Source organism: Belonocnema kinseyi, chromosome 2, assembly GCF_010883055.1.
Source record: "Belonocnema kinseyi isolate 2016_QV_RU_SX_M_011 chromosome 2, B_treatae_v1, whole genome shotgun sequence".
NCBI lineage: Eukaryota > Metazoa > Arthropoda > Insecta > Hymenoptera > Cynipidae > Belonocnema > Belonocnema kinseyi.
The window spans coordinates 103,242,794-103,298,200 of NC_046658.1; the positions used below are offsets into that span (position 1 = coordinate 103,242,794).

General features: G+C 25.1%; 2 protein-coding genes across 2 annotated transcripts; one reads left to right on the forward strand and one right to left on the reverse strand.

Moving 5' to 3' along the window:
- Nucleotides 1-4,650: 4,650 nt before the first annotated feature.
- LOC117166875 (nucleolar protein 56) lies at nt 4,651-20,048 on the reverse strand. Its single transcript, XM_033351288.1, has 3 exons — nt 19,919-20,048; nt 14,706-15,277; nt 4,651-6,277 (listed from the first exon to the last, which is right to left on the reverse strand). The coding sequence occupies exons 1-3, from the start codon at nt 19,919-19,921 to the stop codon at nt 5,314-5,316; spliced, it is 1,539 nt and encodes a 512-aa protein (XP_033207179.1). The 5' UTR covers nt 19,922-20,048; the 3' UTR covers nt 4,651-5,313.
- Nucleotides 20,049-20,110: 62 nt separating this feature from the next.
- On the forward strand, nt 20,111-52,968 carry LOC117166874 (TATA box-binding protein-associated factor RNA polymerase I subunit B). Its single transcript, XM_033351287.1, has 10 exons — nt 20,111-20,649; nt 20,741-20,828; nt 24,890-25,094; nt 25,188-25,326; nt 29,228-29,355; nt 31,729-31,944; nt 34,951-35,177; nt 35,252-35,444; nt 42,478-42,918; nt 51,888-52,968. The coding sequence occupies exons 1-10, from the start codon at nt 20,554-20,556 to the stop codon at nt 52,879-52,881; spliced, it is 2,727 nt and encodes a 908-aa protein (XP_033207178.1). The 5' UTR covers nt 20,111-20,553; the 3' UTR covers nt 52,882-52,968.
- Nucleotides 52,969-55,407: the final 2,439 nt, after the last annotated feature.

Genomic DNA, 55,407 nt, shown 5'->3' on the forward strand with positions numbered 1-55,407 from the left:
GCCACTTTTGAACTTGTTAAATCACTCATTACACTGCGTTCGACCAAGAGCATGCTCTCCGTAAGCTTCGACAAGCATTCGATGAGATTCTATCGCCGATTTGCCCAAATGGGAACAGAAAATTAATGCTCCCCGCAAATCGTTGTTTGAAGGCACGTATTTCGACATTTTCAAAAGCGAAAAAAATCACGATGTCATATGAAACTTGAAATGTTTGGTATTGGATATTGTTGACAGATGACAATACGCCAATTAGCACAAATGGTAAGTTCCGACAGTGCCTACAAGTGTGCCTACTGGCCGCTAGATGGCAATACCGGTTTCATATGTATACACCTGGTATTAACATTTTCAATTATGAAATCATTCAGGTTATAATTCTGTATATTTTCAATTTAAATAATTTCAAAATGCCGTTTAGAAGACTTGAAAATTTACAGATTTTAATATAAAAAATTGTAACTGTTTTCAAAAATAAAAATATTTAAAAAACGGGTTATTTAATTTTAAATCCTATTAAAACATCGTTTGAGTCTAAAATCTTCCATTTTTAAACCATTCAATTTTAAATGTTTGTTATTAACCAAAAAATAACAATTTTGTAATATTTATAAATATTTCGTTGTTTATTTGAAAAGATCTATTATAAATCAAATATTAAAAACCAAGCCATTTAAAACTGAACTGTTTGAAATAACCCTGAATCGTTAAAATGTCATTGTTAAATTTAAAATTTGAGTATTGCAATTTTAATTGCTCTATTTAGAAACTTTTTAATTTGTAAGTGAAAATGTCTATGTTTATTTATAAATAACAATTGAACGATTAATAATTTCAAAAGACTTAAAATTGCAATAGTTCAACTTTTAAAGATTTATGTTTTTGGTTTCATCATTTTCCTTGAAATGGAACGGATTCAATTTTTTTTTTCCTGAACTGGAAGAGCATTTATTTTTCTTTAAAATTTTATTGAGTTTAAGGGAAGGATTTTTATTCTTTTCTGAATTAAAGAGGGTGAATTTTTTATTTTTAACATTTTTATCAAGTTGTAATGGAGGAAGTTTTGTTTTTCCATTTTTTTCTAAATTTCGGGAAAAGATTATTTTTATTTTGAAGATTTTTATAATTTGGACAGGGAGGAAATTTTGAATAATTTTTTTTCTTAAATGTAGGAAATCTTTGATCTGTTCATTTTACAAAAAGTAAAAATTCTGCAGTTTGATGAAATTGAAATATAAAATTTTAATTTGGAAAGTTTAACTTCCATTTTATACGCGACATTTACTGAGCGTTTAAATAAAAAATGTGTTGCTGCAATAAGTTTAAAATTCGAAAGAGTTTCCACTTGAAGTGATTTCATTTGTTGTTTAGTTTTTTAATTTAAATTTAATTTAATGATTTACAGGTAGGAAATGAAAGATTTAAAATGTTTACAATTAAACAATTTTAAACTAAATGCCATCGAATTGCAAAATAATAAATTTTTATAAATTGACCAGTTCAAAGAATTCCTGGCACAAAATATAAATCCAAGCAATCATTTTCAATACTTTCCTACTTTAATCTGAATGTGAAAATACTTCTCACAATTTAGAAAAAAAAAAATGAAAATCCAAAATTACGTTCTTTCTAGAAACTACACAAATTTTAAATATAAAAAAATGTCTAAATTCAGTATAAATTGAAATTTTAAATTTCCTCCATTCGAACTAGATGATGTTCAAAATAAAAAAAATTACCCTCTTCTAATTTGAAAAAATTTAAATAAGAAATCCTATAAATGTAGCTCAATAAAAATGTTAAAAAGAAATAAATTACCTCCAATTAAACAAACATTTCAAACATAACATTTCTCCCTTCCAACTCAATTAGAATTTAAAAAATATTTTAAATAAAAAGTTTCCGCCTTTCGCTCCACAAAAAAGCAGAAAATGGCTCTTCTAATTCGGAAAAAAAAACAAAAAAAATTTAACTAAATAAAAATGATAACCAGAAAGGGCATCTTCTAATTCAGCAAAAATTTCAAACCACTATTTCCTCCTTTCCATATTAATAAAAATCTGATCGAAATGATCCTTCTTGCAATTGATAAAATATTTAAAACTTCCTTCTTTTCAACTCAAAGCTCAATAAAAATCTAAAAAAAAAAAAAAATTTCGCTTCAAATTTGGAAAAAATTAAAAATACTTCCCTTAAACTCAATTAAAATTTGTTAAAGAAATAAATATCTTCTTGTAATTAAGAAAAAGTTATCAAAATTGCCCCCTTTTAGATTCAATAAAAATGACAAAATAAAAAAAGAACCTCTTCCAACTCAGTAAAATATTAAAACCAAAATTTGCTTCCTTCCAATTTAATAAAATTGTTAGAAATAAAAAATGGCTTCTTCCAATTCAAAAAGAAATAATAAAAATGTCATCCCTTCAAGCTTATTAAAAAGGAAGCCAAAAAAGGGACTCTTCCAATTCATAAAAATACCAAAAAAGGGTCTCAGACAATTCGAAAACAATTATAACCAAAATCCCTTAAAAATAAAAATGAATGAAAATGATAAAACCAAAAAAAAACTGCTTCCAGTTCAGAAAAAATAACCAAAATTTCATCCCTTCAACCAAAAATGACTTCTGTTAATTCAGAAATAAAACGTCATTTGTTAAAACTCAATTCAAATGATAAAACGAAAAAAGGGCCACCCCTTATTCAAAACAAAACAAAAATTGCCTCCCTTCCAATTTAATAAAAATCTTAATATTAAGAAATGGCTTCTTCCATTTGAGAAAAAATGCATTATTCCAAACTCAATAAAAATTATAAAACTAAAAGAGGGCCTCTTCCAATTCAGAAAAAAATTAAAAACCAAAATTTCCTTTAATTTAATTCAGAAAAAAATTACCAAAATTTGATTCCTTAAAACTAAATTCAAATTAGGAAACCAAAAAAGGGCCTCTCCTAATTCAGAAAAAAATCCATTACTTCTAACTCAATCAAAATGATAAAACTATAAGAGGACCTCTTCCAATTCAGAAAAAAGTTAAGAACAAAAATTTCCTCCATTCCAATTCAATAAGAATGTTAAAAAGAAAAAATAGCTTCTTCCAATTCAGAAAACTCCATTAAAATGATAAAATCAAAGAGAGTCTGTTCTAATTAAAAAAAAAAAAATAATAAAAAAACATACTTACCTCCCTTCCAATGCAATAAAAATGTTAAAATGACTTCTTCCATTTCAGAAAAAATGCATTACTTCAAACTCAATAAAAATGATAAAACTATAAGAGGAACTCTACCAATTCAGAAAAAAATAAAAAACAAAAATTTCCTCCATTCCAATTCAATAAAAATGTTAAAAAAAAAGTATCTTCTTACAATTCAGAAAAAAATGCATAAAACTCCATTAAAATGATAAAACCAAAAAAGAGTCCCTTCTAATTAAAAAAAATTTTAAAACACTTACCTCCCTTCCAATGCAATAAAAATGTTCAAATGGATTCTTCCATTTCAGAAAAAATTCATTACTTTAGACTCAATAAAAATGATAAAACTATGAGAGGACCTCTTCCAATTCAGAAAAAAATTAAAAACAACAATTTCCTCCATTCCAATTCAATAAAAATGTTAAAAAGAAAAAATAGCTTCTTCCAATTCAGAAAAAAATGTCATTCCTTTAAGCTCAATAAAAATGATAAAACTAAGAAAACAAATTCAGAAACAATTAAAAACCATAATTTCTTATCTTCTAACTCAAAAATACCAAATTTATAAAAAAATTCCTCGATTCAAGCTCAATAAAAATGTTAAAAATACAAAATTTTGAAATTCAAAAATTGTATAAGGTTTTGCTCCGGGCTTACGGTTCCATTAAAACTAATAGAAAAAATCGACCCTAGTTCTTAGAATATCGTTTTTATTCTATTTTTAGTCAATTCACCTTATTATTGTTTAGTTTTTAATATTTGACTTATAATTGCATAAAAGCGTTTAATTATGAATCTATTAATTTAAACATGTTTATAAAGTTTCAATTTTTTCTCTTTGCCTAAGAAGTTAAGCAAATTCATCAACTTAAGATACACCCCACGGTTATATTAATTTAATTAATAAAAATTAGTAGTCTACAATTGAAATACTGTTTAAATTTAAATCTAATTTTTAATTAATATATTAATTTCTTTTATTCTATTCCCCTACCCCCCCTTTATTAGAATATTTATATATACACATTTTTAAAAAATTTTTTAATTTAAATATATTTTAATTATTAAGCGAAATATATTTAAAATCTTAAAAATTAATTTTTTTTATTTTAAAATAATACTAGCTAACTGTCCTTACTTTTTAAAAAACTTAAAAATTTTATACTCATAATTAAGTTTATAAATATATAAATTGAAGTTTAAAATGATCATTGGTTTAACTATGGCTTTCGAATTGAAGTTGTTCGATTTTCGACGTTAAAATCTGTAAATTGTTTAATTTTGAACAGATTTAGAATAATCTTGTAAAATCAATTATTGTTCAACTTTTAATACAGAAATCTCAGTTCAGTGTTAAAAATTATTCATTATTATTTTCAGTTGATATGCAATTTGTGATATTTCAAGTGACTGGATCGATTTCCCCCCCTAAAAATACGATTGAAATACACCAACATTTTTGTGATACTTTTTTTATTCATTTTTTTTCTTTTTTTTCTTCAAATGATACATTCTATAGAAATACAGGTGAATGTACTTGAATGTACTGAGATATGATACAAAATATTCGAATAGTTTTTCATTGGAAAAAATAGTTTAAACAAAATGTCCTTTTATCATCTTATTCAGTTGTAGTTTTGCGCAAACTCAGTTGACTGCAACGTAATCGTCACAACTCTTGCAATTAAAGAGTCAATATTGTCGCAAAATTAAAATCTCCAAGTTGAGAAATTAAACTGGGTTTTCACAATTCTCATTCTTGATTAAACTGAATCGTTTCAAACACAATTCATTGTTTGTCATGTAGCATTCATAAAGAAAATCGGTGTCCAGTTGAGATTAATTTGACTATGCGCAGATTCAGAGACTATTTACAATATGTTAAATGTTACATAAAACCAACTCTTTTGTCAATCTAAATAACTGTGATTTCCACTTTAATAACAAATTTATTATAAAAACTATTCCTCTACAATAAATTTTCTTAAAATCAAAAATCCAGGCGTTAAAAAAATGTAACTCTACTTCTTATAAACTCTCAAATTCTCTTGCAGCCTGTTTTCAATTATAAGCATTTCCAAAAGTATACCTAACCCTACTTTCTTACCGATTCAAATAATTAAACTGTAGTATTGTGTAATGACAAACCATCGCCGTCATATTCTCCAATACTTTTCGATTTCTTCTTCTTTTTCTTTTTCTTCGGCGGCTCTTCTGCAATTTCTTCTTCCTCCACTACTACCTCTTTCGCAACACCATTCGACTTGCCATTCGATTTTCCATTCTGCAATTCCTCCTCCCTCTTTCGCTTCTTGTCCTTCTTCTTCTTCTTTTTCGGGACCTCTTCCTCAGCGACAACTGATTGCGCCGCTTCTTCAATTGCTTCTTGCATCACATCGATGTTCTTCTTCGGAACATCTCCAGTTTCATAGAACTTCAATCTGTCCTCGACTTGCTGGCGCAGTTTCTCGCCGAAAACGGAAGAGGGCGTGTCCGTGAAACAGTCAATTCTGGAGGCGATGGAACACTTGTTGGCGAGGTATCTCGAAATCCTGCCCTTGTTTTTCGTACCAGCGCGACCAATGAAAGTCGAGTGGAATAAGAGGCCATACTTGGGCGTATTTCCTTTCGTTTTCAGAGCCCTGAAGAGCGCCTTCTCCGCTCCCAGAATTTGAACCGTAGATGCGGGATATTTTGCGAGATTCGTGAGAGATCCGGCGTGAGCAATCAATCTCGCTCCTACCTGGTCGCCGATCAATGTCGCGAGATTGGGAGCCACACCGGCCATTTTGGCTCGCAGATATTCAGCGAGCTGTTTTCTGTAATCAGCGAGAGCGATAACTCGTCCGGCGAACATTTCTATGTTCAATAAATCGACGGGACTGATGTCCATTCCCATGGACGATTTCGAGGAGTCGATGATCGCCTGAGCTTTCACGCTATCCATCACGATTTCCTCCAAGGCCTCCAGTTTCTCTTCATTCAACTCCTTCCGGTTCTTAATGAGCTGGGCAACTTTAGCGTACATGTAATTCTCGGGGACGATTTTTACAAGCTCTGGGAAGTGATAACTGTACCATTCTCTGAAAAGAAAAATTTAAAACATTTTAAATACACTTGAATTCAAATGTAAAGAGGAGATAATTCAGTCATTCCAATTTCAGAGTGGCCGTTTTAATCGACGAAATAAATTCTCGGCTCGCAAACATTTTTCACGGTCAATCAAATTTTAAAAATGCAACTCTAAACTTAAAAAATTTTCCCTATGAGGTAATAAAAACTGAACTGCGAATGAAAGTACTCGTAAATTTTGAACTTTTAACATTGAAATTTAAGTCTTTAATTTAAAAAATTCGTATGCAAATGCTCAATAATTTACGCAAAGTTACTAAAATTTTCCAATATAAAATAATATAAATCCACGTTATCATTTTCAATGCTCTAATTAAAAAATCGATTAGTGAACAATAAAAAATAACTTTACTTTTCATAAAACTTTTTAAAACTCTTTAAAAAATAACTTCAAAAAAATCCTGCAAATTTTAGAAAATTTCTTTACAATTTGGATGTATAAATAACAATTGAAAATTTATTAATTTTAGGCGAAATTTGAGTAATTTTAAGAGATATATAGAAGTTTGGAAAAGATTTTAATTTGATGTAAAACTTGAAATGATAGCATAATATAAAACAAAATGTAGATTTTCGCAGATTTTAAACAAAAAAATTAGATTCTTTTCAAGAATTGTGAAAGGCTTCAAAAGTATAAACACATTTTCTTAAGATTCATAGGAAAATTAAATATAATTTTTCATTTTAAAAAATTATTTTAAGAAAATATTTAAAAAGTTTTTCAAAAATTTAAACAAAATTTTTAAAAAAGATTGTAGAAGATTTTAAGAAAACTTTCTGAAATTTGGATGATAATTTTTTATCTTTTTAAAACTCCTAAATATCTCTTAAAATTATTCAAATTTTTTCTACAAATGATCACTTGTAAATTATACATCAAAACTTTAAAACTTCAGTTACAAATTAAGCATTTTTCAAATACAACAATTAAAATTGTAACGTTCAAAGTTTAAAGGCTCTCCAAAATTTTAACGATTCCAGGCTTTCTGTTAAAGATTCTTTAGTTTTAAATATTTGGTTTTAGTTTACTTGTCTTCAATAAAAATTCAAATATTGCTAAATATTCAATTATTAATCTTTTTTTAATTAAAAATTTCAATTTGAATGGGTTAAAAATGGAATATTTTACACTGAAACAATATTTTTAATTTAATAAAATCCTTAAATTAAGAATATATTATTATGAAGTTATTTTTAAGTTGAAAATAGTTTATAAACTTTCAGTCACAAATTCACTTTTGTTTAATGACTAAGAATTTTAAATTGAAATCGTTTAACTGATTTTAAATCGTTTTTGTTTACTTTTGATTACTTAAAGTACAGATAAATTTTAAAAAATGTATTTATTAAATAACAATTTTTTTTATCCATATGTTCAACAACAAAGGCTTTTATTTTTTATTTGTTCAAGTATTTAGGAAAGCATTTAAAAATTCTTTTAATTAAAAATGTAAGCTTAAAAATAAAAATTTGTAATGTAAAAAATTTTTTAATTACGCATTGTAAGCTAAACAATAGCATGATTGAAAAACATAAAAATTCAAGTAATTATTTAAAGACTGTTGAAATCGAACGCGGACAGATTTTTCTTCTACAAATTTGTAAAATTCCCGGTAAAAAATGCACTGTCATTTTATGGTTTTTCCCGGTCTCAAAAAATTCCCGATTTCCCGGTGCAGCGGCCACCCTGCAATTTCCACCCAATTAAAAAACCGTGATAAAGGGTGTCTACTCAAATCCTGGAGAAAAATTTTCCTGACAAATCCATGTTTTTCCAGGTATTTTATCTTTTTTCTAGGCATAATTTTTAACACAGAATTACCGTTTTAATGAAAGAAAACAATTCCCGGTTCAAAAATATTTTTCACGGTCAATCATATTATAAAAATCGAACTCTAAAGTCAAAAAATTTCCCATTTGAAGTAATAAAAACGGAGTTGCAAATTAAAGCTCTTAAAGTGGAACCTCTTAACTTTTTAAATTTTCAAACTGAAGTTTAAATAATTTTTAGTTCAAAAATTTTGTATTCAAATGCTCAATAATTTACACGTGTAACATGGAAGCTTCCAATACTTTTCAACTGAACAATTTTAAATTAAATGCAGTTATGCTGCCAAATTAAAAACATAAACTTATTCACTTCCAAACATTTAAATCCACATTATCATTTTCAATGCTCTAAATTGAACAATCAATCAATGTATTACAAATTTTTAATTAGATTATTTAAAGCATTTTAAGCTAGAAACATTATAAATAGAACGTTCAATTTTTAAAAAAATAAATTGAACACTTCTTGAATTCAAAGTTATTCTTATTTTAAATAGTTTAAAAATCCTGAAAATGCTTCAAAATTTTATAGCAGTCTTGAAACATTTACATGTCGTTTGACATGTTTACAAATTTTAAATTATTTTAACATTTTTTTTAAACGTCTGAACATGTTTTAAAATGATTGGAATTTTTCCTACTAATTTTTTTAAAATCCTGCCAAATTAAAAAATGTCCCTACAATTCTCCAAATTCATTAAAAAAAATTTTTAATCTTTCTAAATCTTTTTCAATATTATCTTCAAATTAATTATTCAAAATAAAAAATCATTTTCAATTTTTCTAGGAAATGTTTTTTATTCTTTTGAAGCCTGTTAAAATTCTTTAAAAGCTTCTAAATTTTTTGTTCTACATCTGCCAAAATCTAAATTTGGTTTTAAATTAGGCCGTGGACCATTTGCACCGAAATTTTTGTACGAATAGCCGGATTTTGTCCGTAAACATAGAAACATCGTTTAATTTTTTTGAAATCATTACAAATTTCAAATTACTTTTTTTAAAACTTCTAAATATTTCTTCCACTAACTCGAAATTCTTCTGAGAATAGTAGGTCTTTAATTGTTGTTTATACATCAAAATTCAATAATTTGACTTAGAAATTAAATTTTTTTGTTCATAGAACAATTAAAATTGTAAGGTTCAACGTTTAGTACTTTTTTAGTTTTGAATATTTAATCTATAAATACTGATTTTAAATGCAGTCAGAACATGCTAAACATTAAGTAATTCTTCTTTTTCTTCATTGAAAAATGTCAAATTAAATGGTTTAAAAATGGAATTTTTCAGATTGAAATAATATATTAAATTTAATAGAACCCTTTAATTATAAATATATTATTTTGAAGTTATTTTAAAATTGAAAATAGTTTATAAAGTTTCAATCGGGCGTTTAGATTTTTTTAACTAATAATATTTTCCAATTGAAACATTTTAATTGTTAACGTTACAAACTGGAAATTCAAAAATTGTGAACTGATTCCGTATCGTATTTCAAAATCAATTATTAATCATTTTTTAAATCTTAAAGTACAGTTCAATTTTAAGAATCATTAAGTTATTCATTTTCAGATTTAAAATGTACGCTTGAAAATTAAAAATCTGAAATGGAACTTTGATGAATTGAAAGATTTTCGAATTACGCATTATAAACTGAATAATATCATAATTGAAAGAGATCAAAATTTAATTGAGTATTTAAAAAACGGTTGAAATGAAATGAAGTTGGACAGATTTTTCTCTCTAAAAAAATGTAAAATTCTCAGTTAAAAAATAAATTCACTGTCATCTCCCGGTTTTTCCTGGTCTCAAAAAATTCTTTTTTGAATTTGTCCCCAAAAAGATAAAATTTCTACAAAAATAAAACAACAGATTTTTCAACAAAACATCTGAATTAGCAACTGTATAGCTGAATTTTCAAATAAAAAATATAACCAATTTTTCAGCCAAAGGACAAAAATTTCATCTAAAATTTTGAGTTTTCATGCTAAAAAGACGAGTTTTTGTACCAAACAGTTGAGTTTTCAAACCATAAATATAATTTTTTTAACAAAAAAATTCCATTTTCAACCGAACAGTTCAATTTTTTTAAAACAAAATAGTTGAAGTTCAATCCTAAAAGACAAATTTTCATTTTAATAATTAAATTAGCAGAGAAACCAAAAATTAACTTTAATTTTTAATTTCCCTATTTTCCTCTTTTTTCGATTCAAAATTCTTCTATTAAATTTTTGGTTAAGAATTAATCTTTTTTGGTTGAAATTTTTATTGTTAAATTAAAAATGGAATTATTTTATTTTTTGATTAATAATTGAACTGTTTTTTATTTTTTATTAAAATATTTTTTGATGAAATATCAGCTATTACTTTTTTCGTTAGAAATTAATGTTTTTAGGTTGAAAATTCAACTCCATGGTTGAAAGTTCAACTACCTACCTTAAAGTTAATTTTTTTTAAATTCATATTCTTGGGTCGGAAATTCCACAATTTGGTACAAAAATAAACTGCTTTGCGAAAGATTCGTTTTTTTTTAAAAATAAAAAATGAATTTTTTGGGTGAAAAATTTAACTAGTCCATATTTGTTCCAAAATTAACATTTTTTAAGTTTAAAAATTCCAGTATTAAATTTAAAAAATGTTAGAAACGAAAGTAATATAAACTGAAAATTAATTAAATACAATCTAGATTAAAATCACATACATTCTTTAAATTATTTAGTTGGAAATTTATGCAATTTGTTGAAGATTTCTTTTTTGATAGAAAATTAACTTTTTATTTGTTGAAAATGCATCTTTTTGGGTTGAAAATTCCACAATTTTGTGAAAAATTGAACTATTTAATACAAAATTAAACTTTTTTTCGGTAAGAAATCGTTTTTTTTAATTGAAAATTAATTCGCCAAATTAAAAATGTTAATATTACATTTTTTTTCTTGAAATTTACCATTTTTTCAGTGTGAAAAATGAAGCATATCATTTTCAAGTTTTTAGAAATGAAAGCAATATAAAGTTAAAATTAAATAAATACAATCTGGATTAACGTCACATTGATCTTTTTAGTTAAAAATTGTTTTTTTTTTTTTAATTAAAAATTCAACTAAGGAGTTGTAAATTAACTTTTATGCAGAAAATTCGTTTTCTTTATTTAAAAAAATTTTTTTAATTGAAAATTTAACTGTGCCTATTTTATATTGGATAAGAACTTGATCTCCAGTTTGCAAATTTTCAACACGATTTAAAACGTATTAGCTTCAATTTTTTCAAGAGTATTTCAGGGTGGCGACTTTAATCAAAGAAAAAAATTCCTAGTCTTTTCCCGGTTTGCAAACATTTTTAACGGCCAATGAAACTTAAAAATTGAACTCTGAAGCCAAAAATGTTTCCATCTGAAATAATAAAAATTGAGCTGCAAATTAAAGCACTCAAAGTCGAACTCTTGAATTTTAAACTTTAATACTGAAGTTTGAAATTTTTTATTCAAACAATGTTGTATTTAAATGCTGAATAATTTTCTACGCAAAAAATGGAATTGATTAACACTTTTCAAATGACCAATTTTACATTAAGTGCAGTTCAACCTCTAAATAATATTTTTTTAACTTTGATAAATTAGACTTCAAAGATTCAGTTTCAAAAATATAACTCCACGTCATCATTTTCGACGCTCTAAATTTAAGAATCAATCAATACATTTAAAAATTATATAATTTTGAGCTATTTTAAGCTAGAAATATAGAAAATTGAACGATTAGATTTTTTTATAAGCTTAACAATTCTTAAATTAAAAATCAACATTTTTTTTATTTTAAATATTTCAAAAATCCTTAAAATGGTACAAAATTGCATTTCAAAATCTTGAAACATGTACATGTTTTTTCATATTTTTTCTAAAAATTGTTCCTAACAATTTCTTAAAAATTGTAATTAAAAAAAAATATATTATTTTTAAATTAATTTAATCGTTTTAGTAATCGTAATTACAGTAATTTCAGTACGAAAAAGCCGGATTTTACCGGTACGCGTAGACATTTCGTTTATATTATTTGAAATAATTTCAAATTAAACATATTTTTTCAAAACTTCTAAATATCTCGTAAAGTTACTCCATTTTTGCTAAGAATTATAGGCGTTTAATACATAAAAATTCAATAACTTGAATTATAAATACCAATTTTTTTAATTAAACAATTACAATTGTAACGTTCAAAGTTTAGTTTTTTTTTTGAGATTATTATAAAAACTTTTGAAATTTTCTTCAAAAATCAAAAATTCTAAATTAATAAAAGCCTTTGATCATGAGTATATCATTTTAAAGTTATTTTTAGATTACAAATAGTTTATAAAGTTTCAATCGGACTTTCATTGTTTAGCTAAAAGAAGACTTTCCAATTGAATCAGTTTGATTTTTAATGTTAAATTCTGGAAATTCTAAAATCGTGAACTGATTCCGAATCGTCTTGTAAAATCAATTATAATTGATTCTGTAATATTTATATTCACAGTTGATCAACTAAACAGGTTTTTAGGGAAAACATTCGATTTTAAACGCTTCTAATTGACAATTGTTTAGGTCTTTAAAACTGCACTTTAAAATTCTTTAAATTAAATTGTACGCTTCCTATTTTTCAAGTGGAAGATTTTCGAATTACGCATTCTAAACTGAATATCATAATTGAAAAATATCACAATTTGACTAATTACTTAAGAAACGGTTGAAATAAAACTTGGGCAGTATTTTTATTAAAAAAATTTGTAAAATTTCCGGTAAAAAAATAAATTCACTGTCGCTTCCCGGGTTTTTTCCGATCTCATAAAATCCCCGGTCCAGGGACCACCCTGGTATTTAATATAATTTATTTAACTGCTATAACTGCTTTAATTATTATTTAATAATGGGTAAACTGACTAATTTTAGAGAATTTTTCGCGCAATACAAATATTGTATTCTCAAATATCTTACATTTAAAGAGAAAAGGGGGAAGTTTTTTGAGAATAAGGGAATCTAAGACAGGGTGTCTAGCGATTCATAGAAACAAAATTCAAGGTCTTCCAGGGTAAGAAATAAAGTTTTTCCAGGTCTCCTGTTTTACATCAAATAATAAAATAACAGTTTGTTATAAATTTTAAAAAATGAGCCGATTAATTTTTTATTCGACAACAATTTCCAAAGAAAGCAGAACCATACATAAAAAAATTCTCAATTTTGTACGAACGTAAGTCGTCTGTGTGAAATCTGTGGGAACATTTTTTAATCTTTGTAAAGTTTTTGACGTAATTTATATCTTTAAAATGTTTTGAAATCTTTTGAAGTATTTAAAATCTTTATAGGATCTTGAAATTTCTGTAAAATCTTTTAGAATCTTAAATTTTTTTGTAAAATCTTTGAACTCCTTGAAATTATTTGAAATCTTTGTGAAATATTTCCTTAACCTTTTAAATGTATGGAAATATTTAAAATCTAGTGTAATTTCTTTGAAATCTTTTGCATTCGTGTAAAATCACTGGAATATTTGAAATTTTGGTGAAGTCTTTTAAAATATTCTAAAAAAATGGAAACTGTTTAACATCTTTAAAATTTTCGAAATCTGGAGTACTGTTCACTTTTTGAAATCTTTGAAATTCTTTCAATCTTTTTACATCCCTACGAATTCTTTAGAAATCTCTGAAATTCTTCAAATCCTTATAAAATTTTAAAAATATTTTTGAAACCTCTTGTGTTTGTTTGAAATCATTGAAACATACAAAATCTTTTGATATCTTCTAAAAAATGTTGTAATCTTTATTAAATCTTTCTTTAATCTTTGAAGTGTTTTTAAATCTTTCAAATCTTTTAGTCTTTTAGCATTCCGGGTGAAAATAATCAAAGCAGGTTCTAAATAAAAATATTATTTTATGTACAAATATATCATCATAACCTCAAAACTGAAAAAAGTTACTGCTGATTTGTCTTTTCAAGTTGATATGAATTAAATATTGCATTGAAATGTCGATAGTTAATATTACATTTTAAATGTTTATGAGAGGAAAAATTGAAGAATTTATTATTTAGACAACAAGAGTTTTTAAATTCGAAGTTTGCAAACAAAATGCAATAATAGAAACTGAAGTTTCATTTTCCACTTCTTTTCCGCAAAATAGGTGTCCTGCATGTAAAATTCTTTCTCCTTCTACGAAGTTTCTACATGCCGGTGTAGATTTGGTGAAATCACAAATTTGAGCTATTGTTACTTTCATTTTTAAGGTTTGAGACTAATTTTCAATGTTTTTACATGAGTCTTATCAGACATCTACCTACTGTCGTCGGCCATATTGCTTTTGCCGCTAGTGGTGCCCTCAAGATTTCAGATTCAATAAAATAACTGTTTTAAAAGCGAAAAAAAAAACAAATTCAAGGTTCTCTTGAAAAATGCAATGCACACCCTGTAAGAAAAAAAGAGGAAGACTGTGCACCCTCTAGTTTGTTAATTTATAAAAAAAAAAAAACAATAAAAAGTGTCAAATTTGGTCAATAGTCTGCAGATGTTTGCATTAATATATTAATTCTGAACTAACCTTATACGCATGCTGAACGTGTTGACATCCTTATCTAACTGATCAAGCAAAGCGATACTCTGGATAATCATGTTATCGACTCGATTTACATTAAACTTTACTTTGGCTCTCGAATAACTGTGGCCAAGACCAAGCTGAGCAATTCCCGCGCTCTTTGCCGTGAATCCCTTCACAAGTTTCGGGAAATGAAATCTTATCCCTCGAATTACTTCAGGTACCACTCCAGTGTGGTCACATTTGATCCCAAGAGCTTCAGTGATACTGGCTCCAAGTCTCGAATCAGCAACTCCGAGTACCACTTTCTCTTTTTTCTTGGCTTTAGGAATACACGAGTCCAAAAAGAGCTTCAGATCTTCTGGAACGATACCTTCCGAAATGCTGTTTACGTTCTCTAATGCAGTCAGTGCTGTTTTAAATGGTGAAAACCCTATAAGTTTTACCACTTGGGCGAAGCGGGATAAATCTGTTACAGATGCCTCCACTTGGGGAAGAAGCATTCCCACTTCCTCGAACTCTTTGACGAGGAAAACTGCATAGCCTGCGGCATGCTCAAACAGAATGTAGAGTTTCGACTGAAATAAAAGAAAAAAAAAAGAGGCATATTTTGGTGAACTCGGGAGAATTTTTTTATATAAATTAGGCAGGGTTGCTACAAGAGTCTGGATACAAAATTCCATAGCTTTTCCAGGTATAATTTTGAAAAAATTCCTGGTCTACTTTTTTTTTAACTTGACCGATTAAATTGAATTGTAACAAATTATAATGCAATTATAATGACTTATCAATAAGTTTGATTGAATTCAAAACAATTGCAGGGTGGCCGTTTTAATAGAAGAAAAAAATTCCCGGTCATTTCACGGTTCGCAAACATTTTTCACGGTCAGTGAAATTTAAAAAATCGAACTCTATTCTAAACATTTTTTCATTTAAAGCAACAAACAATAAACAACAAATTAAATTTACACGTATGAAATGAAAGGTACAATCACTTATCAATTGAATTTTTTTTAATGCAATGCAGATAAACTGCAAAAATTAGAACTTTTATAAATTATAGAGTTCAAAGATTCAGATTAAATTCAAAAAATCTAAACCCACGTTAACATTTTCCAAATTATATATTTTTTACAGTAATTTTAAGCTAGACAAATTAATTTTTTTTAAATTAACAATTTTTTAAATTAGAACTTAAATTATTTTCATTTTAAATAGTTTAAGCATCCTTCAAAAACTTAAAAAATGTATTTCAAAACATTGAGAAATCTAGAAGTGGTTATATATTTTTTCAAATTTAAAATTATTGTTGAAACTTTTTCGAAACGTTAAAATATATTTTTAAATGAATTAAATTTTTTATACGACTTTTAGAAAATCCTGCAAATTAAACCAAAAATCCTTAAAATTTGAGTTTATAAATAATAATAGGAACACTTATTATTTGTAGAAAAAATTAGAGTAACCTTAAGGGATATTTAGAAGTTTTAAAAATATCAAAATTAAATTTAGAACTTGAAATGATTTCATATCATTTACGCGCAGTTTGTTACCCGAAAAAATTGGGCTATTCTTACCGAAATTTTTGTGCAAATACCCAGGGCCGAATTTAAAACAAAATGAAGATTTTTGCGGATTTCAAGCAAAAAATGTAGAAACTTTTTAAGAATTGTAAAAGGCTTAAAAAGAATAAAAACATTTTCTTAGGATTCCTCGGAAAATTGAAAATGATTTTTCATTTTGAAAAATTATTGTAACAGAAAATTTTAAAAGATTTTAAGAGATTTCCAAAATTATCACAACAGAACCTGGAAGATTTTAAGAATTTTTTTTAATTTGCAGGATTTTCCAAAGGTTGTAGGAAGAAAATCGGTTATCTTTCAAATGTATTTAGAAGTTCTAAAGAAAAATGTTAACACACTTCTTTTCAAATACTTGAAGACATTTCAAGTTTTTAATTAATTTTGAATCTTTTCAAAACTATGAAATATCACTTGAAATGACTAAAATTTTGTCTACAAATAATAAGTGTTTAATTGCTATTTATACGTCAAAGTTTAACAATTTCAATTACAAATTAAACATTTTTAAAATTTAATTTAAATTGTTTACTTTTCCATATATTTGTGTTCAATTTACTCGTCTTAAATGAAAAGTGACATTTTTAATGGCTAAGAAAACTAATAAAAATAATATTTTTATCAAAATGAAAAAAATTATTCTGTAATCATAATCATATTTTTGTGTTATTACTTTAAGAACAATTATAGCCTAACTATTCATGCAAAGATTAGGATTACATTTAAAAATAATATAATGTACAAAATTCGGAACTTTCTAACAAAGTTAAAATGAAACTTTTAGATCGCAAGAACTATTAAAATTGTTTATATTACAATTTATCAAAATATAATCAGTCCACGAATTTCTCCAACGTCTTCCAGTTCTTTTTGCTTTTCCCATTATATTTTCCATTGATTTACATTTAATTCTTACACTTTGTCTAATATTTGCCTTTTCCTAAAGTTTTCTTTTCCGATTTTCAAACATAGAATTCTCTATAACATACTAAATTATTAAGACTTTGAAATAGAGACGGTGAAAAAAGTTCTAGTCATTTTTTCAAAATTCCACAACTTTTCGAAACGATCAGGCTATTTGTACCGAAACTGCGGTTTTCCGTTCTCCCCGGACTAGTTTTTCAATTTTCCCGATCAACTAAAAGTAACATATTCATATTTGCCACAAACGGCAAAAATGCATTTTAATTCATGACGTTCATTCTAAACATCATTTAACACAAAAAAACAACAAATTGCAAATATTTCAATTTTCCACTAAAAAAATTTCAATGCTAAACAAAAAACGGAATAATTAAACTTTTAATAAAAAAAAATATAATTTTGAACAAAATAGTTAAAATTTCATCAAACAAAAATTAATTTTTACCAAAAAAGGTAAATTGTACACCAAAACTTAAATAATTAAATTTTAAGTTAACTACAGAATATTCAATTGAAATTAGTTGAATTTCCACTTAAAAAATTATTTTCCATAAAAAAAAACTAACTTCCAAAAAATTATTACATTTTCAAACAAAGAGATCAATTTCCAACTAAAAATGTAAATCTTTAACTGTAATAGTTGAATTTTAAACAAGAAATATGAATTTTCAACTAAAAAGATGATTCTTTAACTAGAATAATTTAATTTTTGATCAAAGATAAATTTTTAACCAAGAAGATTAATTTGAATTTCTACCAAAAAATACGAATTTTAAACTAAAAAAGATAATTTTTAAACAAAAAATGGAATAATTAGATTTTTAATATAAAAATGACGTTCAGCCGAAGAGATGGATTTTTAACTAAAATTATCGAATATCCAACTGCAATAATTGTTACATTTTTAGTTAAAAATAAAATTCAAACAGAAAAGAAACAAATTTTCAAATAAGACAAATTTTCTTCAAAATATTTGAATTTCGTTATAAAAAATTAATTTTCAACCACAAATGGAAGTAAAATTTTCAGCTATAGAAATTAATTTTAAACCAATCTGATGAACTTTCAACTAAAATTATGAAAATCAAACTGTAATGTTTGGAATTATACCAAAAGAAGAATTTTCCACAATGTAAATAAATTTTCAAACGAATTTTTATATAAAAAATATTAATTTTCAACCAAATAGTTGAATTTTCATAAAAAAAGATGAATTTTCAACAAAAAATATAATATTTAAATTTTCCGTGTAAAATCTGATTCCTATTAAACATAATACATGGTTTTTCAGCAATATAGTTAAATTTTTTTACTGGAATAGTTCAATTTCTCATTTAAAAAATTAAATTTTCAACTAGGGATGAATTTTCAATAAAAATTATTCAATAAAAATAAATGAATAAATAAAGAAATAAAAAAAAAGAAAGAAAAAAAATAAAGAAATAAATTCAATAAATAAATATTAAAAAAAAAAATAAATAAAAATTATAAGAGAATAAAACGTAATAAATCCATTTTTTTAATGAGAAAATGCTTGTTTTTATGTACGTTTGGAATATCAATTCGATTATCAAACTTTCATCAACAAAAAAATCTCAAAAAAATAACTTGAGTTTTTAAAATTCCTGAAAACCAATTGAATCCTCGGAAATCTGATAAAATCTCTTGGTATGTTTTTAAACATACTAAAACTTTATAATAGGTGCTATAAAATTGTTGAATATTTTCCGAAATTCTAGGAAGTTTTTTAAATTCCCATGAAAACTTTTAAATCTCTTAAAAATGTTTTGGAATACTTTAAAATATACATTATTTTAAATCCTTTGACATTCCATGGAATTTTTTAAAACTCTTAAACATTCCTTGAAATCTATTAAAAAATTATCTGTTTAAAAAGTGTATAAAGTGTTTTGAAAAAAAACACTAAAAGTTACTTAAAGTTCTTCTTAAAGAAATTACCGGTCTTTTGCAATTTTCGTTTTTAAAATCCCTCATTTCCAGGTTTTCCCTGACCTGCGTTGCGTTCACCCAGATTTCAAATTCAGAAAATGCGTGTATATTTGGAATTTGATTAAGAACAAGCTAAGAACATTATGTATATTTTATTCAGAGATCCTAACTCACTTAAGGTAGAGTTTTCTATACTTTCTGATTACGTATTTCTATCAATCTAAAATAATTTCGCTATAAGATAAGTATAGAAAGCTACCGAAATCGTGTTTCGCGAAGGCGTTTGACTAAAAACAATAAAAACGGAACGGAAGTTTCATTAAGTTTCTTTTAATATATTTGACTACTTTCTCAAATATATAACGCAGTTTTTAGTTAAGTTATATTCAATTTGAAGAAATAATTTGAAAATATTAGTTACAAAATATTTTTTCCCTGTTTGCGTCTTTTATCAAAGTCGCATTAGAAAATATTTTGAGGTTATGTATAAAAGATTAAAGGCGTCAACACTTATATGCAATTGATGACAAACTCTACTTAAGCAAGTCGCATTAAAAATAATAATTAATATTTGAAACAAGAATAATAAATAATTTAAATATAATTAATATATCTAAAAAAGGGAACTGAAATAATAGTAGGTTATAACCAAGTTATACCGCGTGCGCGTCTGTTTACTTGTCATCACATAGAATAGGAACCGAGAAAATCATATTGTCTTTGATTAAATTATACGAATTGATGAGGAAGTGAAGAATAACATACCATTTTTTAGCAGTTCTGGACACCGAAATTTCTTATTTATTTCAACAATACCGTATCGCGTAATTCATTTTGTTTGCCGCATGGCACATGATGTGCACCGGAAACGGGTGTGAGTGCCATCTTGAAATATTCTTGAAATATTTTGAGTTGACTCCCGTAGTATTAGTTTCGCACGTGGGAAGATCAAGATGACAACTTTTGATGTATTGACTTTTGACTACTTGTGAAAACAACAATCAAACATTTTCGATCTTAAAATATAATCGACAATAATGTTAAACGGGATGAAGATAAGAAACTCAAGTTATTCAGATTTTAGAAACTGAGAATAAGTTGCAAATTAATTTATTATCTACGATTTTAAAATATAAATGAGCAAATCAAGCGTGGACATGTGCGGCTTGTAACTTGCTTTTTTTATTTACTGTATTGAAACGTTATATTCTACGAAATTAAAAACATTTACGAGAATAATTTAATTCACGGGAAGGTATTATTTAAGAAATAAACTCATCGAAAAACGTTGCAGAAAACAAACAAATAGACATAACCTGTAAACACATCGAGCTGCAAGATGGACATGAAGTGATTAACATTTAAATAATATATTTTGTGTTGTCTAAAAATTGATTAAAATGGCAAACGCACAAACTTGCGAAGTTTGTAGAGGTACGAGCTTTGAGATTATAGATGGAAACTTTTTTTGCATAAAATGTTTCACTCAAAACGACGTAAGTACAAGTTTAATTTTGATTTCAATTATGCTTCCACTATATTGAATTAAATTTGCACAATGTTTGTAATCGTTACTTTATATGTTAGAATATACAAGAAAATGTGCGAGAGAGGTTCGACGCATCGACTCGGATTAGATTTCTTGGCAAAATGAAGCAAAAGTCTGATAAACCAGGTATTTATGAAAATAATTTTATTTTTCCTAAGTTTATATTTTTGTTTCGGAAGTCATCTCGTTTGATTAAAAACTCTATTAATTGGCTGAAATTTTAATTATTTTGTTTAAAATTCTACTATATTCTTCAAAAAGTCGTAATTTTGAGTAAAAATACAACTACTTTATTAAAAATTAATTGTTTTATTTGAAGGTTCATCTCCGTTTAAATTGTAATTATTTTGATAAATTTTTTAAATTGATAATTAAACTATTCTGTTTTTGGTTAAAAGTGTATCTATTTGGCTCAAAATTTAAATATTCTACTATTTGGTTGAAAATAAAACATTTTTTTGGAAAAATCATATTTTTGTGTTGAAAATTTAATTTTTTTGTGAAGAATTAATTATTTTGGCTTTACAATAAAATTATTTTGATAAAACTTCATGTTTTTGATTCAAAATTCATCTTTTTTGTAGAAAATTATTCATCCTTAGTCGAGAATTCATCTTGTTGGATGAAAATTTAACAACTTTATCGAAAATTCATTTTTTTGTTAACAATTATTTTTCTTTTATCTGAAAATTTAACAATTCCATGTTCGGCTAAACTTTTTCCTGTATATTGGATAAGTTAGATTTCCGTCTTTTTTTATCTTCTTAGTGGAAAATTCATTATTTTTGTTGAAAATTTCACAAATTTTATTAAAAATTCCTTTTTTTTACTTTTTTTAGCGTAGTTTTTATCTGGAAGTTAATTACTTACTTAAAAATAAACCATTATTTTAAAAATTCTCCTTTTTATAGAAAATTCAACAATTTGGTAGAAAATTAAACTTTTTGGTAGAAAAATCATATTTTTGGGTTGAAAATTCAACTTTTTTGTAGCTAATTCGTTTGTTTTTATTTTTAATTAAATAATTTTATTGAAAATTTAACAGCATCATTGAAAATAAATTTCTTTGCGAAAAGTTACTTTTTTTATCTTCAAATTTAACAATTCAACTTTTGTTGAAACTTTATCCTGTATATTGAATAATTTGGAAGCTCGTATTTTTTATAGATCCTTAATTTCCATTATAGAAAAGATATCTTTTTAGTTGTATATTTAACAATTTTGTTGAAAATTTGTATTTTTTTGTTTAAAGTTATTTTTTGTAATCAGAGTTTTTTTCTGAAAATTTAACAATTTATTTTTTGGTTGAAACTTTATCCTTCTTCTTTTAGGAGTTTAAAATTCAATTATTAGGTATAAAACTCAGATATTTGGTTAAAAAGTTGTCTTTTCTTGTAACAAATTATTCCGGTTTGTTGAAAGGTTAATTTTTCGTTAAAAATGTATCTTTTCCAATTTAAGAGTCCACTATCATCTGAAAAATTCAACTTTTTGGTTTAAAAATTTTACTCTTATTTTTTTTAAATTAATTTTTCATGGTAAAAAAATTATCTTTCTTGGTTGAAAATGAACTTTTGTGATGAAAATTCAACTATCTCCTGAAAAATTTGTCTTTTTGTCTTGAAATTCAAATATTTTAATTCAATTTCAGTCTTTTTTGTTTGAAAATTGGACCATTTAATTGAAAATGTATCTTCGTTTTCTGAAACTTCAGCTATTTTGTTAAAAATCGATTTATTTTTGATAAATCTAACTCCTTTTGATAAAGTTATTATTTTTGGTCAACAAATCAACAAGTTTATTAAAAATTCATCCTTTATAGTACAAAAGTCATCTTTCTTGGTTGAAAAGTAACTTTTTTTATTAAAAATTGAACTGTCTTCGAAAAAATTCGTCTTTTTGGCTTGAAAATTTTAATATTTTTTTAAATCTTTAACTATTGTTTAGAAAACTCGTCTTTTTTACTGGAAAGTTCATCTATTTGGCTGTTAACTTAACCTTTTTGTTGAAAATTAATTTTTTTTTAAATTCCAAATTCATCTCTTTGGTTGAAAATCAAAATATTTTGTTAAAAATTAAATATATTTTGGCTTTAAATCTTAGGAATTAAAAAGTTTTCATATTGAATTCAATATTTTATTTACATTAACTTTATTTAAAAGAATTTATAAACATAAAATCCATCTTTAGCTGAGGACTACGTTTTTTTTCGATGTGAGGGGATATTAAAAAGCTTTCACCACTCTAAAAATCGGGTCTGAAATGAAACTTTCAACCAAACATTTGAATTTTTGAGCAAGGCAGATTAATTTTCAACCAAACAGTTGCATTTTTAAAGAAAAATATGGTATTTCTACCAGAAGAGATGAATTTTTAGAGATGCTTGAAAATTTCCGAAAAATAAAATATTCGATACCGAAAATTATCTGAATTAAAAAGGTCGAACATTTAAAATTTCCGAATTCGAGAATTCCTGAATAATAAAATTGTTGACAGTTTATCATATTATCCAACTTGAAAATTTCCGATGGTAAAAAATCCCTAAAATAAGATTGCCGTTTATAAGAAAATTTACTTTTTTACGATTACGCACGTGTTTAGATTCGGAAATTTTCCTGTATCGAAAGTTTTATAGCCTCGGATATTTTATAATGTTTACTTAAAAATGTTTATAATTGTTTAACCTTCTAATTTTTAATGCTATTTAACTTCCATTTTACACGCTTAAATCATTGAGGGTTTGAATAAAAAAATTACCGAATTAAACATTTTTTAAGCCTCAATCATTAGAGTTTATTATTCAAGATCTGCACTTTGTGTGCTTTCATTTTTAGTTTATTTTAGTTTAGTTTAGATGCTCGAATAATGCATTTGTTTATTAAATTTGTTTTTAAAAATCATGAACTTCCCAATTAAAAAGACTGAAATCGAAAAAAATTAATTTATCCGCCCACAGATGCCCGAATAATGCATTTGTTTGTTATATTTTTGTTTTTAAAAATCGTAAAATTTTTCAACTCATCATAAATGTTGCCGAATTTATTATGAAGATTCCAATTAAAAGTCTGATATCCAAACAAAACGAAATTTTTCCGCCCACAGATGTCCCAATAATGCATTTGTTTATTACATTTGTTTTAAAAAAATCATAAAATTGATAAAAAAAATTATGAATTTTTCTGAAATTGTCATGAAGTTCCCAACTGAAAGGATTGGCATTGAAAAAACTGAATTTTTCTGTCGACAAAGGCCCGAATAATGCATTTGTTTATTAAATTTGTTTAAAAGATCATATCATTAATAAAAAAAATTATGAATTTTGCTAAATTTATCATAAATATCCTACCTGAAAAACATTGACATAGAAAAAAACGAATATTTCTGTCGAAAAATGCCTGACTACTGCATTTGTACATTAAATTTGCTTATAATATAAACAATTATAATCAGTAGGGAATTTTTTAAAATGATATTGTTTCGATTCCAATTTCTTGCAACATAACTTGAAAAAACACTTATTTATGGAAAATCGTAGCAAATGTTTTTTTCAACTTTATGCAACTTAAGTGATTTCAACCATTTTTCCTGTTGTTGACGAGCAGAGAACTGTACGTTATTCTGAACCAAACAAATCATTTTTCTTCCCAATGTGTGGCCCTCCTTTAGGTACGAAACCGAAAACTCTTCATTTTTTTTTGCAAAACACATTCATATAATTGAGAAACTTGGAAATACTGTGAAATAGTTGAATGGAAAAATGTAATTTTTGATTTTCGATCATTTTTTATGCTACCAAAATTTGAATTTTGATTTTTTTTTCATATCGTGCGTTTTTTAGCTTAAAATTTTCATATTACTGTGTTTTTTGGAATTTTGTAAATGCTATAACTGGGGTGGGGGGGGGGGGATTTTACACAAATCTAATACCTTCTCTGATGAGAATGTAAAAATTGTCAGCTTTCAGAGTATTAATTTTTTAATTTCAATAACAGTGACAAATTGTTGCTAAACGGGAAAATCCGGGATTTTTTTTTTTATTAAAAGAGCCAACTTGAATATTTATTCGAATGCTGATTATCCTATAATAAATTTATAAAAGTAAATATCATGTAAATAAAAATAATTGTTTTAAAAATAGTAAACGAATCAATTTAAAATTATTGAAAAATATGCTTTTTTCTCTTTAGTTGAAATAGATGGATGGACGTCTTGGGAATTGTACAACTTCATTTTACACGGAATAACTAATGAAGCTATTGAACTCGGAGCTTCATCAGCAATCAAATTAACAGTATTACAATTATGGGCGACTTACTTGGGAAGAATTGAAGTTGCATTTACTTCAACGAAGAAAAAGTGTGTACCAAAATTAGCACGGAAATTTCACAGAAGGTAAATATTGTACATCTGCTAAACATGATTGAATTGGAAGTAAAAATAGGTAAAAAGCTGCTTTTAAGTGTTGTTTCAATTTGAATATTTAAGGGATGCTGAAATTATTTACGGGAGAATAAAGCAGAGTAAAAAGAGAAAGAGAAGAAGAGGCAGTACGAGTGCTTCATCAATGATTTCTAGTTTTCAAAGCGCAGGAAGTGTCTCGTCTAGGTCATCAAAGAAAAATATAGTATGTATAAAAAAAATATTAAAATTTCATATTTCACATTAACATTTGTCCAAATGAATGGTTTATTTAGGCCTCTAGAAGAGAACTTCATTTTCGAAATTCCCTGATTTTTCTTTGTCTAATTTTTCATTTACCTTATCGATCTGAAAATTCTCTATCCCTTCCCCACATTACTCCTTTTCCCACCGAGTGAGTCACGCCTACCCCGAAAGGGAAATAGCTTAATGATGTAATAATAATTTAAAAAAATTAATATTCAAATACCATCATTTTATCTTGCAATACTTTTAATATAGAATCTTTTCTAAGCGTAATAAAACAGTATTTCATATACAAATTAAAAATTTTCGAATTTATTAATCTGTTTGAAACAAAAAATCTCTTTCCTACTGTAAAAGATGGCCTCTAAAAAAAATACTCGCATTTTCAACAAGTAAAGATTTTTCATTCAAAAAATAAATCAAAGTTTACGTAACTTGTTGGACCTTCAAGCCAAAAGACGATTTTTTTCTACAAAAATTGAATTTTCAAACAAACAGTATGACTTGAGTAAAAAATTAGTCTTCCACGAACCGGATGCATTTTTTCCCAACAAAAATGATATTTCAATCCAAGCAAATTATTATTTTTTATCAAAAAAGGAGAATTTTCAACTAAAAAAGATCACTGGAAAAAAATTGAAAGTTACATTTTCAGTCAGAAAATTAATTTTAAACCAAAAAAAGGCTTTTCCACTAAACCGTTAAAATTTTAACAAAATAGTTCAACTTTCAACCAAAAAGCTGGATTTTCAATAAAAAAAATATAAATCTTGAAAAAATTATTTCTTAACAATGTGATTAAACCAAATCTTACAAACAAAATAACTGAATACTCAGTAAAAGAAGAATTTTTTACCAAAAAGTTACATTTTGATTTACAAAAATGAAATTTTCACTAAAACAAACGAATTTTTAAATCAAGAAGATAAATTTAAAAAAAAGTAGTTAAATTTTCTGTTTAAAACAATTCCAGTTAAATTTTTGATGATCAAAATATGAACTTTTAAACAAGGAATAAGTTTCTACGAAAAAAATTGAATGGCCAATCCAAAAAATTGAATTTTAACTAAAAACGATGACATTTTAACAAAATTGTTAAGTTTTCAATAAAACAGTTGCTTTTTTGTCCAAAACTCTTACTAAAACAGTTAAATTTTTATTTGAAAAATGTTTAAATAGTTTGTCACCCCAAGAAGATTCCACTTGCTTTTTCAAGATTAAAATATGCATTTTTTTAACAAAAAATAAGTTTCTACGAACAAAATTGAATTTTCAATAAAAAAAAGGATTTTTTGGTCCAAAAAGGATGAGTTTTTAACAAAAAAAGTTGAATTCTCTATCAAAACAAAAGAATTTTTAATAAAACATTATGCATTTTTTAAAATTAATCTTCCATCCAGAAAAGATTTCAGTTCTCTTTTTCATACGAAAATAATAAATTGAAACAAAAATTAAATTTTCTGTGAAATAGTTAAATTTTTAACAAAGCAGCAGAATTTTCAACCAAACCCTTGCATTTTTATATAAGAAAGATGTAATTTCTGCTAAAGCAGGTGAATTTTAAAATAAAAAAAAAGAGTGGAAATTTCCACCGAATAACTGCGGTTTTATTTTTTTTTTAATTTGTTCTAAAACAGACGAATTAAAAAAAAACCTAACAGAATAATTAAATTTTTATCTAAAGAAGATTCCAGTTCACTTTTCAAAAACAAAATAGGATTTGTAAACAATAAGTTAATTTTCTGCTAAATAGTCGAACTTTTAACCAAAAAGGATTGCTTTTCTTTAAGATTGTTAAATTTCCAACCAAACAGTCACATTTTAGTTCAAGAAAAATGAAAATTGTAATAAAACAAGTGAATATTTAAATCAAAAAATAAATTTGAAAAAAGTTGCAATTTCATCCAAAAAGAAAAGTGTTAAGAATAAATAGTGGTCATGCAAAAAAGATTTCAGTTGACTTATCAGCAACAAAATATGAATTTTAAACAAAACGTTAATATTTTACGAAAAGAGTAGAACTTTTAACCCAAAATGACGAATTTTTAACAAAATAGTTGAATTTGTAACCAGAAAGGATGCCTTTTTATGAAATATACTTTTACGAAATAATAGAAATAATGATTTTATGTCATATATTTTATTTAGAAAGGCTGTTAATTCTAGTCCATATTTTACGTTTTCAAAATTAAAAGTTTTATTTTCTTTTACAATTCGATTACGGAAAAAATCACATTGCTAAATTTACCGTTCAACATGCATAATTTCAACCCTGAACGCATTTTTGGTGGTATTTAGTAAATATTCCAAAGTAAAATAATCGCGTTTACAATTTTTCTGGCATAAATTACGTTGAAATTTAGCCATTTTACGTAAAAATAAACAATCGTCTTTTCATTTATAATAGATAATTTCTTGTAATTGGTAATAATAATAATAAATTCATTATTTAATTACTATAAATGATTTTACACGGTTTATAAATTCAATAATCACAGGTCTCGGACTCGGTCAATAATTTATCTTTTTTGATTGAAAATTTAATTATTTGGTTTAAAATTGGATTACTTTTTTGAAATTTAAGAATTTGGTTAAAAGTTCATACTTATTGGTTAAAAAATCAACTATTTTTATGAAAATTTGTTGGCTTCAAAATTTAACAGTTTTATTGACATTTTGTCCTTAGTTGATTAATAAAACCTTTTTTGCTTGAGCATTCTTATCTTTCAGAAATTTATTCTTCTTTGGCTAAAAATGACACTGCCTGAATAAAAATTAATCAGTTTTGATTAAGAAATGAAGTTCTTTTTGTTAAAAATTCAACTGTTCTTTAAAAAAGTTGGATTTTCGGCTCGAAAATTCAAACAATTGGAAAGAAAATTTAACTAATTGTTTGAAAATGTATGCATTTTGTTAAAAATTCATATTTTTAGGTTTAAAATTTCGCTACTTGTTTTTTTTTTTTTAAATTGAAAAGTTGATCATTTTTTTTTTTTCGCTTAAAAATTCGAAACTTTGGTTGAAAATGAAACTACATGATACAGAATTAAACTGTTTGATAAAAAATTCATTTTGACATTGAAAATTAATTCTCTAGAATGAAAATTTAACTACGCCATTACTGGTTAAAAATTGATCATTATTAGTTAAAAAGTGTACTATTTAGTTAACATTTTTTTGTTATTTTTTTGAAAATTCGTCTTTTTGTTAGAAAAATAATCTTCTTGGTTCAAAATTTAACTATTTGATTAGAAATTCATCTATTTGATTGAGAATTCGTATTTTTTGGTAGAACATTAATTCTTTGTCCTAAAATTGCGTTTTTTTAAATAACAATTTTGTAGAAAATCAATTATTTTGTAAAAATTTAAATTTTGTTTGTACAAAGCTTTTTTAATTGAAAATTAATTCTCTTGGGGGAAAATTTAACTAAACAATTTTTGGTTAATGATTTATCTTTTTTAGTTTAGAAATTTCGATATTTATTTTAAAATGTTTAGAAACTAGCACCACATGCACTGTCCAAATTACTTAGCTAAAAACTGGTTTAATTTTTTTTTAATACTTCTCATTGTTATGTATATGTATTCGTCTTTTTGTTAGAAAATTAATCTTCTGTGTTGAAAATTCGTTCTTGTTTTGTTGAATATTAATTTATTTCATTGAAAGTTTATCTATTTTGTTTAACAATCACCTGATTGGTTAAAAATTAATATTTTTGTTGCAAATTAATATTTTTGCGTTGAAAATTACACTTTTTATATATGTAACATAAAATCATTAGTCTTATTGTTTGCTCGAAATTTCTACAGAATATACATTTATAAATGCTTAATATATTTTTATATAATGTTTTTAAGGAGAAACTCTTGGTGGCAGAATACGATAAAGCGAGTTCAGCAAATGATTCATTAAGCTCATTCTCAGCGAATCAAAGTTTAGTCAGTCTGCAGTCCAGCTTTAGTCAAGGTTCCTCTACTAGAACGAGGTATGATAATAATTAATAGTAATTACTGTTATTTAATCATAGGTAATTTTTTAAATCCTCTTAAAACTAGGTGTGTCACTAAAATATCGAAAGTATTATATTTTGAACCAAAAATGTAAGAATTACATGTTCAGTTAAAATATATTTTTAATTTCAATCAAAAGCGTTTGAAATAACATTCTTAACAAAAGCAGACTAATTTTCAAACCAAAAAATACTAGATTTATACAAAATAATTCCACTTACTTTTTTTATTTGTTTTTTAGTAAAAATGGAATAGCTACACTTTCACTAAAAAAAGTGTAGTTAAAATATTTAAAAAACGAATTATTGACAAAAGAGTTATATTTATATCTAAAGAAATTATTTTTGATTTAAAATAATTAGCCTTCAACCAAAATAATTATATTGGGCCAAATAGTTAAATTTTCAACGAAAAAATGCATTTTCTACCCAAAAAGACAAATTTTCAACAAAATAGATTAATTTTCAACCAAGAAAAAATGGATTAATTAAATTTTCAGTTTAAAGATAAATTTTCAGTAAACAAATATAATTATCAACCAAGGAATGTATTTTTTACCAAAAAGATTAATTTTCTACAAAAAAAATAATCATTTAAAAAAATACATGAATTTTCGGACAAAATTTAGAATTTTTAAAGGAATAATTTTTTCGAAGAAACTTATTTTTTATTTCAAAATCCATACTTTGATCTTAAAAAGTCAACTATAATCTTCTTTGGATGAAAAATCAAATATTTTTTAAATTTATTTAAAAAAAATGAAAATTCGTCTGTTTTAAGAGAAATTTCATATTTTTGGATAAAAATACAATTATTTGTTAAAGGCTTTAACATTTTTGAAAAAGACTCTTCCTGTTTTGTTAAAGATTCGTCTTTCTGGATTAAAAATTAAATTTTTTCCGTATAAACTTATTTCTTGTTTAAAAATTCATATTTGGATCGTAAAAAGTCAACTGGAATCTTTCGAAACAGAAAATTTACCTGATGTTTGAAAATTTATCGGTTTGATTTAAAAAATCATCTATTTTAGTAGAAATTTCTTCTTTTTTTTATTAAAGTGCAACTTTTTGGTTAAAAATGATTATTCTTTGCTTGATAATTTAACTATTTTGCTTGAAAGATTTGGTTAAATCACTTTGTTAAGAAATCTTTTTGTAAAGGATTTATATTATTAGCTTAAAGTTCATCTCTTTGGTTGAAAGTTTAACTATTTTGTTGAAAATTAATGTTTTTTTAATGGAAAATTCAACTACTTGGGTAGAAAAATTACATTGTTTAAAATTAATTTTTTTGATTGTAGACTTATGTCTTTGGTTGAGAATTTAACTGTTTAGTAGGAAAGCCTTTTCTTGGTTTAAAATTAATGTTTTAACTGAAAATGTAACTCCTCCACTTTTTTAAAATTGATATTTTTGAATTCGAAATTCTCCTTTTGTGGCACAAAATAATTCTCATGTTTTGAAATTTCATTTTTGTCGGGTGGCAATGCTTAATTTTCGTGGAAAATTAATTTTTTGCATGAGTCAAAATTTTTTTGTTTGAAAAATCAATTTATGTAGGGAAAATTCATCTTTCAGGTTGAAGGTTCAACATTTTAGAAATACTTTTATTTCTTTCTTGAGTCAAAAATCTTTATTTGTTGAGAATTCGTCATTTTGTTAAAAAAATTTTTTGAATAAATTTGATCTTTTTTGATTGAAATATAAACTATGACACTTTTTAGTTGGTAATTTATCTTTTTGGGTTAACAATTTAACTAGTATGTTAAAAATTTAATTATTTATTTGAAAACTCAAGTATTTTATTAAAAAGCCCTCTTTTATAGTAGAAAAGAAATTTTTTGTTTAAAAGAAATTAATAAAGATCTAATTTGTGTCTCAACTACTGTTTTATTTCGTTAATAAAAGATCATATGTTAAAAGTATTACATGATTAAAATGATAGTATTTAAATATTAAAATTTAATGAAATTATTCAATTTTGAGAGCTTCTGATTAAACATTTTTTTATTTCGAATGATGGAAGTTCAATTCTTTTTCATTTTATTCGAATTATTATCCTTTTATCAAAACTTTAAATAAATTGTAATACTTTTAGTATTAAAAATGATTAATTATTCCTCCAAGAAAAAAATATAATCTTAATATTTAACAGTTTCTTTAATAATGGATTTTTAAATTGTTTATATTTTTAATGTTGGTAAATAAAATTCTAGAAATTTGAACGCTTTTACTGCTAATTTAATTAATATTAAACAAATGCAAAATAAACATAATATGATTTCAATGATTTTAACGAATGGATAGGTATATTCTGCAGAGATTTAGCCATGATAATAATTTTTTTAGAATGATGTTCAACAAAGGGGCTATAGAAGAAAAAAAGAAAGTAAAAGAATTATCAAAGAAAGTTTCATATTCCGAACGTAGGAGATATAAAAAACACCACATAACTACACAGTATAAACAAGGACCGCAAGTAATTACACCCATGAAATTGTGGGTGATACTCTACTTGGCTCTGAGAATTCACGGACAAAACATACACCTGTCTGATATGCTACGGTATGGACATTTAATCATTTTTACTTTTAAATCTCAATAGAAGATCAAATATATGAAATTTTTACAAATAGTAGAGAATAAACTAAATTTCCCAATTAAAATGCGACCATCAAACCGTCGCATTTTAAATTTAAAAATACCAACATAACCTATAATTGCTCAAATGAACGAAATATTCTTTGAATTGATTTTTTAATAACAATAACAATTTTAGACGAAAAACACTGATATAATATAACAAAAAATTATTTATGATGGAAAATATTCTTTTAAACCTAATTTTTTTCATTAAAAATAACATTTGTAGGGCGAAGAATGATAACATAACCTAAAATTGTTTTTAAAACACCAGCTGTGAATTCGATTACGGAAATATCTTTGTTTCCTTTTTGAGGAAGTAAAAGTAAAAGAAATAGAAATAGGTAGATCAGAAATTCTTGAATAAAGGAGCCGCAACTTCCTTATTCTTCAATACATTTTTTTAATCTTCTAGGTAAATCCATTCGTCTCGAGAAATCTTTTCCCTTGTTGCATCAATTTTAAATTGTGTTAATAAAAAAAGATAAATAATAAAAAAAAACGATTTTTTAAAAGTATTTTTGAATGATCATAACCTCCTCACTTTTCAGTAAAATGAATCAATATCATAGATTAATCGATTCGCCTAAAATCAACAGATATCTTATATTCTTGCATACATTTTTAATTATGTGAATGGAAAAAGTCTGACTACAAAAAACTGATAAAACTGGTAAAAAAACTGTAAAAAAACGGTTAAAAAATATTTGTAGAAATCGTCCGAATATAATTTACAAAAACAATTACAAATTTCCGATGAAAAACACTAACGTAATTTATAATTGTTAGAAGATTGTAAATTTTGTTCAAACTATATTGATTTTCGATGTAAAATTCCATTATAATCTAAAATCATTAAAAATTTATGTTTTAAATATGATGATTTTTTAATTATAAATTTCCATTTCCAACGAAAAACACTAACAAATTCCGACATTCTTCAAACATGTAAATTTAGTTATTTCAAACAAAAAGCATTGAATTAAAATCTAATAGTTTTTTTGTTTAAAATAAAAGATTTAGCTGTAAAATGCTAAAATAAACTAAAAGTTTTGAAAAGTTTTAAATTTTCTTTAAAGTATAATTTTGTTAACAAAAAAACGCTAACATAATCTAAAATGATTAAAAAATTCTAAATCTTGTTCAAATTATAACTATTTTCGTTTTTAAAATACCAACTTTATGTGAAAAATTTTAACATAACCTTAAATTGTTAAAATTCAGGAATTTTCTTCGAATTTTGTTATTGTGATTATTATAAATACCAATTTTCGACGAAAAACACTTGTATAATCAAAAATTGATCAAAGGTTATAAATCTTATTTACATTATAATGATTTTTGTTTTAATCAGTTTTCGACGAGAAACACCAACATAAGTCAACATTTTTAAGAGAATTTAAATCTTGTTCAAATTATAATTATTTTTGCTTTAAAATGCCAATTTTTGTGTAAAATGCTAATGTAACTTAAAATTATTGGAAAATGCCTTTGAAATCTAACAATTCCTTAACTGAAATACCCATTTTCGGGGTAAAGCCCTAGTATAACAATTGTTGTATATTGGAAATTTTGATCATGATTTTCGTTTAAAAATATTAACTTCTAGTGAAATAAATTAACAGGCGCTATTTTTCAAAGAGATATTCAGTCTGTTTTTAAACTTTATGATTTTACATTCAAATCTGTTTGAAAAATACATATCATTATATCACTTTTTTTTAGATAATTTCGAACTATTTTCTAGGTTTATTTGTTTATTTCGTTTGAATTGAAGGTAATAAAAGTATAGTTTTTATGCGATTCTTGAGAAAATTTAAATCATTTTTCAAACTGTCAGATATTTAAAATCAAAATTTGAATAAAGAAATTCATCTTTAAACAAATAGTTGAATTTCAAAAAGATTTCAATTTTAAATAAAAAAAGTTAAATTCATACACAAAATTCATCCAAAGAAACAAATTTTTAACAAAATAGTTGATTCCTCAACCAAAACAGATTTGAATTTTAAACCAGTTGTAATTTTAACAAAACCAAATTACATTTCTACCAAAAGAGATAAATTTTCAACATAATTCTATTATTTTTATTTTTGTATTTAATTTTTATTTACCCAAGAAAAAAACAATTTTCGATAAATTATAATTTGATGGGAAAAATAGAAAATTGTTCAGCAATTTTTTTAATTTTACAGAACTTTTTAAAAATTTAGGAAAAATTGTTGTCAGTTTAAAAGATATTTAGAACTTTACAAAGCTTGTGAAAAGTCTGAAATATTTGATAAATTTTCGAAAATCTTTCGAAGTTTTAAAATATTATTAATCCAATCAAAACTTCCGAAATTTCTACTTAAATTCCTAAATATCTTTTAAAATAAAAATTTTGGAAATCTTATGTAATGTTTTAAAATCTAGTTAAATATTATCTTCCAAGGATTTTTTAAATCTTGAAACTACTCAAAATTCTTTAAATAGTTCTTAATATTTGCTTTAAATTGTCCAAAAATGTAGAAATTGTTTAAAATTTTGTTTAAAATTTGGCTTCAAAATTTTATTTCTGAATTTTCATGAATCTACATTTTGTTTAACGTTTTTTGAAATATTGGCAAATTTTTTATTATTTTAGAGATTTTTGAAAACTTCTAAAACCTTGAAATATATTTTGGAACAATTAAAAAAATGGGCTTAAACTTAAAGCTTAAATAATAATTAAGATGTTCTAAGCTTATGACCATAATTTAATTTTTTTCATCTTCAAGAGTAGTTAAGAGTAGAATAATTTCCAAATATTCAAAAACATATATAATTAAAATAATCTCTTTTATCAATAATGTTTATAAACATTCGAGATTTTCGTGAATTTCAATCCACGATTTTTTTTTGATAGGAATATATTTACAATAATTTTTATTTATAATTTTGAAACAGATATGGTCGAGAAGGACACTTATCTTATTACAAACTTGATAACTTACTTCCTCCCGAAGTTTCTATAACGAAGAAGGATATAAAAATGTTATCCCAATCCACTGAAATGACACACAAGGGATTCAGAAAAGTCGCTGCGGGTGTTGCACAATTTCTGGACGTTCAACTTGACCTGCCGGATTTCTCAACCCTAATCGAGCAGTATTGTCAGGAATTACAGCTTCCAAGTATTTAAGATTTTTGCTAAGTTTTTACATTTTTATGCAATTTTGACTAGAAATTAGGTAATTATATTTTTCAGGGGGAATTTTACTGTATGCGGAAAAACTGATGGCATTGTCTCCTCCAAATATGATTTTTGACTATAAAAGTTCCTGTACGCCAAACTATGAAGGCAGAGCAATGGCCTTTATTGTAGTTGTATTGAAAATTCTATTCGGCATGGATGGAATCACCGAATACGAAATCAGTAGAGTTGCTGAGAAAATAAACAGGTTTGTTTCACATTTCCAAGGGCTTTTCAATAAAGATTTCAGATAAATCTAAAGAATTTCACAAAAATTTAAGAATAAATCAGAAAAATTTCTCAAGATTTCGAAAGATATAAAAATTTTTTTAGAAAATTTCAAAAGTTTCTCTAATATTTCTGAGATTTCAGAAAGATATCAAACATTTCACAAAAATAAAGAAAATTTTATAAGATTTCTAAAGATTAAAAAAAATTCAGAAAATTTAAGAGACTTCGCATAGATTTCAAAGATTTTAAACAATTTAAAGAGATTTCAAACGATTTTCAAGGACTTTAAAGAATTAAAAAAAATTAAACAATTTTTTAAAGAACTTAAAAGATTTCGGAATTATTTAAATGATTTTTTAAAGATTGTGAAAATATTTCAAATTTTTCACAGATATTCCCAAAATTTAAAAATATTTCACTCGGTTTTTGAGCGAACACCGGATTTCAAAATTTCACAAAGATTTCGAAGTTTTCAAAAAATTTGACAAAGATTGAACAACGACTGGAAATTTTTCACAAAGATTTCAAAGTTTAAAAATATTTCACCTGATTTTTGAGTTTGCACCAGATTTCACAAAAATTTCACAAATATTTTAAAATATTTCAGAAAATGTCAAAGATTTCTCAAATAAAATATAAAAAAAATTTTAAATAAAAAATTAGAAAATTTCATAGTTTTTACATAAATTTTAAAGGTTTTAAACTATTTAAAGAAAACTTTTAAACTTTTCAAATGATTTCAAAAAATTTCAAAGATTTCACAAATATTTCTAAGATTTCAGAAAAATATCAAACATTTGACAAAAATGAAGACAATTTTACAAGATCTCTAAAAATTAAAAAAAAATCAGAAAATTTCCGAAATTTTGCAAAGATTTCACATGGATTTCAAAGATAATAAACAAATTTTTGTAAAGAACTTAAAAGATTTCATAAATTTTAAAATGATTTTTTAAATATTTCAAAGATTGCGAAAAGATTTCAAATTTTTCACAAAGATTTCAAAGTTTAAAAATATTTCACTCCATTTTTGAGTATGCACCAGATTTCACAAACATTTCAGAAAGATTTCACAAATGTTTTTAAATATTCCAGAAAATTTCAATGATCTCCCAAATATTTCTAAGATTTCAGAAATGTCAAAGATTCCACAAAAATTTTAGAAATTTCATTAGATTTCTAAAGATTAAACAAAAAAATTAGATAATTTCAAAGTTTTCGAATAGATGTCAAAGGTTTTAAACAATTTTAATAAATTTTAAAACGTTTCAAAGGATTTAGAAATTTTTTTCAAATATTTCGCAAATATTTCTAAGGTTTCAGAAAGATGTAAAACATTTCACAAAAACGAAGAATATTTTACAAAATTTCTAAAGATTAAAAAAAATCCGAAAATTGAAGAAATTTCGCAAAACTTTTACATAGGTTTCAAAAATTGTAAACAATTTAAAGAGATTTTTAAAAGTTTTTAAGAATTTTAAAGAATTTCAAAAATTTTAACCACATTTTTTTAAGAACTTAAAAGATTTCAGAAATATTCAAATGATTTCTTAAAGCTTTCAAAGATTTCAAACTTTTCACATATATTCCCAAGATCTAAAAATATTTTACTCGATTTTTGAGCGTAGAACGGATTTCAAGATTTCACAAATATTTCGAAGGTTTTCAAATAATTTAACAAAGATTGAACAACGAATTGAAAATTTTCACAAAGATTTCAAAGTTTAAAAATATTTCACTCGATTTTTGAGTATGCACCAGATTTCACAAAAATTTCTGAAAGATTTCACAAATATTTTTAAATATTTCAGAAAATTTCAAATGTTTCACAAAGATTTCAAGGATTTTACGAAGGCTTGTACACCAGATTTTGAGAGTGATCAACTTCTCGAATATTTCTAATGTAACTTGTAATTATTTTCAATAAGTATACATACCTAAAACATATTTTTGATCAAATTTTTGATAAACTCATGCATCGTGCATAGCAAATTTCAGACTCTTGATATATTTTTTTAGATTAAAATTCAGTGCTGTGCATGGATCCAAACGAAATTTTCTCTACATTTCCTTACTGCCAGTGAAACAAAATGATTTCGATCCAATCATAAATTAATTTAAGATATATAATTTTCTCAAACCAAATTTTTCTGAAAAATAATGTTTTCTATCTGTAAAGAAATGGAACGAAAGTTTCGTTCGGATCTCTCATGTTGTAGCAAATGAAAAACTATTAGTATAATAAATAAAACCTAATTTAAAAAGTAATTTGTTCGTAAAGAATATTTTCTTGAAATTTCAATGTGAGCTTAATTGATAATATTCTCTCAATATTCTATCAAATTCTATCAAATTGAATTTTCAACAAAATGCATGAATTTCCAACCAATTAGTTGAATATTGAACTAAAGAAGACCAAATTTCAACAAAAAATTGAATAGTCCAATTTGCAGAATAAAAAATGTAGTTACATTTTTTATCAAAATAGTTGAATCTTCAACTTAAAAAGATGAACTTTCATTCAAATAATTGAATTTCTGACCAAAAAAATTAGCAACAAAAAAGTTGCACGTTTAAACCAAATTTTCTATAAAACAGTTATTTTTTAACCAAATAGTTCAATTGCAGATCAAAGAGTCGAATTTTCTACCAAAATAGTTAATTTTTCAAGACAAAAAGATCATTTTTTACAAAGCAATTGGATTTTCAACCTAAAAATATTAATATTCAAAGGATCAAAATAGTTCATTTTTTCCACCAGGGATTCGAATTCTCGACCAAAATAGTTAAATTTTCAAGACAAAAAAACATTTTTTTACAAAAAAATTTATTTTCAACCTTTTTCATATTTTTCATATTAATATTGAATATTCGACAAAAATACGATGGTTTAATTTTTAAGGCAAAAAGATAAATTTTCCATAAAATAGTTGAATTTTCAACCAAAATATACAAATTTGCAAGAAACCAGTTAATTTTCTAATCAATAGTTCAATTTTTCACAGAAAAATCTAATTTTCTAACAAAATATTAAAATTTTTAAGCAAAAAAGATAATTTTGTACGAAGAAATTAATTTTTGACCAAATAGTTGAATATTTTTCCTAAATACGATGTTGGAATTTTCAAGACAAAGAGATAAATTTTCTACCTGAAAATGTACGTTTTCAACAAAAAGTTAATTTTTAACGGAGCAGTTTAATTTTCAAGGAAATAGTTGAATTTTATACAAAAATGGTTCAATTTTCAACCAAATAGTTCAATTTTCCATAAAAAACAGTTAATTTTCGAATTCTCGAACAAAATATTAAAATCGTTAAGCTAAAATGATAATTTTCTACAGAGAAATTAATTTTTAAACAAATAATTGAATATTTTTTCTAAATCCGATGGTTGAATTTGCAAGACAAAAAGATAAATTTTCTACCCAAAAATGTTAATTTTCAACAAAAAGTTCATTTTTAACTGAACAGTTTAATTGTCAACCAAATAGTTCATTTTTCCACCAATTTTTCGAATTTTCTGTCAAAACATTTCAATCTTCAAGCCGAATAGATAATTAAAAAAAAATTCGACCAAATAGTTGAATATTGAATAATAATAGTGTACATTCTACCGAAATATGATAGTTGAATTTGTAATAAAATTTTTTTTTTTCATAAAATAGTTGAGTTTTAAACCAAAAAATATAAATTTTCATCAAAAAAGTTATTTTCCAACCAAAAAGTTTAATTTTAAACAAAATGGTTGAATTTTATACTAAAAAATCCGCCCGCCTCGCGGGACAATCTCATAGCGCGCTGCGCGCGCGGCTCGCAAGTTTGAGCGCGCCTAGGGCGCGCGATTGTTGGTTCTCGCACTTCGCGCTCGATAATATATTTATCTCGGGCCCCGCGCTCGATAATGTATTCACTTCGCGCTCCGCGCTCGGTCTTTGTATATTGCTTACACTTGTGCACAGATTTTTTTAAACTAAAAGTCAAAACATCGACAACAGTAATTTGGTGATAGTGACTTTTTTTGTTAAAGCTCCTTCGGTTTTAACGAATACATTCTCATTACGTTTCTCGTGCTTCGCACTCGAATTTGTATCTCAACTTGTATATGATTTCCATAAATGTATATTATTACAATTCATAACATGCATTGATATTAAAACATATGTAGTTTCATTGTCTCTTTAAAAAAAATGTGCATTATTTAAAAAAGTTTGTTATTAAACATTTTACTGCAACATCTGCCGGTTTTCCAAAAACTGAATTTACTCATTTCCAATTTTATTTTTACGATTTAAACGTAGCACATACGGTCGAAACACAAGCCTTACCTTTTTTCAACTTCTGAATTAAATCCCTACCTTAGTGGCCAACAAAACTTCGATTAACGAGGGTTTGGGGGCGGGGGTGGGAGGCGGTTTTTTTCAACCAAGAGTCATAGCTGGTTAGTGTTTTATGCTGAGAATTTCAAACAACCTTCAGTAGCGTTGTGTTAGTTGAAAAATGTTGAAAAATGTTGAAATCGCCTAAGTTTCATGAAATAATATTAGCTGAAGATGTTTCAATATTATATATGTTATTAAAGAACGACATTTATTCGGAACTTTATGATATTTGCAGCAAAATTCATAATTTTTTTATTAATCTCATGATCTTTTAAACAAATTTAATAAACAAACGCATTATTCGGGCATTTGTCGACAGAAAAATTCGGTTTCTTCAATGCCAGTCTTTTCAGATGGGAAGTTGATAAGAATTTCAGCAACATTCATAATAAGTTGATAAATTTTATTATTTCTTTAAACAAATTAAATAAACAAATGCATTAATCAGGCATTTATCTACAGAAAAATTCTTTTTTTTTTGTATGTCAACATTTTAAATTAGGATATCGAAAAAAATAAATTTTCCATCGGCATATGCTCGAATAATGCATTTGTTTTTAAAAATATATCAAATTTATCAATCCATCATGAATTTTGCTGAAATCATCATGAACTTCCCAATTAAAACGACTGAAATCGAGAAAAACTAATTTTTCCGTCCACAGATGTCCGAATAATGCATTTGTTTGTTAAATTTATTTTTAAAAATCATCAAATTAAATCAATTAAAAGTCTGATATTGAAACAAAAAAGAATTGTTCCGTCGATAGATGCCCTAATAATGCGTTTGTTTATTAAATTTGTTTTTAAAAAATCATAAAATTGGTCAAAAAATTATGAATTTTGCTAAAATTGTCATGAAGTTCCCAACTGAAAAGACTGCCACTGAAAAAAAAACCGAATTTTTCTCTCGAGAAACGCCCAAATAATGAATTTTTTATTAGATTTGTTTGCAAAATCATAATATTAATCAACAAATTATGAATTTTAGTAAAATTATCATAAATTTCCTACTTGAAAAAAATTGACATAGAAAAAAACGAATATTTCTGTCGAAAAATGCCTGATTACTACATTTGTACATTAAATTTGTTTATAATATAAACAATTATAATTGGAAATGAAATTTTTTACATAATATTGTTTAAATTCCAATTTCTTGCAACATAACTTGAAAAAATGTGTAATTATGGAAAATCGTAGAAAACATGTTTTCAACAAATAATTTGTTGATAACAAATTTTTTTTGTACATTGTCTAATATTGGAATATCCTTAACTGATGCTATTTTATGCAACTTATGCGATTTCAACCATTATTCTGTTATTGACGAGCACCGGGAACGTCAAATAGAAAAAAGGACATTCTTTCGTCATATTTGTTTATTTATAAACAAATTGAAAACCTAGTTCAAAAATCAGACTGGACAACTCTCTAAGATATATTATTAGCTTTTTTCCCCCTTTTGTTTTTGTCGAAATTGGTAAAGATCTGTGGGCTGTACGTTATTTTGAACCAAACAAGTCATTTTTCTTCCCAATGAGTTTTTTTCATATCGTGCCTTACTTAGCTTAAAATGTTGAATTTCTTGTTTTTTTGAAATTTTGTTAATGCTATAACTCTGGTAAATTTTGTTTTTATAAAAAAAAGTCATGAGGATAAATTGTTCGTCTGCTTGAATACTATGAATATCCGTACAGAGAATTTTTTAATTAAAAAAAAAAAAATGGTCTCAAAAATTTTCAAAACACGCTCACTTTTTGAATTTCCACTCAAAATGGCTGGCTAACGAACTTGACTTTTATTTCAGAACACTAAAAGACTATACCAAAGGCCAATCCAATCTGTCAATTATTTCAAAAGTTATCGTGCTACAAACTAAAAATCTACACACACACACACACACACACACTCTCTCTCTCTCTCTCACACACACAAACACACACAGAGTCAGAGAGACTCATTCGTAAAAACCAGTTTTTCGATTTCAGGGGGTCTCAAAACGTGGACATTTGACAAAACGGGGGGGGGGGGCGGCGGTCAAATTTTACACAAATCTAATACCTTCTCTTGATGAGAATGTAAAAAAATAGTCCAATTTGCCACCGAAAAGTCGAATTTTCTATTAAAATATTTAGATTTTCAAGGCGAAAAGATAATTTTCTACAAAGAAATTAATTTTCAACACAATAGTTGAATATTGAATATTATATACTAAATATATTAATATTGAATATTCTGACAAACTACGATAGTTGAATTTTCAAGAGAAAAAGATACATTTTCTATAAAACAGTTGAATTTTATACCGAAATAGTTCAATTTTATACCAAAATAGTACCATTTTCAACAAAATGATTAAGTTTTCAAAAACAATAAGACAAATTTTTAACCAAAAATTAATAAAATGATTCACATTTAATCGAAAAATTGAGAAAAGGGGGAAGATTCTTGAAAATAGTGGAAAAAGAGGAATTTTGTTTGGAAGGGGAATAGTAAGAAGTCTAAAATACTGTCAGATGTGTAATTTGGGATATTTTACTTTAAAGTTAATATAATATCTTACATGTTTTTCCATTATTATTATTTTTTTTTTTAGTTTTAATTTCTTTAATTATTTCTTTTTTCAGGGAGGCCAGCGAAAGAGGAGTTCTTCTTTCGAGGCTCTTTAGTTTTCGCGAATGGCAGCGTTTCATTGAATGCCGTCGGAGTATTTTGTCAAATGTTCATTTTCCAACTAAACTTCGATATGACCCTGAATCTCCCGGAAATACTCACTTGTACCTCAGATTTTTAGGACTCATGCAGTCCAAAAAAGAGGGCGAACCACCCAGAATCACTGATTACAAGCACCGTATTCCAGAACTTCTAAGTAGCGGATTCCAGTCGTGCTTTGACGCATTAAATGAAAACATTCCTCCAGTGGACGAAATTACGATATTTCCTCCATCGTTAACGCCACAATTTTCTTACATTCAGCATCTCATGACCGACCCTCTTAATGATTTGCCTGACATTCTTAGGGTAAATTTTTTTGACACCAAAGTTGGATACACTACGAAACCGGAATTGTGAGTACCTTTTCGATTAAATTATACCTCATTCATTCAATTATGTGCTTTGAGAAATGAACATTTATAAGCATTTTAAATTAGGATTTAAAAAATCGTATTTTCTATCTTTATCAATAATAATTACATTATTTAAATTTAGCGGGAAATTTTTTCGCTTAAAATTGGAAAGGGCACTTAATTTAAATGCTTCTAGGTATAAAACCAACAATTTACAACAAAAAGATAAATTTCGAACCTAAGAAATGAATTTTTTCAAACTAAAATGATAAATCTTCAACCAAAAATATGAATTTTTAACCCAAAAGGTTAATTTTTTACCAAAAACTCATTTTCAAAAAAGTACATGAACTTTAATCGAAAAAAGATCCATTTTAAATCAAAATTAGAATAGTTTGAATGTTGAACAAAAAAAAAAAAATAATAATAATAAAATAATAATAATATATTTTTTTTATTGGGAATGGTTGGACTGCGATAGGCCACCTGGTAACCAAAATTCGAACTAGAAAGAATGGGTACTATTTTAAAGATCCATGTTAATTTCCGCATAAAAGTGCTTTGACGATTTTTTTGCGGAATTTAAAGTATTTATTGGATACTGAAAATAATTATTTTTTGGAAACAAAGGGGTTTAGATAGAATTTACATCGAATAAGGTAAAAGAACATATTTTTGTACAGAAATATTTTTCTTAAAAAAAAACCACTCATTGTTCCATTTATTGTGATTTTCAAAAGATTATAAACTTAAATGGATTATTTTAAAGTAAAAATGAACTCAAAGTAAATTTTCATCAATTTATACATGGAGTATTTACTATTTAAAAAGTGATCTAAAAGTTAGGATAGAATTCTTATTTAAATTTCAGTCACAGGGTGGCCGCTGGTCCAAAAAATGGGGAATCTTATTTATAGACAAAAATGTCTCTGTGATTCCCATAGTTTTTTAAATAATTTGTTAAATTGTGATCTTTTTCCATTCTATATGTCATTCATTTTAGAATGAGTATTTCCAAAATCTTCCACTTTATCAACTTTTTAATTTTAGATTTTAATCGTTAAGTGTACATTTTATTTTAAATAATTTAAAAATGCAATATTAAATACTTAAGCCATTAAAAATTAGAAGGGTTTGAAATCGAAGATTTTACATAAAAATATTTTTAGTTGATTAGCTGTCAATATAAATTAATAGTGATTTTTAAAAGTGAACTGTTCTTTAAGATTTAAAAAGTGAATAATAATTATTTTACAAGTCGATTCGAAATCTGTTTGCAATTTTAGAATTTCCAGTTTCTAACCTTAAAAATTATGTAAACATTCCAATTGGAAAGTCTTATTAGTTAAACAAATGTAAACGCCCGATTTAAACTTTATAAACTATTTTCAATTTTAAAATAACATTAAAATAATATATTCATAATTAAAAGCTTTTATTCAATTTCACGTACTATTTTCGTCTAAGATATATAATTTTTAAACCATTCAATTTGGAATTTTTTAATGAAGACAAATAAGAATTAATTCGTATTTCGAAATATCTGACTCTCTATTTAAAATCAGTAATTATAGTAAATATTAAAAACTACATTTTGAACGTTACATTTTAATTGTTCTATTTAAAAAAATTTAACTTGTAAGTAAGCATTGTTGAATTTCGGTGTAAATAGCCCGCGGCCTAATTTAAAACAAAATCTAGATTTTGGCAGATTTCGAACAAAAAATTTCAAAGCTTTTTAAGAATTTTAAATGGCTTCAGAAGATCAAAAAACATTTCCTATGAAAATTGAAAATGATTTTTATTTTGAAAAGATATTTTTGAGAGATTATTTAAAAAGATTTAGAAAGATTTACGAAATTATCAAAAATGAATGTGGAAGATTTTAAGGAAAATTATTTAATTTGGCGGAATAAATTTTTGGTTTCAATTGGATTAATTTTAAGGGATGTTTAAAAGTTCTAAAATAATTTCAAAAATAATAAAAAATGTAAACAACATGCAGATTTATCAAGATTTTCAAACAAAATTAGAAGCATTTTAAAGATTTTTTAACTATTTGATATATAAATAATTCGACCTGAATCTTTGAACTCTACAATTTATAAAAGTTAAAATTTTTTTTTGCAGTTTAAGTGCATTTAATTAAAAATTGCTCAGTTTAAAAGTGTTAGTAGCTTCCATTTTACACGTGTACATTATTAAGCATTTGAATCAGATTTGAATACAACATTATTAAATTAAAAAATTTTTAAACTTCAATTTTAAAAGTTTGAAATTCAAGAGTTCCACTTTGAGTGCTTTTAGTTTCTGCTCAGTTTTTATGCATTTAAATGAAAAAATTCTCGCTTTAGATTTCAATTTGTTAAATTTCATTGACCATGAAAAATGTTTGCGAATGGGGAAAAAACCGGGAAATGACCGGGAATTTTTTTCTTGAATTTAAACGGGTACCTTAAATCGTCTATTATTCGTATTCAATCATTGTTTTATACTTCGCAAAATAATGGTAAAAACACTTTTATACAAAAATTAATGTAAATTTTAAAAATGGTACCTACTTTTTCTAGTTCCTGTTTTCGGCACCAGGTGGCGAAACGGTAGACCACCATTCCCAATAAAAAGAAATAATTTCTGAACCGAGAATAGAAGAATTCAATTTTTAGTCAAAACAATCAATTTTCAAACCAAAATATTAATTTTAAACAAAACAATTCAATTTTAAACTAAAAAGATGAATTTTCTACCAAAAAAGATACAGTTTCAATAAAATATATAAAGTTTTCAACTAAAAAAGATAAATGTACATACCAAAACTAGAATAGTTCAATTAACAGTTAGAAAAGTCAATTTTAAACAAAAGAAGAAGAGTTTTCAGCCAAATCAATTTATTTTCAACTAAACATAAAGGTTTTCAAGCAAAAATTGAGTAGTTACATCTCAGTTAAAAAAAATATATTTTCAACTAAAAAGAGTCGAATTTTCAGTCAAAAGATGAATATCATATGAAAAAAAAATTAGAAACTAAATATTTTTTTCCAGCCAAAGAATTGAATTCTGAACAAAAAAAGTTAAATTTGGTACCAAACAGGACACTTTTTAAGGAAGAAGATAACATTTAAATGAAAAAACGTGAATTTTCCAGAGAAAATGGAATATTTAAGGTCAATTTTCAACTAAAAAAAAAGATTTTTCAACCAAATGCATGAATTTTCAACTAAAAAAAGATCAATTTCTGACAAAAATCAAATACTTAAATTTTTAGTTTGTAAAATGAAATTTCAACAAATAAAGAAAAGAATTTTCAACAAAGTAGTTACATTTTTAACCCCATAAATTAATTCATAACCAAAAAGATGAAGTTTCAACTAATGAGAGTACTCTTCCACCAAAAAAGATTGGATTTTAAACAAATAAATTTTCACCTAAAACAGATCAATTTTCAACTAAAAATAAATTAATTAAATTTTCAGTAAAAAACTTACTCTTCAATAAAATCCATCTAAATTTTCCATAAAATAGTCTAATTTTGAACCAAGAAGATTAAATTTATATCAAAAAAAAGAAAGATTTTCCGCAAAAAATGAAACAGTTACATTTTCCACTTCAAATTAATTATAAATAAGAAAAAACTAATTTTAAACAGGAAAGATTAATTTTCAACCAATAAGATGAATTCTCTACCAAAATAGACAAATTTACAACAAAGTATAGAAATTTGCATCAGAATGTTTGAGTTTTTAAAGCAATTTGCAACAAAAAAGAGGAATTAGTCACCAAAAAGATTAAAATAATATTCTCCCAAAAATTCGAATTTTCAATATAATACAGGAATTTTAAACCAAATATTTGAAGTTTCAACGTATGAAGATAAATTTTGAACTAAACATGTGCGAGTTAAATTTGTAGTTAAAACAATTAATTTTTAACTTGAAACAATAATTTTTGATCAATTAAATAAATTTTGAAAAAAATAGTTTTCAACTAAAATGATCACTCATCTGCCAAATAAATGAAATTTTAACAAATTGTGTTTAACTAAGTGTTGAATTTTCAACCAAAAAGGGTGAATTCTTAACGAAAAACGTGATATTTGATATTTCAACCAAAAGTCACTTTAATTTTATACAAAAATAGTTGAATTCAATAAAAAAAGATGAATTTTCAACAAATTAGTTACATTTTTATCGATAATAATAAAAGTAACTTCAACTTTAGTTTGTCGGAAATTCCCTAACTCTATCAAGTTTTCCCTGACATTATTTTAGCCTAGAATTTTTTTGTAAAAATATATGTAGTAATTATAATATCTCCGTTCGATCTTTAATGTTGAGCATATTCTCGAGAGCATTGGCTCAACATAAATTTTTGGGCATTTTTTTGTCAAATGGAAAATTCTTTCAGTTATGGGCTACCTATAGATTACGTCATCAATTTTGTTCTTTGTTTACCTACCCTCTATCCCGAAAAAAAACGTAGTCATCGTCTAAAGAGGGGTTTTATGTTTATAAATCTTTTAAAATAAAATTAACGTAGGTCACATATTGAATTAAAAAAAACACAGTTTAAATTCCTAAAATTTCAAGCCGAAATGTATTGCATTTTAAAAAAATAGTTGAATTTACAACCAAAAAAGATTATATACCCAAAGAAATGAATTTTCAACACAAAAAGACGACCAAATTGTAAAAATGTTTATGCCAAAAAGATAAATTTTTCGAAGACAGTTGAATTTTTCACAAAAAAGTGACTTTTTGAACAAGAAAGATAAATTTTCTACCAAGAAGTATGACTTCTGCCATAAAAGATTAATTTTCACATCAAAAGGATGAATTTTTAACAACATAGTTGAATTTTCACCCAAAAATGATGGCTCTAACAAAATAGTTAAATTTTCCCAAAATAATTAGATTTCTAACATAAAAATTGAATTTTTAATCAAATAGTTGAATTTTCAGCATACCAAGATGCATTTTCAATGAAATATTTGAATTTTCAAGGCAAATATATGAATTTTGTCGAAAGACAGTTGAGTTTTTATCAAAAAGGTTTATTTTCCATGAAGAAAGATGACTTTTCTACTATAAAAGATGAATTTTCAAAAAAATAGCCAAGTTTCTGAAATAAAAAGTCGGATTTTTTAGAAAACACTCGAATTTAAAATAGAAAAAGATGAATTTGTAAGAAGGGAGTTGAATTCTCAACTAAAAAGTTGACCATTCAATAAACAGGAATAATTAGCTAGCTTAAAAGGAAGACTTTTTAACAAAATAGTTGAATTTTGAACTTATAAAATATACATGATAAAGTTTCTACCAAGAATTAAATTGGTAAATTTAAAAATAAAAAGCCAAAAAAATATAAATTTTAAATAAAAAAGTTAATTTTCAACCGAATAGTTTAATGTGTAATTTTCTATGAACTTGTTGAAACGTCAACCCAAACAGATTAATTTAAAATCAAACAGTTGTATTGTTAACCAAAATTGATAAATTTTCTACCACAAAGATTAATTTTCAAAAAAAAAAAAATGGTAAATCATAAAAAAATGAATTTCCTAAAATGGAATTGAATCCAAAAGATGATTTTTTAACCCGAAGGATTAATTTCATGAAAATGAAATAGTTTCATTTTTAATTAAAAAGATTAATCTTGAAAAAATATTGATTTTCATTAAACTAGTAAACATTTCCATGAAGTTAATTGAATTTTCAACTAAAAGAGATGAATTTTTAACCAATCAGATCAATTTTGAACCAAAATTAGGAATTTTCCAGCAAGAAGATTAATGATTTTATAAAAAATACGAATTTTCAACAAAACGAAAATATGATTTTTTAACAAAAAAATTATTTTTCAACCAAACATTTAAGTTTTTATAAAAATCGTTCAATTAAAAAAAAGTTAATTTTTAAGCGAATAGTTTAATTTTCAACTAAATTGTTTAGTCCTCAAATAAAACAGGATAGCATTTAGTAGTTGCATTTTTAATCTAAAAGAATGCATTTTTAACCAAGATTAATTTTCGACAAAAAAATACGAATTTCTAACAAAATACATGAATTTTAAATTGGAAAAGATCAATTTTCAATCAAAATATCATTTTCAACCAAAAATGGAATGGTTACGTTGTTGGCTGAAAAAATTAATTTTCGACAACACGAAAAAACGAATTTTCAAGAATGTAGTTACGTTTTCAAAAAAATATGAATTTTTAACAAAGTAGTTAAGCAAAAGAGTTAAAGCCAAAAAATAATTTTTTAACCCCGATGATTAAAAAAAATGAATTTTTAACCAAATAGTTCAATTTTCAACCAAAAAGATAACTTTTCCAGCAAGAAGATTATGAATTTTCAGCAAAACGGAAATATGATTGTTTAACAAAACAATTCAGTTTCTACCAAAAATTAAGGTATTCATACAAATCGTTTGATTTAAAAAAAGGTTAATTTTCAACCCAATATTTTTATGTTCAAACAATTTTTTTAGTCCTAAAATAAAAAAGATTAACATTAAACAGTTGCATTTTTAATGCGAAAGGATTAATTATTTTAAACTAAGAAGAAAATTTCAGGGAATTTTGGTTTGTGCAATATTTTCTCTCTGTTGAAAAGTCGTCTTCTTTGCTGGAATTAAACTGTTTTTGACTAAAAATTAAAATCTTTTTTGTTTGGAATGAAACTGTAATTACTTGGTTAAAAGTTAAAAAAAATTAATTTTTTGGTTGAAGGTTCATCATTTTAATTGAAAAATCATCTCTATGTTTGAAAACTAAGTTGTTTTGTTGAAAATTCGGTTTTTCCTTGGCTGAAAATTAATATTTTTGTTGATGATTTAATTATTATAGTTGAAACTATTTTGTTGTGAATATTTAAAAAAAATTAAAAAAGATTTGTTTCCTAAACTGAAAATGTAATTATTCCATTTAAATATTCCACCCTTTTGGTTTAATAAGTCATCTGTTTATTTGAAAAATACTTTTTTTCAACTGAAAATATAACTAACGATTTCAATTGGATTTTTTTAAATTTGTCTTTTTAGTACAAAATTGAACTATTTCGTTGAGAATTAATGTATTTTGTTGGAAAATCGTCTTCTATGGTAGAAAGTTAATCTTTTTTTGGAAAATTAATCTTTTTGATTAAAAATTTAAGTAATCCAGTCAAATATTCATCATTTTATTGAAAAAATTTTCTTATTGTTTAAAAATACAACTATTCCAGTTGATAATTCATAATTTTAGTTAAAAATTCACCAGTTTGGTTAAAAAGTAATATTTTTAAAAAATTTATCTTTTTAGTACAAAATTTAACTATTTCGCTCAGAATTCATATATTTTGTTGGAAAATTCTCTTCTTTGTCAGAAAATAATCTTCTTCTTGGAAGATTAATCTTTTTTGTTAAAAATTCAAGTATTCCAGTAATATATTCATCATTTTATTTTTTTAAATTATCTTATTATTTAAAAATCCCACTATTCCAGTTGAAGTTTCATTATTTTAGTCGACAATTCATCTCCTTATTTCAAAATTCAACTATTCCAGTTAAAGTTTCATAATTTTAGTTAAAAATTCATTGGGTTGGGTCAAAATTAATTGTTGTATACTGAAAATTCATCTATTTTGTTCGAAAATTGTGTTTTTTTTTGTTAAAATTAATATTCTTCTTCGAAAATTTATCTTTTTGGTTGAAATTTCAAGTATCTCCATTAAATAATGTTAATATATTTTCTAATTAACTTTTTGGTTAAGAACTAAACTATTAAAAGTAAAGATTCATCATTTCAGTTGAAAATTCATCACTTTGATTAAAAATTTAACTATTTTTTTGAAATTTTTTTTTTTTTTTATCATCAATTTTTTTTTAACTGAAAATTGAGCAATTTCAATTAGATTTCAATTTTTGTTTAGTTCTAAATTCAACTATTTGCTTGAAAATTCAAGTATTTTTTAAAAAATTGTCGATTTTGGTAGAAAATTAATCTTATTGTTTTAAAATTCTTATTTACTTGAAAATTCAACTATTAAAGTTAAAGATTCATAATTTTAGTTGAAAATTCATCACTTTGATTAAAAATGCAACTATTTTTTAAAAATTTCGTTTGTTTTGTCAAAAATTAATGTTCTTTAACTCAAAATTTAACAATTTCAATTAGGGTTAAATTTTTTAGTTCTAAATTCAAATATTTTGTTGAAAACTTAAGTATTTTCTTGAAAAATGGTCGTTTTTGGTAAAAAATTAATCTTATTGTTTTTATATTCTTCTTTTTTACTTGAAAATTCAACTATAAAAGTTACAGATTCATCATTTTATTTGAAAATTGATTTTTTTGGTTTAAAAATTGAACTATTGCAGCTGAAGTTTTATCATTTTAATTGAGAATTTATGGCTGGTTAGAACTTTTTTGTGTGTGAAAAATCAATTATTTTAACTGAAAATAAAACTATTCTACTTTTGATGGAAACAGATCTGTTTTAGTTGAAAACTCAACTATTTGGTTGAAAATTTACCTTTTTTATTTGAAATTCAACTATTTGGTACTTTACAGATAAATTCACGTAATAAATTGTTACGTTCTTAGCATTATTTAATTATTTCATTATTGTATAGCGCTAATATATTAAAGAACATATTTTAATAAAATGTGTCAGAGCTTTATAAATTAAACGTATTAACTGAAGCCCCAGAAACTGAAAAAAAAATTATTTATAAGAAACCCGCGAAACTGTATACATATTCCGACTTGATTCTTTAAAAAAAAAATCGAAATTTTGTAATGGCTCCGCACCATGAAAAATTATATCTGGAAAAAACCTGGACTTGTCAGGAAATTATTCTCAAGATTTGAGTAGAAATCCACTGACCCTCCCCCACCCGAATTTATTAAATGCAGTTTTTAGCGTGACCCCGAAAATCAGTAGGCTCCCTGAAAGTACATAAATATTAAAATAATCTAAAAAAATGCTTAGATTACAGGAGCTGGCTGCACAATGCGACATTGAACTTACGCTGGCGGACACCAGTTTGCACTTTATCGGGAAAAAAGTATCGGAATTTGAGCAATCAAGAATTCCAAGCGTGCAGAGTTTGAGTGAGAAGGTAATAATCCAATATCCCGATGAAAATACAAATGTTAAAAGCGAAAATCCATTTGATTATCTTCACAGAAAAACTGCAAGTGAAATTACAGTTGATAAAAATAAGAAAAAGTACTACGATAATGTTAAGTTTGAAACTAGCGAGAGTCCAGAATTCAGTTTTTATGATGAATTCTTGTTCGATCAAGTTGGAGAAAATGGAAAATTGTTACTTCCAGTCGACAGCGGCTCTGGAAATGAAAACCTTGCTGCTTCCGTGGGTAAAATTGATTTAGCACCCTTGGAAAAAGATTCTCTTTTGAAAGAACAGTTTTGTAAAACGTACAATCTCAGCTTATCGAAACGCGAACAAAAAGCTGCGATGCAACCTGACGTTGTTTTAAGTAAAAGACGCCATGTGCAAAAAACCTTTAGTCGCAATGATCAGGGAAAATTTGTGAGAAATTCTAAACGCAAATCGCGATGTCAAGAGCATAAATATCTGGAAGGTTATGTTAAGTGTGAGTCAGAGCAAGAAAGTGTCGTTTCAGTTTCTGAAGATGAAGATGTTGATGAAAATCCTATTGATGCCGAAATTGAAACTAAAATTTTTAGACCCTTCAAAGATTATTGGATGTACAATTGTATTTTCAGTCGTGTGAAACCGAAAAACTTTGAATTATTTGAGAAGGAACTGCCAGTCAGTTTTCGTTGGTTGCTGCGAGAATGCGCTGACGTTACTGAAATGTCAACAGAAGATTTGTATGAAGAGATTTGCCTCGTAGAAGCTTATTATTCGCACATTTTTAAACCTGAAAATGAGAAAAAGAAGAGGAAGAATTCGATAAACACGGCGTATCGTAATACTATTTTAAAAAAGTGGTGACAACAATAAATTGTAAAACTTAAAAGACTTTGTCGGCTATACGTGTACAAAAAAATCTTTTCGAAATAGAAAATAATCATAAATTTATACGAATTTTTTATGTATTTTTTCCGTTTTTTAACCAATTAAAGAGTTCAGCTTTGATCGAATTTATGCCACTCGAAATATTTTATTTAAAATACTTTAAGAAGAAAAATAAAAACTCACTTTTCTTCTGAATTTTGCGGTGATTTGTATTTGAAAATAATTCTGTATTATTGAAAATAAAAAAAAATTGCCTATAAACTATAAAAATTTCTATTTCTTTTCCCCCTTTTTTTCGTTTTCCACTTGAATGAAAACTGAATTAAAAAAACTCAATAAGAAAGTTCAACTATTTTTGCATGGAGGCTAATTATTTTTTGTTTAAAAGTTTAATTTTTTTGTTTTGGTTGATAATATGTCTTATTTATTGCTAAATTTTATTATTTAGTTTCAAATTCAATTATTTGGCGGAAAAATCAATAATTTTATTAAAAATTCATCCTGTTTGGAAAGATGCAATTTCTACTAAAATAGATGAATGTTTAAATTAAAGATTAAAATTGAGAGGAAATGTATGAATTTTCATCGAAAAAAGATTTCTGTTGATTTTTCAACACTTAAATATAAATTTTAAGCAAAAAGTAAATTTCCTATAAAATAATTGATTATTAAACGCAAAAAGGACTACTTTTTAACTAAATTGTTAAATTTTCAGGATTACTGTAAAATTTCATTTTGAAAATTTCCTACCCAGGTGAAAAAGTTATATATTATGTATGTGTAGTAGTCAAGAAAATGATATATTTTATTTGTTTTATAAATTTTTATGTATAAAATAAATAAAAATTATCATTGTTTTGTCCACTATATATAAACTATATACAATATCTTTTTCACCTGGGTAATTTTCCCCTGATTACTTTTTCATTTTTTCCGGCCATTAATATTTAAAGACTTCTCCTTTTCGAAACTAATTAAGAAGTTCAGCTTGGATCGAATTTATGCCACTCGAAATATTTTATTAAAAATATTATTGTAAAAAAATTATTATAAATTAATAATTATAAAAAATGAATTTTCGTCTGAATTTATTCAGCGATTTATTTGTATTTGAAAATAATTCTTTATTATTGAAAATGAAAATAAACATTGCAGTGCAGAATTAAGTGTGTAGTTATAAATAAAAAAAGGGTGCAGTACAACTCTAACTTTTCAACTTGAAAGTTAGTTTTCAAAGCGCAATTTCCAATTTCATAAATTAATATTTGAAAATATTAAAAATAAATTTGAAATTTCATGTACACCATTATTCTTTAGCCTATAAATTATAAAAAAAATTTTATTTCCTTTCCCCTTTTTTCTCGTTTTCCACTTGAATGAAAATTGAGTGAATAAAACTCAATAAGAAAATTCAACTATTTTTGGATGAATGTTAATAATTTTTTGTTTACAAGTCTTATTTTTTATTTTTGGTTGATAATCCGTCTTATTTATAGCTAAATTTTATTATTTAATTTCAAATTTTATTATTTTTCTGAAAAATCAATAATTTTATTAAAAATTCGTCCTCTTTGGTTAAAAACAAGTCTTTTTGGGTTACAAATTCGCCTAATTTGTAGAAAATCGTATTCTTGGCTTGAAATATAAGAAATTGTGTGGAATTTAAAAGAAGAAATCTTCAAAAATAAGTTTTAAAAACTTTTAATTCGTATTTAAAGAACAAAATTAAATCATTTTTGAGAGAAATTGAATCATTTGAGAAGTTTAGAAGTTACAGAATTTAAAATACAAATTTTTCATCCAAGAGTGTTTGTTTTGGTTGAGAATTCGTTTTTTACATAAAAAAATCAACTAGTTAGTTTCATGTTATTCTATTTTTTTGGTACTTTTTTGTCTTTTTTACTTGAAAATTCAACCGTATTTGGTTAAAAATTAAACTATTTGAAGATGATATTTTTTGTTGGAAATTCAACCATTTAAAAAAAATTTAACTGTTTTTATAAATATTTAACAATTTGGTGAAAAATTAACTTTTGTGTGGAAAAATCTTATTTCCATGCTGGAAATTCAACTTTTTTGTAGTTTATTCGTCCGTTTGACTTACAAATTAAACAATTGTGGAGAAACTAAATTTTTTAAAAGATTAACCTCTCGGTGAAAATTCGTTTTTTTTGTTGCTAAAAGTTAATTTTTCAATTTTTTAAATTTTGTTTAGATTTCAGATAAGATGAAGGGCATGTATAATTTAAAAAATTGTAGCTGCAAAATATGTTTATTTGAACTCGACAAATAAAGCAGATGGAAGGAATTTGAGATAGAATTGTTTATCGATGTTATTTAATCAAATATAGACTGACTTAATTAATGCAAATAAACAAATATAAGGTAGCCTGATAAGCGCCTGAAAAATGAAACACGGAGACGTTTTTTTGGCCAAAGTCGGTTTTATTTTTCAACATACTCTCCTTTTAGGTCGAAACAGCGAGTCCAACGATTTTCTAA

What these genes read in the sequence shown, in the direction of transcription:
- LOC117166875 (XM_033351288.1), bottom strand. An exon ending in ACGTTCAGCATGCGTATAAG is followed by an intron (nt 6,278 to 14,705) that starts GTTAGTTCAGAA and finishes TTTTCTTTTCAG; the next exon opens with AGAATGGTACAGTTATCACT.
- LOC117166874 (XM_033351287.1), top strand. Translation starts at nt 20,554, where the DNA reads ATGGCAAACGCACAAACTTGCGAAGTTTGTAGAGGTACGAGCTTTGAG. An exon ending in TCAGGAATTACAGCTTCCAA is followed by an intron (nt 35,178 to 35,251) that starts GTATTTAAGATT and finishes TATATTTTTCAG; the next exon opens with GGGGAATTTTACTGTATGCG. An exon ending in GTTGCTGAGAAAATAAACAG is followed by an intron (nt 35,445 to 42,477) that starts GTTTGTTTCACA and finishes TTCTTTTTTCAG; the next exon opens with GGAGGCCAGCGAAAGAGGAG.